The sequence below is a fragment of the Malania oleifera genome, chromosome 10 (assembly GCF_029873635.1).
Source record: "Malania oleifera isolate guangnan ecotype guangnan chromosome 10, ASM2987363v1, whole genome shotgun sequence".
NCBI classification, from domain to species: Eukaryota; Viridiplantae; Streptophyta; class Magnoliopsida; order Santalales; family Ximeniaceae; genus Malania; species Malania oleifera.
In genome coordinates, this window is record NC_080426.1 from 30877275 (window position 1) to 30949363 (window position 72089).

The following is a 72089-nucleotide window of genomic DNA, read 5'->3' on the forward strand; positions in this document are numbered from 1 at the left end:
TCTCTCAAGGAATGAATCTTACAAGATAAGTGAGCAAGAGAGGATTGAGCACTTGTGAAGAATAACTAAAATGTAAAGTGCAAAGTGCTTAGGTTTTGGATAAAATGATATTTTTCACAAATGTGATCAACAATGCTCAAAACCATATTAATACAAGTCTAAAAGCTTGTATTTATAGCCCAAGAACCTTAGGAGCCGTTAACTAGCCGTTGGGGGGAAGAAAAAATATTTTATTTGGCAAAGTAGCCGTTTTCCGCCCGTTGGAGCGCTTCTACCCAGAATTTGTCGACGAAATTTGAATTTTGTTGATGAAGTCCCTAAATCAGAAAAAGTCACCAAAATGAAAGTTGTGGAATTTTGTCTTAGATTTCCAGGGACACCAAGATCGTCCCATTTTGAATTTTTTAGGAAAAGTTATACCTAAAATACCGTAAGGTGTTTAGGACTCAAGACTGCACTACGGCAGTGACGATTACTTTGTTTTTCCTTATCAAAAAGTATTTTAATGACTCAAAACATTCTTGGACAAAATTATATGAAATATATTAAGTCTAATGAAGATTAAAACTTGTCCAAATGAGTTTCCTTTTGAATATAAGATATTTTAATTAATAAAACACGTTTGAAAACCCATTTTGATATCTTATATGCTTAGTATGTCCTCTTGTAAATATACTTGACTTTCTTTGAATCTTTAGGACATTAAACTTGTTTTAACACAATCGAGACTAAGTATAAAAATGTTCTTAAAACTACGATGTTAAAAACTTGTCCCTTTGAAAACATATTTGAGTTTTAGGATTCATTTGACAAACTCTTGTTTTAACTTAGAAAGCCATGAAAGGTGAGTTTGTGTTTATGTCTTTAGTGCAATCCTATAAACTCATGTGTCCTAGTATGGATGTGCAATGGCTCAACTCTTACTTAGAAAATCATGCAAGACAAACACCGCAAGAGTTATAATACACATTCACTCACACAACCCTTATTACAATTAATTTATACACAATAAAAACTCCGGGATGTGCTTTGGTGCTTCTGAGTCAGTGTCCTTCCGATCTTTTCTATTTGATGTCTACTAGGTCCGATCTTTGCTTCTGATTTGGTACCTCTATGTATCTGACACTATGTACCTATACTAGATAAGATCTGCAAGGATAGAAAATACTAGAAACAACAACTAAGTTAATATCATCAAAACATGTAAGCCAAGACAGTGTAGCTGACAGGGCTAACAAATATGATTATAATTCTGGAGTTGAGTTGATGGAACTAGGGAAATATGATTTCAGGGTTTTGAGATCCGAAACGCTGTGAGCGTGGGTTTAGGATCTTTGTAGGAATCCTCTCAATAAAAAGGTAAGGGGAATAAATTATAACATATATTTTTTGGAAATTAACTGGTTGATTAAAGTATGTGAAAGTGAGAATATGAATATTTTTCCTGTGATTATTATATTATGATTATCAGACAAAACTGTGTGGCATGAGGAATATGAAATAATAGATTTATACTGGGAATGTGATTGAAACTAAAATATGTGATTTGCACTGGAAAATGATATTATGATATATATTGAAATGTTTTATTTAGATATGAAGATATGAGAAACCCAATATTTTTTTGTATAGATATGGCGATATGAGATTATGATGTAGATATGTTTTTATTGAGAAATGATGAAATGTGATATAGAGATATGTTTTACTAAGAAATGATGAAATATGTAATATACAGAAACGTTTTGCAGAAATAATGAAATGAGAAATACATATATGTTTAATACTGAAACGGTGATATGAGAAATACATATATGTTTTATACTAAAATAATGATATGTGATATACACAAAGATGTTTTATACAGAAATGTTGAATTGACATATATACAGATTTGAGATGAGATATATACACAGATATGTGTTATGCAAATATGATGAAATGAGAATTATACCAAAATGATGAGAATCATACAGATATAATGAGATGTATAAACATGACGAAATATGAATGCAAAAATATGGAAAGGAGAACCTTGATGGACCGTAGATATACAGAGAGCACGATACCATTGTTAGATATTGTGTTAGTGCAACCACATGTCTTGAATAGAGTGTGGTGAGACGATCGATTGGGCCTGTGTAGAGTAGAGTTACCCCATAGGGGTCAAACTAGGATTGGGTAGGCCAATCGTACTATAGATGCGAACATCGTTTTGATCTAACCTGGTAAGCCAACCATGGTTAGGTCTCGCTTTCGGGCTGCACAACCCAGTCATATGAGGTAAATACATAACGATGTGATGTGAATATCAAGCAGGATGGTTACTCATTATAGACGTGATAATTATATGATAGATATAATAAACAACCATAAGCTACAAGCGCGTTGTGTTATACATTGGTGGATGCTCATGAGCTAAAACCTATTTATGAAATGTGAAAATGAAAGATAATTGTATATCTTAAATATGATGAACATCCATGAGTTACAGACTCGTAATGTTATATGCTGGTAGATACTCATGAGCTAGAATATGAATATGGGGAATGAAATGAGGAATGAACTGCCATGAGTTACAGACGTGTTATGCTATATACTGGAGGATACTCACGAGCTAGAATATGAACATGAGAAATGATATGAAAACCTATGAGAATATGAGCTAGTATATGATTATGAGAAACGAAAGTTTATGAAAGCATATGATATATGATTATGAGAAATGATATGAAAGCTTATGAAACTATGTTATATATATGTATGATTATGAGTACATCTGTACATTTTTCCCAGTTGATATATTCATTTAAATGAATGTGTTATGAAATATTAAAACTCATGTTATCACATACTGTCAATAATTTATTTAGTCTTACTGAGAGGTGTCTCACCTAGAATTTAAACATTTCAAGAAATCAAGACAGACGAGTGGAGCGAACTTCGAGGTAGAGGATTTCGTGGTACCCTAGTATTCAAGGTAAGTGGTGGAGAGTATTTTGAGGATTTTTGGGGATGTATATGTGTATTTATGGAGGTTATAGCACTTAGGTATTGTAGTTGGGGATGGTATACATATTTGTTCCATTGCATGGTTAGTATGTTTGGATTGACTGATTATCTGGTACCCCACTTCGAGTCAGGTCATGTTGATATATGGTATCAAAGTTACTTGACAGATATTTGACAGATGATTGATCATTGTTGATTAATATATATTTGTTTAAAAAAAAAAGCAAAAAAATCAGGTCGTCGCATTCCGTTTGAGGGGAGTAGTTGGAACTCACATGTGAGGGAGAAGTTGTTGAGAATTCCACTTATGAGTTTGTCCCACATTAGGAAAATTGAGTGGATGATGGATGCTTATATACATGGTTGAGGTTAAGACCTAATAGGCTTAAACTTTTGGGTCAGGTTGGTGCTCACCCATGTGTATCAAGCTAACCTATGGATTCCTCTGGTATTAACAAGATTGATTGTGAGACATGTGGCAGACCCTATACTGATCCTGAATATTGGGATGATGTTGAGAGAATTTGATTGATGGGCTTGAACCGAGAAATTCGTGAAGGATGACCCACTTTCCTTAATCATTCTTTAGCTAGCTCAAGTGTTACTCACGGTGATCCATCAATATAGGGAAGACAATAGTGCAGCTGATTTTCTCGCTAGAGAAAGAGAAATGAGAAACAATCTCATCTATGAAGAAGAACATCTTTTATCACATTCTCTGAAAGGTATCCTTTGGATGGATAGGTTGGCTCTTACTTCCCTTCGTCAGTAGTTCATCCTCTAGATTTTTGTTTGGTTGGTTTAGATTTTCTGATTTTAGTTTAGTTTATTATTTTTGTTTTTGTTAGGCCTGTTTAGTTTTTTTTTCTTATTTAGTTTTGTTTGGATTTGTAATCCTATTCTGGTTGTTTGTTGGTGCTGTTTTTGGGAGGCCTTTAATGTCTTTTTTTATTTGTTTTCTCCCAATTTTTGTCATGCAACCACGGTATTCCTCTGCCAAAAGTGAGGGTATATCAATAAATAATTGGAGGTGCCGCCCTCCTTCAGTTAAAAAAAAAAAAAAGTGTTATCTACAACATATAATATAATATGCTTTTTGTCATGTATTATTACATCATTGATTAACTCAAGTTACATTTTTCCCGTTAGCCAAAATCGTATGTACAATCATGATTCTCCTCTTATTGAATATAATAGTCTCACCCCTAATAATTTTCATAAATATTACCTTACTTATTAAGGGATTTTTTAGGCTCTCATTTCTAATAAAATACTCTCTCTCTCTCTTTAACTCTTTAGCTACTAAGGATTACCCAATTCTCCTCTCTTGACAATCGCCTCTCCATCTCATATCTCCTATCCACATTCAAGAGTTAACTTGTAGTTATAAACGTAAAGCAGAAAGAATTTTGGTGCCACGGCATAAATTCTCGAGTAAGAGAAATTTCTAAATCCTATGAGAGTTGGGTTAAAAATACATATGTGCCCACACAAAGCCAATCCAGATTCTAAAATTTGTCTTCAAAATTATACTTTCAAGTGCTAATCTATTTAAAAAAGTAATTTTAAAAAATTAATAACTCATGATAGAATGCCACATCAAAAGATAAAAATTATGTATAATCCAATGTTAATAAATGTAAAAAATCGCCGTGACATATTTCACAACTGAAAAAGTAGGCACATGGATATGTGGAGGGACAAGTCTCTTGTATAATTTCTCTTTAATTTCTACCTCTATTTGACAATGGAATGGGATTCAAACCTCTCACGCGCAATACACGTTCTTCATATATATATTTTTATTTAAAAGAAATGGAAAGAAGATAAATTGTAGTGTATGAAAAGAGGAAATAGAAGAGAGAAATGAAAAGAAGAAAAAACTAGTTCTGACGTGTAAATCTAGAGATTTAATGGCCAAGTGAGATAAATATTTTTCTAGTTTGTCAAATTAACGATCAAAGTTATCACTAATCTTTTACCTTTTATGCATAAATTAGGTTACCTAGTTTATGCATTAGTTAATAAATGCTATTCATCAAACCTAAATTTATTATTCTAATCTAAAAAATCAAGGTCGGTGTCTTACATTCCACAAATAATATTACTAACTGCATGTTTGGTACATAGAAATGAAATGAAAAACACAGAATCAAATTTATCACTTGATTTTATCAGACTTTTTATCTAAATTATAATTTTATTTCTTTTCTAACCCATTTCATTTTACAAACCAAACATGACACGAGTATTAACTACGCCTCTCAAACTGATGTGCATGAAATATGAATCTCTCCTTTATCGCCCAACCGGGCTAACTCAAGTGGTAAAAGCGACTTGTGACTTTAGTAACCCAAGGTCACAGGTTCGATTCCCCCTTGAGACATTACGCTGGTGAATTACCAGGGATGCGTCAATGGGCAGACGACTTTTCACTCTCCCCGAGTTTGGTGCCGCACTTACCAATCCTATCCCTCACTTTAAAAGTATCCAATATGAACTATACAAGTTTAATCTAAGTCTATCATGTTTAGCCTACAAAACAAATGCACTATTTTATATTTGAGGCCTACATTGCACTCACACTCCCAAGCATCTGCGCACCATTGAAAGCGACCACAAACTTTTTCTTGAGGTTTCAGACATGGCTGGCTGAGCCTGAAGAGTTAGTAATAAGTGAAGCAAAAGGAAAACAAATGCTGGCAAGAAGCTTGGTCGTCCAAAACCTAAATAACTTTAGGGTTAATAACAAGGCACAACAATAGAGTTCCAAAAATTTCAAGCCAAATCATGATCCCTACCATAAAGTCTTCTATTAGTTCAACTAGCAACACAAGCCCTAATTGCTTTACAGGTTGGCTCCAACTGAGCTTTAGAGAAGCAACAATGTTTAGGGTAAGCAACTTTTGGAAGGTTTACAACTATTTAGGTCTTGTGAAAAATATTTTTTATTTTTTATTTTAATTTCTCAAGAGATTACAAAAAAAAAAAGTTATTTAATTTATTATTAACACAATAATAAATAGCTTTGTCATTATTTGCTTGTGAAAGTAAATTTATTTTTATTTTTTAAATTTTTAAATAATTTGCAGGAAATGTCACCTTATTTTTAGTTTTTTAAGTTTATGTAGAAAAGTTGAAAAATATTTTTTAATTATTTTTCTATAGTTCTCACTCTTACTTTGTATATGCACATACATACGAAATTCAGATATTAGACTTTAATCTGTGTGAATTATATATAGAGCTCCTTCAAATTCTATATAAATTCAAATTCAAACCCTAGAATCCTGCATAATTCTAAATATTATCTTACACATGTTTAAAAAATATAAAATAAGTTGTCTTTTTTATGATTATTTTGAAATCTAAAACTAAAAATTATTTCACACATTAAAAAAAAATCCTTTATTTTCTATCTTTTTTAATACGAATCTTAAAAAAATTTAAAATAAGTTAAAAGTTTTATAACTTCTTATGAAACTAAAAAATAAAAAATATTTATTCCACTGAATGGACCCTTAAATTTTTTTAAAAAATTTATTATAAAGTGATATAAATTTGTATCATATTTTCTTCAAATTTATATAAATTTAAAATTTATACTCCTAATCTTAAAAAACTTGAAGGAAAAAAATAATGTCAACAAAGATAGAAACAACATTGATTTTTTCAAGTTTCGTTTAAGTAGTTAACTTGTGTCGGCACTATTTCTTGCAGTCTTAGTCCTACCTACTACGATGACCCAAAGTATTATATATATTACACAAATGAATTGAAGTTGGGCCAAGAAAACAACAACACTAAAGTATTATATAAAGGAAAAAGAAAGTCACTCTCTAGGTAGGTCAACTTTTATGTTAATCTCAATCATTATCACAGTTTTTTTTTTTTTTTCAATTTTTTATTTTATAAATTTTTTAATTAAATAAGTCAACAACATAAGTTCATTGACAGATTAAGATCTTTTCGGTTAATACGAGGAAACAATTTAGTTGGTTGATTAAGAAAAAAGGCAGATAAATAAATAAAAAATTATTTCATGTTCAACCATCCAAGCATAACGCATATCTGCTTGTAGGGGTGAGCATGATTCTGGTTTAACTGAATTAATCGATCGAGCTTGGTCGGTTTAGCTTCAAATTTGGATAATTTTGGATCCGAATTACTAATTAATTAATAATTAAATATAAATTAGTAATATTAATATTTGATATATACTAAATCTTAAATGTTTAATCTCAAAATATCCCTTTTATCAATAAACCCTTTTATTAATTAAGTTGGAATTGATAAATTAGAAACAAAATTTGCAAACATATTTTGTTTTTATAATCAACTTTAAATTTATTCGGTCATAATCGAATTACCCTAAAAGTTGGTTCGATCGGGTACGGTTCGATTACAACAACTAATTCGGTAGGTTTGGTTGGGGATTAATGTTTATCGAAAAATTCGGTCAATTCGGTTATTAACCAAATTTGGCTGAACCAATCGTTTGCACATCCCTACCTACTTGTACATGTATTTGGTATCAAACACATATTATTTATTTTAATATGTTCAATCAAAAAACCACTTTTGTAAAAAACTAATTTAAGTGAATTTTGATAACCAATCTAGGATAACTTTTTTGTGACTTATGAGTGACACTGTTGATCATAGGCAGGGTCCATTTTGTGAATATAAGAAATACATTGGTTATTTTATAATTTTAAAAATATATTAAAAGATAATCATATATTATTTTATTATGTATTATAATATATATTAATTATTAATGAAACATAATTCAATTCTAAAATGAAGAATAAAAACCATCTATTAATTTAAACTAATATAAAAATTAAAAATTCTAACTTAATTAATAATATTATTTTAACATAAATTAATATGAGAATGTTATAAATATAAATTAAAGCAAGATTATTGTTAATCAAAAAATAATATTATGTTATTTTACTTGATAAAAATATTTGAATTTTTATTAAAAAAAACAAGCTAACACAATTATTAATTAAAAATTAATAATATATTATTTTACTATGCATTATAACTTATTAATTATTAATAAAATATAATAAAATTCAAGTTAATAAAAATAAATACATTATTTTAGTTAATAGAAGTATTTAAATTTTAATTATAAAATTCATGTAATTGCAATTTAAAATTTCAATTATATAAATATAAATATTTTATTTGAATGAGAACTACTTATTAATTTAAATTAATATTTTAATTTTAATTAATAATATTATTTTTATCATAATTTCATATGATAGTAATATGTAATAAATATAAAATATTATTAATTAAAAATAATAATCTCATATTATTTTTTAATTGTCAGTAATTTCGTGTCGCAATGGACTAATATTATATAACACGGTTGTCACTCTAATGCCACGTGGTTAGCACAGGGCATGGTTTTAGACCATATGAACCCTAAATAATCTCTCTGCGCCGAAAGCGCATCTCATAAGCAAGAATGATTTGGGTGATGCGTGAATCTTTCGTTTTCATTTTTTTTTTCCCCACCTCTTCTGTTAGATTTTTCCTCCTGGATGGATTAGCAAATTTGGTTGTGCGCAAATCAATTAATCAAATATCAGATATCAAATCTGAAAGGCTAAACATTTTTGTCAGAGTCTTCCGGAAGCGCCATTAATGAAGGTATGCAATGAAGATTTTTCTTTGTTTTCTCATCAAAGAAGCTGAAAACTCCATCTGCAAAGGAAGACGAAGAAAAATATCTCACAATGATCTTCGGAGTAATTGCGGCGTCGCTTTCCGAGAGGAAGACGAAGAAGAAGTCTAACCGCAACGGTCCATGGACCAATTTTTTTGCTCATTGATATTAATTGAGGAGTTGAAAGGCTTACTTTTCCCTAATTGAGCCCCACACACACACACACACACACCCATGTATATATATATATATATATATATATATATATATGTATATAAATATATAAACGCACGGAAATAATACCAAAAATAATATTATTTTAGTATAAAAGTCTAAAAACATAAAAATATTAGAGTGAAATAAAACTGTTTATAATGAAAAAAATTTAATCTCTATTATAGTTTAATTGTGTATTATAAGACTTTACTGATTATGTTTTTAAAAATTATTTATTAATCATATATTTTAGGACAAAAGACACTGATTTTCTCTAAACTTTCAAAAAATTTAAAAACCCTCCCTAAAGTTTCAAGAAAGATTTTTTATAAAATTATACTAGAATTAATACTATTAGAAAAAAAATTGTTTATCAAGGAAGGGGAGAGAACATAGATGGCCTGTGTAAATTACTATATATATATATATATATATATATATATATATATATAAAGGAGTAGATGTGACACATAAATTTGACTAGCTAGGCCATTCCCTCTTTGCCCCAGTTCCTGGAATGTAACGTAAAAGGTAGGTAATCATGCATTACGTGAGAAGTTGACACTGTTTGTTTGGACCATCAAATGGGAAATACAAAAAGGTTAGTTTGATTTTTCTTGGCTTGTTGGTACGGGTTTCATCTTATTAGGCATCATTAATTTTGTCCATGAAAGCATCTTATAAGATTCAAATATAATTAAACTTTATACAACTACTGGATGGGAAATCGCCGTAAGTTCTCCGGTCTCATCTTTGATGTCCTCATCAAAATGGTCCATACCTCTGAAGGATTCATCTATATGATATTACTTTTAATTCATGTTGAGAGAAAGTTTGAATTTGAATTTTTATTGAATTTCAATAACATATAATATAAAATTGTATTAAAATTTATTCAAATCCAATTCTAAGGTCCAAAATTCATCCTCGCAAACACAGCATTACTTAGTTTTAGTTTGCAAATTCAATTGGAACAAGAAAAAAAAAAAAGAAACGAAAAGTTTTAATGTAAAATGTTATAAAATGATGTAATAAATTCGATTCCGTTATCCTCTGATTTCATTTTATTTCTACAAATCAAACATGTGGTTATAGCACATAGCCCCACTTAAAAATTCTCATTCCATTCTACTCCTTTCCTATCCATTTTCATTATGCGGACCAAACATGCAATTAGAGTACTAGTTACATATTTGGTAGGCAAAAATGAAATGCAATAGAAAAAAACTACAACTAAATTTATTACTTAATTCTATAATGCTCACATTCAAAATTTCATTCCATTCTTTACATACCCTATTCTATTTTGCAAACCAAACATGATGCAAATGTTTCAATTTTCAGTCTAGCTTTCAAAAGCATTGTCCGCTATATGACCTACTCGATCTCACAATTTCACCTCATAAAAAGTTTCTCAAAAGATTTAAAACTAATTTGTCCTTGCAAGGCCAAAATTATCCCAAGCATACACTTGAAGGCATGAGATCATAAAAAGCAGCTAGCCGTGGGCGATGGATGGTTCTATGGTCCTCCAACATAGCGCCATTGGAAGCCACTAAATGATGCTCCACAATGGAAGGACCATTAACATAAACCACTAGAATGAAACACCCATTGCCAAGTGGTGGGCTACCTCGCCATCATGGAAGATGAATAATTTGAAAATAGATAATGTAGAGCTCACTCTTACACGTTTTGCTCCACTTAAAACCAAATGAGAGAGAGAGAGGAGAGAGAGGGAGAGAGAGAGAGAGAGAGAGAGATGAGATGACTTTCACTTTTTTTAAAAGTAGAACACATATATTCAGGCACATGCAAGTGAGCCTACCACAGTCATGTTAATATGGGTGACTTTTTGCATATTTCATGCATAGATTTGTCATGTGCCCACAATCAAATCAATTGGGGAAAGGAAGAAGGGCTCAAAGCATAGTGAGAGTATCAAACGAATGTCCAATCTGAGTCTCTTTCTTTCACTGTATTCCTATAAAAAAAATTGAGCCCAGCATTGTTTTAGCAAGAGATTATAGATCTACAGTATTTTCCATTTTGAACAAATGAATTATTACACCACTAAAATCTATCTGGCAAAAAATTTCTCACTCAATTGCAATATGACCTCTTCAGTTTTCAGTGACGTTATGATGTGGCTCATCATCATCTTCCACTTGACGAAAGCAGAAAAGTGAGGCCAAACAAATCAACACATCTGCAAGTAAAAGACCTACTACATCGAAAACGAACTTGGGAGTAAATAATCCCCATACCTGCAAAGGATATTGAGCAGTAAACATATCATTGTGGCATCGCTCATCAGATATGCAATATTGGAATATAATTAAAACATCTGAAGAGCTTTACCATCAAATGGCGCCTGTGAATTGTGACGCATAGCATCATGACTGCAACTGCAGTGGCCATAATCAGCCCATACATCATATACACCTAAAACACAAAGACTCAATAAATAATATATATTTATAGAGAGAGAGAGAGAGAGAGAGAGAGAGAGAGAGAGGGATCACCCTTTACCATCAGCTAGGCAAATCAGCCTCGGCATTTCACAATTAAAATGAATCAACAGTGAATAAAAGTAAAAATAGTGAAAAACAGCATGTAAAGGGACAAACAAATCTAGGCAATAAACTTACTTGAGTTAACTGTATTAAAATAAATTGCTTTCTGCGGGCAGTATCACTCCAAATATATCGCCAAACAGCAAGAAGTGGAAGTCCAAATATTGGAAGTATGTGAGAGAAACCAAAAGTGTCTATTGCAAGGAGGACTCCTTGGCGAACAAGGATGAACTCATCAAACCTGAAAGTGAAGACGGGCAAATCATTCACCACGTAAGCATAGAAACAACATTCACCACATGAACATTAACATCAATGAAAAATGACAGGCATCAGCATGGAGGACTCAACAAGAAGAGCTACGTGCATGAGCTTGTGACCAAAGTCACTCATCTCCCAGCCTCCACAGAGCAGGCAAAGGTTCAGTTACCCTAGGGAGATCTTCTGTATGTATGTGGGGCTGTTAGGAGGTGTGCTATTTACCTACAATTTAAAAAAGATAAAGAAAGAAAGAAAGACAATAGTCCAAGTGATGCTAAGTTGTCTGCAGCCACATGTCCTACGGGTTAGGCTAACCAACTCCCCCAGGGAATGATAAAATATTTTGATTATGGATGTGTCCCTCCAAAAGCCCATAACTCACCCAATAAATGCAGCACCATATCGGAGGCCATCAAAAGCACACCTGAGGAAATTTCATTGCACAGTTGAAAAAACGTTAGTGCATAAAAGAATACACATGCACCACCAAAATAAAACTAGATATCGGTGTATCACCAAAAGAGATTCAGGACAAAGCATGCATGTAGATGAAGTTAAACAATCAAATATGAAAATCAGACACCACTACAGAAGAAGCAATATACCAGTGACCAGAGCAGAAAAACAGACACACAGCCAAAAGGTTCCATTGTGTTACAGGAAGAGGACCAATACCATCTTTAATGTCCTGTTCTATATTGTCCAACCTCATTATGCAATAACCTGAGAAAGAGAACCTCGTATATAAAAAATTTATTTAATAAAAAAATTATATTTTGAGAAAGCATCCTACACTGGCAGAGCCATTATGTGCAATAATCAGAGAAGTATCACCCTCTGAAAGAAAATTTCAAAACCAATGGCATACAAATTCTTTGCTCAAATAAATGCAAGAGCCATAGAGAATGCAGATTTAGAATAACACACGCACCTCCAATTATGGATGCTAAGGCAATCAAGGGACCTTGTTTCCCAGATAAAAGAATGACTACTGAACTCCATGCAGATAACATTGCCACTGTTTTATTCACAAGGCTTTTCTTGCAATCTAGATCACTATCTTTGTTCAACAGCTGACCAAACACCAGAAATGATAATTCTACTACTACTATAGCATAAATTATTTGAGGAATGAGGTTTCTTCCAAAGGCATCAAACACCAGATCCAGTCTCCATATTCTGCTTTCTGAGGCCCACTGCACTGCTATGAGCATATAATTTATAATGGTTCCCATGATAACACGCTTCGAAACCCCTTCACAAGATTTGCAAGAAATAGCTTTTGACAGCAAGTACACCAATAAAACCAGCATCAGCAGCGGTACAACTTCATCTATATATATCCAAAGAGGAAAGCCCGAGGTAAGCTTAAGCATCCATGAAGGTTGTACCTTCAAGAAGACAGACGTGGCGCCCTGCTTTGACAGCCCAACATCAATCATAAATCTGCAAACTGTGACCAAAAGAAGGAAGAGAACTGCCTGCAGATAAATGAGCCCAAAAAAATTAGCTCCAAAAAAAACAATCTTGAGTGATTTTTCAGCTTAACAACTGTATTTGTACTTTTTTTTTTCTTAATAAGTAAAAGAGTATGCATTAAAAGGAATTATTTGTACAATTGAAGATTACTAAAATTTGAAAATTATAACTTTAAGGTAATTACATACTTCTAATAACATCTTCTCTTTCATGATCGAATAACGTAACTTGACAATGCCAGTAGTAGCTAAAAGAAAATTTGCTACTCTTCCTTCCAACACTTCAGTTCACAAATAAATAAACAAATAACCAAAATTAAAATAAATAAATATGTCAGCATGGAATAAGGAATATCAACCATACAGCCATGAGAATTAGATTCAAATCTTACAGATGTAACTATTTGAGAGGAAGCTGATTGCACGTATAGCCACCACAAAACAAGAAAAAATTAAGTTAAAGGAAATCCCAGACTGTCCACAAAACATCAAAGAAACACCATATTGCTGGTTCATCCTCTTGATCACCAGAAAGTGGAGTAGAAGTGATATTAACATAATGCCGAAACCAGTAGCCATCATCTTTATATTAAACTCAGTCCATTTGGAACGTGCCAGGTCAGCAACATGTGCTAAGAAATTAGAATATAAATCAATTTGCCTCTTAAGAGCAGGTAATAAGAAATGATGGCCTTCATTCTTATATAGTGATAAGTTCATGGTAATATGTGACCAATTCTCATCTGCTTGAGCATATAAGTCTGCTATGTGTGACATGTCCTCAGCAGAAAATCCAATGAGTGATGAAGCTGAATAAACATCAACATACCTCTTCACCTGCAACATAAGAAGGCAAGTGCCATTAAACAAAGATGGTACACGAAGAAAGAAGGGTGCCGCAAATGAAGAATTCACAGCATTCCGATCATGACAAAACCCAGTAGAATATGCAGCTTTCTTAATTCATGTAGGTTGAAGCGGAAATCTAGAGCAACTTTTTTGATAGATACAGATCTCTATGCATTTTCAAAATACTGGCCATTTTTTTTTCTGACTAGCATGTTCTACTAATCTTCACATTCTTTGCCCCCATTATTCTTAGTAGGAAACAAACTAAACAGTGAATGTAATGTTTACAAGTTAAAATCTCCACTCTGTCCGAATCCCCATGGAAAGGGTTGGTTATATGCTTTCTTTTTTTAATTGGGAGGGGGTGGGGGAGACAGTGAAACTGATTTCCAATTCCTTAATGAAGCTCAATCTTCATGAAATTCAATACCCATGGCCTCCAATTGATAACTTATATATTGTTGAGAAGACCTTACAAATGATGCACATTGGATAAAAGACACATTTATACTGAATTAGACACATTGAATAAAAAATATATTCATATTGAGTTAGAAACATTCTTCGAATAAAAAAATTGTTTAAAATTAAACAGCTGAGAAGGCCATACAGCATATTTGATTTTTCCCTTCAAATGTTGCATGAGGTGAACCTTTCCCCTTTCTTCAATATAATTTTCTCTCCTTCATTTCCTCCTTAACATATTAATATTAATGGTTTTAAATAGCAATAGTGAGTACTGCACAGAAACGGCTGTAGTGAAAAGCTAGAGTAGCAAATATTACACAACTGGTCCAACAGCTACAAATTTTTTAAGCATGCACAGCCTTGTTTGTATTGGTAGATTTGCAAGTAATAAGCCCCTGGCCAGTGCTAATAAAATCTTTAAAATTTTAGATCCATTAGTTCAACCTAATAACATTGTTTAGTAAGGACAATAAAGTTTAAATGGTTCTACTGACAGAAAAATTATCTCTTCTCACCTTCCACATCACTTTATGAACATAAATATATATGGATCATTAATGATGAGCTAAAAAGTAAGTCCATAAGTAGATCACATAACATCATAAGAAATATAAATAAATTAACAGAACAGAAGATTAGGCAGGAAACGTAAAATATAATATTAATACACTAGGCACATAAAACACATAAAAATACAAATTCCACTAAAATCTTAAGATTCAATAAAACAGACAGCAAATTTGTATCGAAAAAATAAATTACTAACAACTTGAACAAGAAAGAAGATAGAAAAGAAAAGGTTGATACTGAACAAAATAGAAAAGAAAAACTAATCTGCTAATATTGACAATTATTAATGTCCAAATATCTATTAGTGTATTACAAGAAACATAAAAAGAAAAGAAAAAATTGTTTATCTATATCATGCTCATTATCACTTTCTCCTCCTCTTCACATAGCTTATCAGGATTGATGCATGAAAGAAATTAAAGAGAACATGAGAAGCAAAGGTTTTTTAAAAGATAAAAAATAGTTTTAAAATTGTAATGATTCTGTAGAGGCTATAGGTTGGCCCATAGTGGCTGCTACACAATGGTGGTGGTGCATAGCAGCTTCTAGGACAGTGTTTTTATTCCCACTAATCAGGAACCCAAAAATTCAGTATGTAACAGACATATTACCACCATTTAAAACACTCTCTTAAATCTCATTCCCAGCACACACCTACACATGCACAAATCCAATATTCAATAATGCAACTAATTGCGATCATCTGCACAGTGATCACAATTTACCAAACGCCAAGACACCGCAACTCATCACATGTACATAACATTTACAACCAGCCAAAAAAAGGAAAGCGAAGAGATGTGATTAGGTAAGATAAGAGACTTTCTGCAACATATTAGGAATATTAAGCATTTAGGTTCAAAGTTCAAACTATAAATGATCAAAATGACTATCCACTTACTAATAGACCTGAACATTCAAAGGTCTTGAGTTTTGATAATCTTCATAAGATGATTCTCTATCATTTGATTGGCTGAATGGCTAACCTCATGTTTACCATTTAGATATGCCAGTGAATTTGCCATATAGGAAGCTATAGGCTTTAAAAGACAACCTGTAATGTAGAGCAACTAATTGTACTATGTGTCAAGCAATGTCAGTGTGCCAAAATCTTCACATATGTCAAGGAATCAAGGCATGTAGATCCTTCTCCACAGCCCTTCTTAGAAGCTATAGGGAGGATCATGCAAAAATTCAGAGTTTAGGATTTGGTCAATGGCTTGGAACAAAAGAAGGAAAGAGGAGAGGAGCGTGAATTTTAAGTTGCATTCTTACCATGCCATTAATACTGCATTTACTGCACAGATCATTACTATCACAAACATGAGTTCCCATTCTTCATGTTGTTTAAAATTTGAATATCAGTTTGAAGACGAGAAAGTTGACTCAGGTAAAAGAGGCATGTTATAGGGGTCAGTCTGGCAGTAAGCAGCATAAAAAACCTTCATCTTCCTATTTTGATGTTCCACTCTCCTCTAAAAGAAGAAAGTGGAGAGGTTGGAAAAGTTACAACAGATACTATCTTGGAATACAGAAAAATGGGTCCAAGTACTATCATTTAGAGTCAGTGATACTGTGCACCCAATCTTTAAAGGAAGTAGGATCATTATGAGATTACTACTGATGTAGAATCATAGGTCTCACAAAGTTCATGGAGGTTTGCAGTAGAGAGGTGATTAGGAATCAACATTATCTCTTGCAGTGTACAACTGGGAAATAGTAGACATGCAAGGTACAAGAAATTATATATCTTCAGCCTTTGCAGATTTATAATAAAAGATGAAGAGCAAGGTTCAAGGAAGAGCAGGAGGAGGGGAATTAATCACATATGCGACACCCATTGCATAAGGTTCCCATGCCATACATGCTAGAGAAATAATCACACATGAAGTTGCCAAAAATAAGGGAAAAACAGAAGTTAACTATAACAATAACAAACCATTAGGCCAGTTGTTCTATTGAATGAGTATGATAGGATATAGTATTCTATTCCTCCTAATCACATGTTTGGTTGTGTTTTTTTTTTTTTTATCAATTGGGTAAATATATTGATCAAGTGAAAATATATAAAACTACGCTGGGCATACCCAGGTCATCTTGTTACCACACTGACAATATAAGTCAAAAGTCCCGAAATACATCAAACCTAGGCATACCCAGGGGCCAAGGAACTAGCCACTCACACTATCAATACTCAGAGATATCCCAAGGACAACAAACATGCCCAATAATATCAAACTGAGAACATGTCAAATTTATCAAAAACCGCCCTATAGTTATGTCTTTGTATGGCACTAATTAAATCTATAGGAGGAATAACATGTTTGGTCGTGTTATACGTGCAAATGATATTGTATCCTGGGCTCACTCATCCTACAGACATGGGATAAAATTACGTGGAGCATGGCCCGCTGCATGGGGGCGGTGGTATATGATATATCAGGATAAGGGAGAGAAAAGTGCCTACATAAACACACATGTATCCTGGGCCACTCATCCCATGTACAAGAAATAAAATTGTTAGCATTTAGTCACACCAAACATAAGGCAGCATGATAAATGAAATAGCCCATGAGTTATTCTAAACACAAAACTCTAAGTCATAACTCCTTATCCAAGCTGGGATATATTATCCTTGGATAACATATATTGTCATCCCAACATCCCCTTGTCACCCCCCAGTTTTATCAAGGGACTCAAAGGGTGAAAACTTCCCTCTAGGAAAATTTACCAAATCAGTCCAAAAGACCACAGGAAAAGCTCAGTAGAAAATAATCAAGCTACAGTTGCCCACACAAGTTAGTCGGGAATCTTTTTGCAAAAAATGTAATTTGTAGAAAGCCTATATCTTTCATTCAAATGCTTGACAAGAGTCATATTGCCTAATAGTACGCTGCAAGCACAAAAATAACTAAATTTTACCTTAATTAAAATCCATAATCTTGATTACAGGTTCAGCCAAATATATTAAATGCAAACAACATGACCCACTGAAACTAAATCTTGACTATTGATCTAAAGCTATTAAACAAATACCTGCCAAGAATTGACACAGAGAGCATTGACATAATTTTGCATCCATTCCTCAGATCGCAATTGATTTTTGTAATATTCTAAATTTGTGCCCTCCAAGTCCAATGTACCAGCACCTAAAGCATACAGATCTGCATTAACACGGCCAATGCTGTACCCAAAAAAAAAAAAACGTGCATTATTCCTAATACAGAAAATTTTCACAAAACAATGAAATAAGAGAATAGAATGAGAATAACTTCGACTGAGATTGGGAGCAAAGATTTGACAGCCTCCTTTTGTCAAAGGATATTGCCCTAGATCATGCAGAATGGTGGAAACAAATTCATGTAGCCAACACCACCTAGTGGGACTTAAGGAGTGGTGGTGGGTGTTGTTGACTGTTGAGTAATTATTTTAATAAATAATACAAAAGCTCTAGAAAAGAACAGATATTGATACTAATACTCTACAGTGCACCGGGTGTCTTCTCTTCCAAACGGTTCACATAGGACACAGAGGCCCCAACTCCCAAATTATAGTCTCTGATATTTTCTTTAAGAACCATCATCATGGTTTTAAATCGCGGTGGTGGGTAGCGTAACATAATGGTAACGGGTGTAACGGGAAGCGGGAGTAGCAGATGTTACATAACAGGAAGCGGGTGTAACAGCTGTGAATTTTTTTCAAACACACTCAACCTTGTGCATATTAGCGTATTTGCATGTTTTAAGCTTGTAAGCCTTCTTAGAAAGAGTTTTAGTATATTTTGGATCCTTTAGTTTGACTAACTAAATTATTTGGTAAGGGCAACAAGTTTATATTTGTTTTAAACCACCATTGATAGAAAAATTACGTGTGTGTGCATATTTATACTTCTCATTGTTCTTACCTGTCATAAATTCTAACGTGTGCTAAATTAATTAATAAAACAAAATACATTATACAGTCCATTAATCTATAAGACACATAAGACATACGAATAATACAAATATAAAATAACTAGAAGAGAAGAAGTTTGAAGTTGAAAAATATAGAACATAAATATCAAATTACTAATATCATCAAAATAAAATATTTTCCTAACAAGTTAGTATTTTCAAATTGTTAATTAATGCATCTCTTGTGAGTACTTAAAGAAATAGTAAATTTTGTATCATTGTCATCCTCATTATAATCTTTTCCCCCTCTCACCACATGGTATATTGAGAATGATTTATGAAAGAGAAAGAAAAAGTGAGAAGAAAAAGTAAAAAATAAAATAATTTTTTTGGCGTAACAGTCTTGTAGCGGTTACGTAACGATCGTAGCAGCCTTTACGTAACAGTCGGGGTCTGTAATGGCAGCTACAGCCGTGATTTTTCTTCCCATCGATTTCACGGTGTATAACGGTATCGGTAATCCAAAAAACCATTATGTAACGGCATTACGTAATAGGCCATTACGTAACGGTCACAACCGTTACTTAAAACCATGGCCATCAAATTAAAACTGAATTAAAGAAAAATGTTTTTCCAAATGCACTGGAAAGGTACTAGGAGAGCCTCAGTTTTACAACCATCATGATTGATAAAACATGGAGCCATATATTAGTATTGTATTCTGCTGAAAAGAGATGATTATAACTTCTAAGAAACCATAAAATCAAAGAAGAATAGTTTGTCATGAGGAAACAAACCAATTAACCTATTAAAAACATATGACAACAATGCAAAAATGTGGTGAATAGACAAAATCCTCAATATATGACACATTTGATTTCTCAAAAACTTCGACTTCACCCAGATAGAAATCTGCATAACAGTCGATGTCATATAACTCCACCACATCAACAACTTCTTCCATTGAAGTACAACAAAATACGTTGGAGTAGAAGAGCAATCAAGGTTAAGCTGTTACGACTTTTAAAAGTGTAAGCAGTAAAACTTTATATACAATTAATGATGCTGTTTTGATGACATGCATGACATGCATAGGGGTGTACAAAGATTAACAAAATATCAAAAACCGGCACAAAACCGGACCAGAATAAGTTACAGTTGGTTTTCAGGTTTTTGGTTTCTGTTTTTGACCCAAAACTGAACCAAAAAACTGAAAACTGAATTAGTTGATAATATATAAATAAATATATGACTTTTAATATATGATATTCATGATCAAATCTAATTGTATATTTTATTAATATATTTCTTTAAAATCTGACTTTTTATTTCATTAATATATTTCAATGTTCAATTAGTTAATTACAGGACAGAAGGAGCAGGTGGCTTTTATAGAGGCGGGGAGGCTCTCCCAATTTTCAATTTTTGAATGTGGGACACAGAGGCTCAATTCAATCGCCACCTGCTTGCAAAGTTGCAATTGCCTACCCCACCCCCAATTTCAATTCCACATCCGAAAAACAAAAGAGCTTCTGGCTCTCTCAGCATGTTATAAATGACCATTGACCTCAAACAATTCGTTGCACCTCACTCTTCCACCTCCATGACCTTGCTTGCAGGCCAACTGTTGACCTCCTCTTTACTAATAAGAGGAAAAAGGGATTTTGATGAAAAATAGTTGTCTTTTCCTGTGGTGGTTTGGTAGTCAGTTCAAAAACCAAACCAAACCGTTAAAACACTAACTTGTTCAGTAATAAAACAGTCAGTTTCAGTTCAGCGTCTGTTTTCAATTTTATAAAACTGAATTCTTTAGTTCAGTTTTCGGTTTTAGTGAAAACCGAACTGAGATGAACTGATTACACCCCTAGACGTGTATTTGTGATTAATTGCTTGCATTCATGTACTGATTGCTGGTTGGTTTCAATTGGTGTTCAAATATTCATTTCCTATTCTTCTCTGATTCGTTTCCAGCTGCTGCCAGCCGTAATGCCTGGAGCTGCTGCCAGCCGTAATGCCTGGAGCTGCTGCCAGGTTGTTTATTAAATGCCTGCAGTACTTTGCCGTGGTCTGCCCCAGTTCTTCATGATTAAGTAATTCCTCCTAAGGTATTGTAAGCTCTGTTCTGTAGTCATAGCTGCCTATTGAAGTTAGGAATTTTGGAGAGTTTGAAGTGTTGTAAGTTCTGGTTTTTTAAAAGTCCTGAAAGTGCTTTTAATGTTAGTGTGCTCTGCCTGACTTCTCAAGCTCCTCCCCATTATAAGTCAGCCATGGATACTACCTCTAACTGTAGTAGGGGAAATTTTGGACAATGAGGACAAGGTTTGAATTGTGGTCATGGCAGCGATCATCTAATATGACGAGGAGATCATTGCAGCAATTCTTGCAGTTGCACAAATTGGGGCAAGGAAAATCATACGATTGATTGCTGTTGGTCTCCTTGGGAAACCAGCTCGTGCCAATAAATCTCTTGCGAAGGGCAATGTATTATTGACACTTCAAATGCACCTAGCCACTCCACTGGGGAGTTGAGTACTTGAGTACATCATCCCCCAAGTCCTAAGAGGCGTTTAACAATCTTCTTTGCAAGGTTCGACAACTCCAAACTGAGTCTTTTACATCTAGTGCTACTGTAGCCCATTCAAGTACAACTGGGCTTCTTGCTTCTTCATCCTCCTCACTTTGGGTTAGATTATGGTGCTTCCTCACATATGACAGGTAGCCATAACTTGTTTGAGTCCTTGAACCCCACTAATTTACATAGTTACACTCTTAGGTTAATCTTGCTAATGGTTTGGTTACACCAGTTTATGGTTCTAACAATATTCTCTCAATTCCTTTTATTCCTCTTTCGTCTGTTTATACATGTCTAAATTTCCCTTGAACCTACTACCAGTTAGTCAATTAACTACGTCTCATAACTATTTTGTGACCTTCTTTCCTTCTCATTGTGTTATTCAGGATCTCCAAGCAAAGAAGAGGATTAGTTGAGGGCTTGAGAAGGATGGAATGTACTACTTCAATGGTGGTCATGGTGAGTCCAATACTTGTCATATGGTTTCCTCAATTTCTATTCTTGGTGTTTCTCTTGATCAGTGGCATGCTTGTTTGGGTCATCCATCCCTTCAAAAACTACAAGTTTTTCCTATGTTCAAGTTCGTTTCTCATTTTGAGTATTCTGCATTCCAGTAGGGAAAGCATATTAGGACATATTGTTCGTCTAAACATATTGTTCATCTAAAGTCAAGTTTTGTTGTAAATCATTGTTTTTTCTTGATCATTCAAATATTTAGGGTCTGTGTAGATTAGAGAATTTGACTGGTCATCAATATTTTGTGCCCTTGTGAATGATTTTTCCCATATAACATGGATCTATTTGTCAAAAGATAGATCTGAATTTTTGAATGTGTATATACTCAATTCTACCAGGAAATAAAAACTCAGTTTGGCATTGGTATTCAAATTTTCCAATCTGATAATGCACTTGAATTTGTTCAAAGTAAACTTCAGCCTTTTTGCTTGGCCAAAGGGACTATTCATCAAACATCATGTATGCATACTTCTCAACAAAATGGAGTAGCAAAATGAAAAAATAGACTTTTACTTGACATAGCGCGGTCTCTACTCCTTCACATGCATGTTGCTAAAATTTTTTGGATTGACACTCTTCTTACAACTTGTTTTCTGCTCAACAAGATGACCTTAATTGTTCTAGGGAGACAATTGCCCTTCTCCATTGTGTACCCAAAAACATCCATATTCTCTGCTGTAACTTGTGTCTTTGGGTGCACATGTTCTATTCTTGCTCCACATACTAGTTAGGAAAAGTTTTCTCCTCGTGTTGTTAAATGTGTCTTTGTTGGGTACTAGAGAATTCAAATAGGATATAAATGTTATGATCCCATGCTCGAAGAAAATATGCAAGTGCTAATGTCACCTTTCTCAAAGGGACACCCTATTTTTCCAATGTCAGGTCCTCCTTGGATGAGTCTATCATGATTCCATCAACGATTTATGGTCCACCACCCTGCCCCTTGTGTTGACCCTCCTATTCCTACCCTTCTTGAGAAATTTTTTCCCCCTTCCAAATTCTTTAATTATTGATAACAAGAAACAATTAAAAGTTTATGAATGACGGAAAGCAAGCACAATGATGCAGGGGCAGCATCAAGGTTCTACATCCGTGGGAGAATTTAGAAGAAATAGAAGAGAGGAAGGGGAAGGGAGGAGAGAGGAGATACCAAGGGGGAAGTCACATTCAATTCCAATTCAAATTCAACCATAACTGTCTACAACATGGCTTTCACACACAACTTATCAAAAATCCTCTAAGACAAGAATTACACATATACCCTAACATTACATGAAATTACAAACAAACCCCTAAATCACACAAATATTACCAAAAATACCCCAGATACACACAACAACAAACTAATAAATACTAAATACATAATAAACTACTAACTAAACCAACAATCCCTTAACCCAATTCTGCTTAATTATTCTCGACATGGATCTTCCTAAAGTCTTGCTTCTTCCTCCTACATCAACTCTCCCCTAGTTAGAATAGCTTAGGCCTCGAATTTTGAAATGTTGGAGGATCAGAATTAAGAAGCAAACTTGGATGCCAGTGCATGAGCTATACAAGAAACCATGATCCTTTGGCAGCATCATAGACTTGAATCGAGAGTTGGCATCAATAAGCACATCTGGAATGACAAACTCAACAAAAGGAATGTTTGAAAAACTTTAGGTGTCTCCAAACACATACATTTTCTTCCATTCAGTTTCTTCAGGTTGAGTAACTCTTAACAGATTCTTTGTGCTGGTTGGTTGGTAGTGCAGGCTTCAAGATGATCTTCTTACCACTATAGTGGTAGACATATATGTGTTCTCATGTCATTAAGTCGCACCCAAATCATCTAACCAAGGAGTATAGGGCCAATATTCATAGGTATGATATCACACCAAACATTATCAGAATAGTCACCCATTTGGATAGGAACCAAACATCTTTCACAAACATATATGGTAAAGTTATCATCCCAAGACATCTCATAAGGCTCTGGATGAGATTCTGGATGAAGTTGCATTTGAGTGACTCCATTTGTAGAAACCATATTCATAGGGCATCATCCATCAATGATGATTTTGCAAACATTTCCTCCACACTAAAGAAAGGTGTGGAAAAGCTTGAAATTGTGCCCAAGGTATGATAAATGGCATTTCTTTGTCCAATAATTTGTCACCAAATTGCTGGATTTATACTTATATACACTGCATCTATGTATCACCAAAAGCCCTTAACACAATTGCCCACGATTCTCAATCTAGTCATGCAAACCACAAACTTCACTCTCAATTAAGAACAATCTTCAAGTAAGACAAAGCCTTATAAACCACTTACAAATTGCAGCAAATGGCAGCAACTGGGTCTGTTTGTTGAGGTTGACAATCAAATTTTAGCCTTTCAAATCAAACTATATCACTTGCTTGCAAAATACCATGTCTGAAACCAAGATATCATGCTGCAATTATCAGAGGGAAAACCCAAATTCTCGAGGCTGAAAACCAATTTCTCACAAGTTCACAAGTTGCAGAACAGGGGGGAAAGATTCTACATGTGAGTTGCCGGCACGTGGGCGATGTTGCCAAAGGCAACTTTTCGGAAATGATTTTTTGGGTGAAGGGAGATCAAGGAATGGGGAGTTCAATGCTGTTCATGGTGTGATGAAAAAAGCACAGGAAGTTAGGGTTGAGCCAATGGTTGGAGATGTTTTGGCGGGTGCTTGGGGGCTCCTCCAGTGGTCAGACAGCGATGAAAATTTGAGGGGAAGGGTTTCGGAGGGGTTTGTTTTTGCTGAACTGGGTGGTGTTGTAGAATCTAGGCTGGAAATTACGGCTTCGAAAAATGGGACATGACTGGAATTTGGAATTTATTCAAAAACTGTTTTTTATTGGTTTTTTTTTTTATACTGAAATTTCATAACAGAAATGAGGAGGTGGGAGACTAACAGAGAGGAAGAGTGATTAATGGAGAGAATGGAAAAAAGAAGAAGAAGAAGCAACAGGGCAAAATAGAACAGAGAACAGAGCAAAGAAAGAAGAAGAGAGAAGAAGAAGAGGAGGAGAAGAAGAGAAGAGTGCGGGGAGAATGGGTGGATTGAAATAAAGAATGGAGACCATGGTTGGGTGCTGATACCAAATGATGCAGGGACAGCGTCCAGGTTCTGCAACCATGGGAAAATTTAGAAGAAATAGAAGAGAGGAAGGAAAGGGAAGGGAGGAGAGAGGAGATGTCAGGGGGGAACTCATGTTCAATTCCAATTCAAATTCAACAACTGTTGTCTACAACATGGCGTTCACACTCTATTTATAAGAAAGCCTCTAAGACATGAAATTACACATATACCCCTAACATTACAAGAAACTACAAACAAACACCTAAATTACACAAATATTATAAACCCCCAAATACACGTGATCATATACTAAATAATACTAAATGCATAATAAACTACTAACTAAACCCAACAATCCCTTAAGCCAATTCTACTTATTTATTCTCCAACATGGTTCTTCCCAAGGTATTGGTTCTTGTCCTACATCACACAGACATCACTACCACCATGCAGGCGCCTCCTCTGCCCATCACTATTTCAATTTCTGGTTCTGGAAATCCATCCCAATGTGACTCAGATTTGCCCATTGCTCATCGAAATGGTACTCAAACAAGTGATCAACAATCCTTAGTTGCTTATCCTATTGCTCAGTATGTTTCAGTTCTTCACCTTCCTAGTCATATGCGTTCTTTTCCCTAGTCTATTTCCTGAATTTTTGTCCCTTCCTCGCATGTTGAAGCTCTTGCACCCCAAATGGAAACATGTAATGGATGTAGAAATGAGTGCCTTGACAACTCAAGGGACATGGGACTTGTTGGATCTTCCTCCTGGTAAAGAGTTGGTTAAGTGTTATTGGGACTACAGCATCAAATATCTTCCTGACAACTCTATAGAACGACTTAAGACTTGGATGCCAAGGGATACACCAAAACTTATGGTATTGATTGTTTTGAGACCTTCTCTCCTCTTGTTCGTGCATTGATCTCATTGGCAGTTAATTTTGATTGGCCCTTATATTAGTTGGATGTGAAGAATGCCTTCTTGTACGGAGATTTGCAGGAGAAGGTATACATGGAGCAACCTCTTGGGTATGTTGCTCTCAAGGAGAGGATGGTAAAGTATGTAGGTTGCATAAAGCCATTTATAGTCTTAAACAGTCTCCTTGAGCCTAGTTTGACAAATTTAGTGTTGTAGTCTCTACATTTGGCTTTATCCAGTGCTACATTGATCATTTAGTTTTTGCCCACAAAATGGAGAGGTGTGGTACTTCTAGTAGTTTATGTTGATGATATCACCATCACTCACACCAACTATAGTGAGATTGTAGATGTCAAGTAGTGGCTTCAAGAAAAAATTTCAAATCAAGGACTTGGGTATTCTGTGTTACTTTCTTGGTATTGAAATTTTACAGTGTAGGAAAGGGACGAATCTATCTCAGTGAAAATATACATTGGACTGGCAAAGACTGGTTTGTTGGGAGCTAAACCAGATGATACTCCTATAGATCCCAATGTGAAGTTGTCCACGGATGTCGGACCGGACTTTGAAGACAAACATTGATATAGGCAGTTGGTTGGCAAGTTGATATATTTGACTGTCATTCGACCTAACATACTTTTTTCAGTGGGAGTGGTAAGCCAGTTTATTAAAAATCCTAAACAACCACATTGGGATGTTTTTTGTAGGATTTTGCCACATCTCAAAGGCTCTCCAGGCAAAGGTTTGATATATAAATGTAATAGAAATTGTGAGATCATGGGATACTCCAATGCAAATTGGGTTGGATCTGTTGATGATCAAAGGTCTACTACTGGATATTGTACATCTGAGGGAGGTATTCTCATTACTTGGCATAGCAAGAAACAAACTACTGTAGCAAGATAGTGCTGAAGCAGAAAATCAAGCTATAGTAGCTTATTTGGTTGAAGTCTCTTATGTCAAAGATGGGATTCTTGGTAACAAAGTCAATAGCTGTGTTTTGTGATAATCAAATTGCCATTTATATTGCTAGCAATACATTTCATGAGAGGACAAAGCACATAGAAGTTGACTGCCATTTGTGAGGGATGGTGTGTTGAAGAAGATTGTGAGGAATCTTTGTGAAATCTGTCAATCAATTAGGAAATTTTTTTAGAAAGCTTTTATTTAAGCCCGCCTGTCTAATGTTTGCTACAAACTAGGGTTAGGTAACATTTATACACCTCCAGCTTGAGGGGAGTGTTAGAAGAGAATATGTTATTTTAATAACTAGATTGTGTTAATGGGGGTATTTTTGTCCTACATATTTTATTATTATTAATAACATATAAGACTGCAGACCTGGAGCCATATGTAGACTCCAGGAAACTGCCGCTCGGTTTTTTCCTCTTTTTTTCTCTTCTTCTCCTTTTCCCTCCTCTCCTTTTCAACTTTACAACAATTAAAATGTAATTCTTGATGTCTGTGACACTCTACAAAGTGGTTGATGTTTTGTTCCACAGGGTGGCATCCCCTTGATGCCCAGCAAATAAAATTTCTCTTTGCCAGTCCCAATAAAAAAATCTGCACTTCACCACAAAACTTTGCTCCACAAGCTGTGATAACCCCTATGCAATCTACATTAAACCATAGGTTTAAAAATTCCCATTTGTAACTTGTAATTCAAAGGATCCTGCATCACTTCCCCACCGATCCCAAAAACCAAGGGAGCCAATGAAATTCACACATACTGGTATAAAGGGGGAAAGGTGAAAATATTAAGAAAATGATTTTGGCAGGATGCTTACACTGCACCTTCCAAAAGGAAAGGGGACACCAAGTAATGCAGACATTGTTACTGCAAAGTCAAGCTGCAAAAGTGACTTGACTAAGAATAGCTCATATAACAAATATACCACTGAAATAGAAGATTGCAAAAAATAATAACAATAATAATAGACATTCCAACCTGTTGGATGGAGTTGATGCACATCTTCCCATCCTGAAATCAAGAAGTGAAAAAAAAAATAATGATTATTCACTTTTTATTTTTGGAGGGGGGGGGGGGGGCAGGGAGTGGTTGTTGGCCTTAAGGCCATCTGAATCTCTCTCTCTCTCTCTCTCTCTCTCTCTCTCTCTCTCTCTATGTATATATATATAAATATATATGTGTGTGTGTGTGTGTGTGTGTGTATCACAACAAAACTCATCAATTCCTTATTAGCTCTCTCCCTCCTCTTTCTCTTCATTTTTGATTTCTATTGATTTCTATGGTTCGATGTTTCCCCGCTTTTTGGCATAAGAAGCATGAGCATTGCAAGGATTAACATGAACAACACAAAATTCAGATTCTAAATCCTCCTAAAGGTATAGGAAATACAAGAAGGGCCAGGGAAATCAACCAACTGGGGGGAGAAATGCTCAAGCCAAAAGTACACAAAGGAGAGAATTAATACCAAATCATGTTCACAAGATGAATCAAATTTAAATGGAATAGAAGATTGAAGCTTCTTAAAATTCATGGCAAAAATTGATGTTTCAACCTGCAAAATGCAGCTCAAGGTCAGTATAACTGCAACAAAACTCAAGACCAAAAAATTCATTTTCTGAGAGAAATGTTTGTCAGACCTCTTCAGGACTTCCCCCACCATGATCACCATTTAAGGTTTGCCCATGGTCACCCATCACAACGAGAAATGTATTCTCATGTAAGCCAAGTGGTCCAGACTGGCTCTCCAAGACTTCAATTACTTTCTGAAAATGACCAGGTGATTAGTTAGTTAATGTAAATAAAAAAGAAAAAAGAGATGTCAAAGCTAAAACAAAGCAATTCAATTTCAAGCGGGATAGTAAAGCAGTCACCGGACAGGTTAACTGCAGGGAGAAAAGGGTCAAAAAGAGCAAGTCTATAAATTTCTAAATTTTTTAATAGCCAATTTCATATACATGCTACAGTATAAGAACAAAAATAAGCAAAATACAAGATCAAAATTACATTTTTAAGTGCATGTCATTCTTGAATCTGTCATCAAAACTTACCTCTAAGACAACATTGTATTGCTCCAACTTTTGTACCATTGGGGAGGAATCAACACCAAATATGTGCCCAGCATGATCCTGAATCACATTGAAGGCCATGAATATTAGTTATCTCCCAGGCCCCAACATGCAGAAGTATACCCTGATGGGAAATCATTTCTGAATTATGGGAAGATGCAGTAGCTCCAATGCCTTCAATCCTCAAAGGCAATTAGCTAGAAAATCAAATGCCTGTCCTAAGGAGCTAAAGACCACCAGCACGAAGTTAAAAGGCTGCACTTAGGTAAGGGCAAAATTAAAATATGATTCCAAGAATGGTTCAATCATTAATTTGCAGTGTAAGCTTGCAAATATGGTTCAAATCTGATTCTGCTCATAAGGTCAGGAGGAAATTAAACAGAGAAACAGATTTTATCATAACCTCATACCAAGAGAGAAGTTTTCCAACAACACAAGAACCCAAAAGAATACATCTAAATTTCTTTTTTGCTGGGAAAATAAATCAAGTTAAATACCACGCCAAGAAAATGTGCAATAAGAACATCCCAATCTTCTTCATACAATGTTGGTGTCAAGTGTTCAATGCATCCATTGTCTACCTGGAAAAAAAAAAGGGTGTTAGCTTCTATCATGAAAATAGTTAACAACTCATAAGCAAAGGTTTTAAAGTAATCATAAAAAATTACTTCAAAATAAGATTTACATGAAAATCTTAATGAGACAAACCGTGTGAAGATCTTTAACATTAAAAGAGGGGTATGGATAAGACTTGTTAAAATGATGAGGGTACAACTGCGTCCATGTATCATCCCCCATCATTACTACTCGCTTTCCATTTTGAACCAACTGGAAAAAGGGACTCATGTTAGATTTACATGACAATAATAAGTGGATATTGCTTGCAAAATGAAAATAAAACAAGTAAAAGCTCATTTTATAAGGGACAAATTAGGATCTAGAGTTGAAGAAAAGAGATCAAAAACCATACCTGTTGTATAAAGTTGTCTTCAACAATTGCTGGAGCACCAAAGCTATTCCCAACATCAATAAAAGTAGGTAGTCCACCAGTTGTCAGGCCCTGAAAATATTAGAAGCTGTAATTTATGAAACATCTAAACTTTCTCTAGAAAACCTTGAACAACTTAAGAAGACAAAAAATTTGATTTCCATAATAAAAACCAGATTTTTGCAGGGTGATTTAGTGATTCAGGTGCTTTGAATCAAGCCTTTTTGGATGTCACTAGGACACAGGTCCGGAAATTAGATCATTTAGGGATGCACATTATTGGGGTAACATATGGGAAGCCCTCTTAGTCAGGTTTCTCATGTGGTAAAGGTCACAATGGTGCAGCTAATGGAAGCATATTGCACTGGTTAGAGAGTTTGTCAGCTCTTTTCAAGTCTGGAAGGGTAATAGACTAATGGTGGATTAGAATGATTTCAGAAGGATGTATGATCTGGCGGAGATAACTTGAAACATTTCTCCCATGTTTTTTCTCAATAGTATCAGACAATGATGCTTTGATTTGGACATGTATTGGATGATAGTGTGGCCCATGCTTGGAAATTGAAATCCTAGATTTGTTCCAGCATGCATGATCAATAATAGAGGATGTGAGCTATCTCTAGAGTTACTTTCACAAATAGAGGCAATGACATGTGGCTTTGGAGGTTGAATCATGGTGGCAAATTCGGTATTCAGTTCTGTTAGATTGGTCCACCCATGTGGTGGGACCCAACTTATTTATATAAAAAATAAATAAAAAGAGAAAGAAGAAGCAGCATGAGAAGTTGAACCTTGCACAAGGCAAGCATATAAGATTTAAATGGGCATGTTTTGCTATTTCAAGCTTGTTATCAAAACCAATTAAGTTGTCTTGCGTTTGTTTATGCATCAGCAAGGGTTCGTCTTTCCAAGGCATGCATGGATGACCTTTGTAACATGATGATTTTTCCTTGAAGACTCTTTATAACGTGCACGGCTACTCTTCCTAAGCATGCAAAAGCATATAGGGGTGAGCATAATTCGGGTTTAACCGAATTAACCAACCGAATTCGGTCGGTTCGGTTTGGTTAATATATGGGTCTCGGTTCGGTTTCTAAATACAAATATTTCGGTTATTCGGTTATCGGTTTGGGTATGGGAAATTTTAATTAATAACTAAATATTAATATAAATAATATGATATTCTGATTCTGATATATGTTTACCCTTTAGTCCTTTACTGTGTTTACTGTTTAGGAAATAGGAAATTAGGAAGGCAGAGCCACAGAAGGCTAGGAGTCCTCACTTCCTCGGCGTCTTTGATTCTTCGCACACAGCACTCAGCACAGCAGTTCAGGCATTCGGCAGCTTCAGCTACTGGAGTTCCAGTTCGGCATCGGCACTCGGCAGACGGCTCACAGTGTCACGGCAGTCCCCTTTCCCTCTTCCCTCTTCTCTCTTGCTCTTGGCCTCTTCAGCTCTTCCCTTCTTTGTTCCTTCTTCGAGAGTTCGAGTGAGCGACAGATCAAGTCTTCAGCTCTTCCCTCTTCCCTGCGTAACTGCGTTCCCGCTTGGCCTCTTCCCTTCCCTCTTCGAGTGATCGAGTCCTTGGCTCTTCCCTTCACAGACAGTTGGCAATGGCGACTCGGCGAGTTCGATTTTAGATCCAATCTTCCCCTTTGGAGTTTGGACTTTGGCTTCCACGGTTCCACCTTCCGTCGAATCCGTCCTTCAGTTTTTGCAAGAACTGTGACTGAACTGCTGATTTTCAGATATTTCAATTTGCAGATCATGCTCCATAGTCCATATAGCAATCATTTTTTGTTTTTAATAATTAATTTTAATATTATTCGGCTAAATTCGGTTAACTGAATTACCCGAAAAATTGGTTCAGTCGGTTCGGTTAGCGGTTATGTTTAACTAAAAATTTTGGTTAATTCGGTTAATTAACCGAATTTAGCTGAACCGACCACTTGCTCACCCCTAAAAGCATATGTACAAAGCCATGTGTTGGCTTTGGGGACAATCACATAGATATACTATAGAATAATTATCTATTGGGTGGTCAGTCATTATATATGCATGTTGGGGGTCTATATAAGGAGTTTCGTCTTCTGTAAACAATAAAAAGATAAGAGAATAGAATTTGGGGCATTTTGTGGAGTGAAAGCTTAACCAAGAAAGAGAGAATTTACAAGGGGTTCACATTGAGTTCTTCCTCTGCACATTTCTTTCCTTGAGTTAGGAAAGGGTTTGTGGGTTTCTACAAATTGTGGAGAGAGAAGTATTTAACTCTCTTGCTGTATTTCTCCATACCTGGATAGTAACTAAGCTCTTGCTGGATTACCTGCAGAAATAGACCTAGTTTGGAACCATGCAAATTTCTTGTGTTGTGGTTGTTTAATTTTCATTTTTACTTCTTGCAATTCTATCTTGTGCCTTTGCCAATTCTGGTGTGAGTAATCCTTGTGGCCCAACAAATCCTTCCATGGGAGGATTGAAAATTTGAAACAGAATACCTACCTTGGAAATGGGCACTAAGATGCCTTGCAAAGTTGCATCTTTGGGTGAACAATAGCACTAAGAAATTGACAGTTGACAGTCTTACATGTGGGTTGCTATTCATGAGTAAGATGAGTGAATAAACAGTGGATCACCAACAACTCTATTGTCCAGTAGTGATAGGCATGCGGTTATTAGTTATTACTTCTTTTCTATTGGGTTCACTAGTTGATATCTAGCAAGAAGAATGAAGTGTTTGCTCACAATGTGTGGCATGGTCATTGTACTCTTTCCTTTCAATTTACTTAAAGAGTCGACAAGCAAATAATGAAAGGTCCCCCAATATGAATACAACAAAAATACTTAAAAAATTAAATTCCCAAAGATCAAAAAGTCAGTTATCCCATTCTAGAACTTATTTTTACAAAATTACAATTTTTTTTTGCAATTTGACTCTCAATTTCAATTTTGCACATTCACTCAAAATCAAAGCTTTAAGAAATAATTCAGCCCAAATATGATTTTAAAACAAGAAAATTGTTTCAATAAATGGTTCTTCAGGCCCTAGTCAAAACTTGGACATATAAGGTTCTTGTTGAGATTTGATTAAAAATGAATGACCTAACTTGAAGATTGGTTGCTCCCTTTATAATGCAAATTTAAATACATTCTAATGATAATAATACCCTTACTAACTCTCACTAATTAACATACTAACACACTCAATAATAATAATATTAAAAGACATATATAACCTCTAACTCCCCCTCAAGCTGGAGCATAAATGTCATAAGCTCCTAGCTTGTTACAAATGAATATAACACGAGCACCCCTCAATGCTTTGGTAAACAAATCAGCAAGCTGCATGTCTGACTTCCCATAAGCTGTTGTAATGAACTTTTGCACAAGTTTCTCCCGAATAAAGTGGCAATCAACTTCAATGTGCTTCGTCTGCTCATGAAAGACCGGGCTGGACGCAATATGAAGAGCAGCTTGATTATCACACATTAACTTCATAGACTGAGAATGCGGAAAACCCAATTCTTCCAACATGTTCTTCAACTAGACAAGTTCATAGATTGTGTGAGTCGTAACTCTATATTCTAATTCAGCACTTGACCTTGCCACCACAGTTTATTTCTTACTTTTCCAAGAAACCAAATTACCACCAACCAAGACATAGTACCCAATGGTGGATCTCTAATCAGAAGGCGATCTAGCCCAATCTGCATCTGTATATCCATGGATATAAGTGTGACCTTGATCACGATATAGAAGACCTCTCCCAGGTGCACCTTTGAGATATCTCAAAATGCGAATTATTGCATCACAATGACTTGCCCTCGGTGAAATTGACTCACAACACATGTTGCAGAAGATATATCCGGCCGAGTAACTATGAGATAATTCAACTTTCCAACAAGTCGCTGATATTGTCAAGATTAGGTAGCAAATAACATATATCTGGCAACAACTTGCTGTTAGGATCCATGGGTGTATCAACCAGTTTAGATCCCAACAAGCCAATTTCATCTAATAGATCAATAACATACTTGCGTTAGGTAGCGCACAGCCAACGTAAAATTTGTCAAATCACTATGATATGAATCCTCACCGAATATTTGCTGGGGCGTCCCCTACAAGCAACGCGTTGCACTTGAACCACCCAGGTGTAGCAAAAAGTGAGCGAGGGTGGGCTAGGTCGTCGCCCCGAAGCAACGCGCCATCTCGGCGCCCGGGTACGGTGTCAAATATGCAAAGGTTCCTGCTTCATTCTGGACGTGGGCAAGTAAAGACGCTAGTTCAAGAAACTAGGATTAGATTAGCAACTTGGAATATAGGGAAATTCATGGGTAAAAGCATGGAAATTGTCGATACAATGATCAGAAGAAGAATTAATATAATTTGCCTTCAAGAACTGAGTGGGTGGGGGAGAAAGCTGGAGAAATTAATAAATCAGGATTTAAACTTTGGTACACTAGAAAAGAAAAACATAAGAATGGAGTAGGCATTATTATAGACAAAAACTTAAAAGATAGCGATGTGGATGTAACTAGAGTAGGGGATAGAATTATAAAAATCAAGATGGTATTAGGACAAGAGATAATAAATCATTAGTGTTTATACTCCTCAAGTCGGCTTAGCAGAAAATCTTAAGAGACAATTTTGGCAAGATATGGATAGTATTATACAAGGCATACCAGGGACTGAGAAAATATTTATAGGAGGAGATCTGAATGGACACATTGGAAGAGATAATAAAAATTATGAGAGGATACATAGAGGATATGGATATGGAGACAAAAATGAGTATGGGGAGATGATCTTAGACTTCGCTATATCATATGATTTTAGTATAATGAATACTTGCTTTAAGAAGAGAGAAGAACACTTAATAACCTTTAAAAGTGGACAAAATAGAAGTCAAATAGATTTTTTTTTTAACTAGGAGGGTAGATCGTTTATCATGCAAGGATTGTAAAGTTATTCAAGGTGAAAGCCTAACCACACAACACAACATAGAGTCTTAGTGTTAGATATATGTATTAAAAAATGGAAGAAAAATGATAAAATAAACCAGTGTAAGAGAACTAGATGGTGGAACTAAAAGGAGAAAATATAATAAAATTTAAATATAAAATGATCAAAGATGGGGTTTGGACCATAGAGGATGGGATAGATACAAATACTCCTTGGAATAGATTAGCTAGCTCTATTTAAAAGATAGCAAAAAAGATTTTAGGTGAATCAAGGGAAAGATTCTCGAATAGCAAAGAGAGTTGGTGATGGGATAAAGATGTACAAAAAATCATAAAAATAAAAAAAAAAATTGGTATAAAACGTGGCAAAAATGTAGAAACAAGGATAACTTTGAAAAATATAAGGAGGCAAGAAAAGATGCAAAAAAATCCGTTAGTGAAGCTAAATATAGATCATTTAATAGTTTGTATGATATATTAGGTACAAAAGAAGGGGAAAGAGATATATTTAAACTTGCTAAAGCTAGAGAAAGGAAGAGTAAGGATTTAGGAAATGTAAAATGTATAAAAAATGAGGATGACATTGTCTTGGCTAAGGACGAAGACATTAAAGAAAGATGGCGAAGTTACTTTAGTAAGTTGTTTAATGAAAACCAAATAGAAGGCTTAAATTTAGAATTGTCAAATAAGGAAAAGACAAAAAATATGAGATTTATTCGCAAAATTAGAGTTAACGAAGTTAAGTTTGCACTAAAAAAGATGAAAAATGGGAAAGCTATGGGACCAAATAACATCCCAATTGAAGTTTGGAATGCTTAGGTGATAACGGAATTATATCGTTAACTAATTTATTTAATATAATTGTAAAAACTAAGAAATGGAGGAAAAGCACTTTAATACCTATATACAAAAATAAATGAGATATTCAAAATTGTAATAACTATCGTGGACTTAAACTTATGAGTCATACGATGAAACTATGGGAAAGGGTAGTTGAACAAAGATTAAGGTTAGAAAAGAAGGTCTCAAAAAATCAATTTGGTTTTATGCCTGGGAGATCTACCACAGAAGTTAATTTATCTTTTAAGAAGATTAATGGAAAAGTTTAGTGAAAAGAAGAGGGACTTGCATATGATATTTATTGACCTTGAGAAAGCATATGATAAGATATCTAGGGAAGTTCTATGGTGGGTTTTAGAAAAAAAAGGGTGTATGTAGTAGGTATACCGATGTCATTAAGGATATGTACAATGAAGTAATGACTAGTGTAAGGACTATAGATAGAGAAACCAGAGAATTTCCAATCACCATAGGTGTACATCAAGGATCTGCATTGAGTCCTTATCTTTTTGCTTTAGTGATGGACCAACTGACTAAGAGTATTCAAAAGGAGGTTCCATAGTGTATGTTGTTTACAGATGATATTATATTAATTGACGAAACTAGGGACGGAGTAGAGGCTGAGTTAGAATTATGGAAAGAAGCTTTGGAATCTAGAGGCTTTAGGATAAGTAGAAATAAGACAGAATATATGAAATGTAATTTTAGTAATGATAGGAGGAATATTGGAGACAAAGTTAAATTTGATGTGAAGAAATAAATAGCACTTGTAGATTTCGATACCTTGGATCTATTATGCAAGGTGAAGGAGAAATTGAAGATGATGTAATGCATAGAATTAAAGCAAGTTGGGTAAAATGGAGAAATGCTTCAAGTGTGCTCTATGATCGTAGAATACCCTTAAAATTGAAAGGGAAGTTTCATAGGACAGCTATAAGACCAGCTATGCTGTATGGAACGGAATGTTGGGCGACGAAGAAACATAATATTCAAAAAGTAAAAGTTGCCGAGATGAGAATGCTTAGATGGATGAGTGACATAACATTGAAAGATAAATTAAGGAATGAACATATTTGTGGTAAGTTAGGTGTAGCTCCTATAGAAGATAAGATAAGAGAGGGATGACTCAGATGGTATGGACACCTGCAACGTGGCCACATAGTGCACCTATGAGGAAGAGTGACATAGTTACTATGAGGGGCGTTAGAAGGGGTAGGGGTAGACCTAAAATAACTTGGGAGGAGATAGTGAGTAAGGATTTAATATCCTTAAATCTATCAAAAGAAATGGTCCATGATCGCATAAATTGGCGAAAAATGATTCATATAGCCGACCCCACCTAGTGGCACTAAGGCTTGGTTTTGTTGTTGTTGTTGTAGATCAAGAACATACCTCCTTTGTGACAACAATTCCAATACGAGATCTCAATACTTCTATACCCAAGAAGTATTTCAACGGTCCCAAATCTTTGGTCTGAAACTTAGTCTGTAGAAAAAGTTTGAGACTCTGAATACCTTTATAACAACCTGTAATAATATCATCCACATAAACAATAAGAGGGATCCTACCCAATCAAGTATGACGATAAAACACGAAACGATCCACATCACACTGTCAAAGACCAAACTCAAGTACTACAACACTGAAATGACCAAACCATGCTCTAAAGGACTTTTTTAACCATATAAAGCCTTCTTGAGCCACAAACATACTAATGTAAGCTTGGCAACCAGAGAAAAAGTATTAGAATAATCCAGACCATACACCTAAATGTATCCCTTAGCAACAAGACGAGCCACAGAACCATCAGGGTTGACTTTCACAATGTAAACTCGGCGACAACCAACCACAGACTTGTCAGGAGGAAGAGGAACCAAGTCCCAAGTACCATCGTCATGTAAAGCGTTCATCTCTTTAGCCATAGCATCCCTCCACCCTAGATGGGCTAAGGCTTCCGAAACAGATTTAGGAAGGGCAGTAGATAACAGAGCAGTGACAAAACAATAATAGGAGGGTGATAAGGAGTCATAAGAAAAATAGTTGGAAATGGGGTGTTCAGTACATGTGCGTTTACCTTTCTGAACAACAGTAGGAGGATCAACATCATGGGAAGTATGATCATCAGATGAGGAAACCAAAGGCGTGGTAGTAGAAGCTAGAGAGGACTCTCTTCCTTGGAGCCGCCGTCGTGAATACACCTACAAATTAGGATGATCAAGGTGAAGAGAAGGACTTGAACCACATAGAGACTTAGATGGTTGGTTGGGCAAGGACGGCGACGTAGGATCTGGAAGATTAGGCAAAGGAAGAGACTCATCGAGCTTAGAAGCGCTCAGTGACTGGGTGTAGTAAGGCATAGACTCAAAGAAGGTAATATCGTTAGAAGCGATGCAGCACAAGACTAGAACAACGATATCCCTTTTAAGTATATGAGTAGCCCTAAAAGACACATTTTATAGCACGAGGATCCAACTTATCTGCCCCAAGTGTTAGTTGATGAACAAAGGACACACACCCAAATATACGAGGCGGAAGAGGAAATAAAGGCGAATTAGGAAAGAGAATGGAGTAGGGAATTTTACCACTAAGAACAGAGGATGGCATTTTGTTGATTAGATAACAAGCAGTAGGTACAGCATCACTCCAAAAAATTTTAGGTACATGCATATGATAAAGTAAAGTGTGAGTGATTTCAAGAAGATGTCTATTTTTTCTGCTCTACAACCCCATTTTGTTAAGGAGTGTGGACACAAAATGATTGATGAACAATACCAAACTGAGTCATATAAGTAGTGAATTGTGCATTAAAAAACTCTTTAGCATTATCACTTCGAAGTATTCGAACTAGCAAACCAAATTGAGTCTTTATTTCAAAACAAAAGGCACAAAATACATGAAATAACTCAAAACGATCTTTATTAAAAATAACCAAGTCAAAACGATCTTTATTAAATATAACCAAGTCATTCTTGAATAATCATCCACAAAGGTTACAAAGTACCAGAAACCCAACTTGGACAAGACCCTACTACGACCCCATACATTTGAATGGACTAACATAAAAGGGCTTGTAGCCCGCTTATTGACCCAGGAAGTGAAAAAAAAATGATGGTGCTTTCCCAACTAACAAGACTCACAATCGAGACTAGACACATAACTCAAACTAGGAACAAGACATTTTAACTTTTCCAATGAAGGATGACCCAAGCGACAATGAATTTGGAAAGGTGTGGCAACAGTTGTGCGGGCGGTAGAAGGAGATAGCGGCTCAAAGTGATAGAGTCCACCAACTTCACGCCCTCCGCCAATCGTCTTCCTCGTCTTAAGACCTGATAACTACAGAATCAGGGAAGAATGTCACTGAACAATTCATGGAATTAGTAATTTTGCTAACGGACATAAGATTGAAAGGAAATTTGGGAACATATAAAACCGAAGGAAGAGAAATAGAAGAAGTGGGATTTACAGTCCCAATTCCCTTGACTGCAATAGTGGATCCATTAGCAAAAGTAACACAAGGTAAATTTGCAGGATATTGAAGAGTGGAGAAAAAGCTAGGTATACCTGTAATATGATCAGTGGCAATGAAGTCTATGACCCAGGGACTAGGACGAGAAGTACTAGATGACAAGCATATTGTGTGCTTACCTGATTAGGCAAGAGATGCAATCGGAAGAGAAGCTTGTTATGACACTTGATACTGCTAAAACTTGGAATACTCTTCCTCTGACATAGAGATAGTACGTTGCCCCCCACTCGACCCCGAAGGTGAAGATTCAATGGTGGCTGCATTGGTTGCCCCCAAAGGAGTGAAGTCAATGGTGGCTACATTGGAAACACGTGAAGGTCTACCGTGAAGATCCCAACACTGCTTAATACTATGATTATTCCATCCACAATGAGTGCACTTGTGAAGGGCACCTCTGCCTCGTCTGTCTCTACCACTATGACTACTCAAACCAACGCGATAACTTTTGCAGTTTTTTGGTAGAGAACTAGAATCACTATGTGTAACAAATGCTGTCCTCTTAGAACCAGATGCAAGAACAAGAGAATGCATCCAAAAGGAAGCACAGACACAAGAATAAACATCAACAAATGATGGCAGCTCGGCACTACTAAGTATCTGGGACCGAACTGCCTCAAACTCAGGTCACAAGCTTGCTAGAACACAAAAAATTGTCATCTGCTCCCTCTGCTTCTGCATCACACGAATGTCGGTTGTTATAGGTTGCACAATGTTAAGCTCCTCATAAATACGCTTCATCTCTCCAAAATAATCTGCAATGCTCCTAACTCCTTATTGTAACTAAAAGTACTCTTGGGATAAATCATACATGCGTGTAATGTTACTGGAGTAAAGAAGTTTGACATAATCCCAAATCTCCTTGCATGTATCTAGATGCATACACATCCATGCAATCTATGGCTCCATCGAACTCCATAAAAGGGAAACAATCAAGGCATCTTCCTGAACCCACACGTCTTTTCTCTTCTCATCAGAAGACTTAGATTGGAGCAAGTGGTTACTGGTTAGACTTCCCTAATCCTGCTAAATAAATCCAAACAGCTTTAGACCATTGAACATAGTTCTTTCCATCCAACTTTTGAGTCGTTATTTGCAGCAGTGATGTAGGAAACAAATGTTTGGCATTCATAGATTCCATCCCAACACTCACAAATCAGCAATCACACCAAAAGCAAGAAGAACAATCAAAATTAATTCAAAAACAATCACAAACTATTTAAAGCACGAACACAACAACGATCGAGGTGAACAACTCAACAATGGATATAACACTGCCACAACACTCACAAATAGCAACCACACCAAAAACAAGAAGAACAATCACTAATCAGAACAATCACAAACTATGCGAAGCACCAACGCAACCATGGACAAGGTGAACAACTCATCAACGGATATAGCACTGCCACAGCCTCACAACTGAACATACAAACGCTGCCACAGCTCCAAAAAACTCGCAAGGAATCCTTCACAAACGTTGAACAAAAATTAACGGAATACCATAAGTACATGATCGAAAAGGTTGAATTTTTTAGCAAAAAACTGGCCTAACAGCTTGATAATACAGTCTAAAGAAGGTATCAGAGCATGGCAGAAGAAAAAAAAAAAAAGGGAAACAAGTAGCCAGAACTGATCTCATGCGCCGGCGCTTGGGGTCAGCCCCACTAGCATTTGGCCAGCACGTCACGAGCCGAGCTTGTTTAGGGCATTATGCTTGCCTGTGACCACTTGTCTCGTACGTTTTGGATAGGTTTCCATCATGTAAATACTAATGTAGGGTTATTTTTCAAAGATAGTTTTTCCCTAAGCTAAAAAGGGGAGTATGACCCCTCGATCATATTGATGTTTCCTCCTGCCAAAGTGAGAATAGCATAGAAAAATCTTTAAGGAAAAACGAGTGTTCATCAACTTGTAAAACTCACTAGCTATTTTCAACGTGTTTAGCCTACTTGTCTCCCTCACTAAACACACATTGTTAATGGAGGAGTTCATAATGAATTACGTTGCTTCAATGTTTACTGCTTAAGTGTCATTGCTTTCATAAGTTGCTTATTGCTTCTGCTTATATTTGCTTGAATGACAATGAAAGTGTTTTGTTGGTAAATGCTTGGCTAGCTAGTTAAACAAGAGAGCTTTAGCTAGCACCGCACGGTCCTTTCACAAAGGTGTGAGATATTCGGCCAGTGACACCAGGTATCAAAGCTTGGTTAGTTGCTACGTGAACTTAGTTGCCTTTGTTGCGGGATTGGTAAATCTTTGGTAAATGACCATGCTGACCAATGTCCAAAGAATTGAGGTGTTGGAAGCACAGGCTGATACGATAGCCAAAAATGTGGCTGCAGAGATGGCCCGACTGACGAAACGCGTTGATGAAATGGAGGGATCACAAAAGCATCAACAAAGTTTGATGGTGGAAATGTCAGAGGACTTTCACCACACTATGGTGACCTCGCAAGCTCAGATAACTGATCTGACTGCAAAGATGAATGTGATGGTTCTTGCTATGGGAAACTCTAACACTCCCAGATCTAGCAAGACCAAGGTACCAAAACCCAGGATGTATGGGGGTGCCCGTGATGACAAGGAGTTGGAGAACTTCTCGTTTGATATGGAGTAGTAATTTCGCGCTTTGAGGACGGTCTCAGAATAGGTGAAAGTGGATACTGCGACTATGTACTTGATTGGTGACGCCAAACTGTGATGGCATAATAAGTACAATGAAATTGAAAATGGACGTTGTGTAGTGGATTGTTGGGCAGACTTGAAGAGAGAGCTCAAGCTCAAGGCCCAATTCTTTCCTGAGAATGTTGAGTACAATGCTAGGAAGGAGCTAAGAGACCTCAAGCATACTGGGTCAATCAGAGAATACGTGAAACAATTTTCTGCTTTGATATTAGATATCAGGGTCAAGTCAAAAAAGGACAAGTTGTTCTATTTTCTTGAGGGGTTGAAACTGTGGGCAAGAATAGAACTTCATAGGCAAAGAGTTCAAGACTTATCTACCACACAAGTTGCCGCGGAATGCTAGATTAACTACGCTGGTGATCATGCTGCTTCGTCCAAAGAGAGTGGCGTAGGTGGAAACAGCAGAAAGTCTTTCAGAAAGGGCAAACCCAAGAGTGGCGGAGTTGATTATAAGGAATCAACTTCAAAAGAATCTCCATCGTCTGGAGGGTTCAACACACCCACTGGAAAAGGGTAGAATTCCATGCTACTAGTCTCAAGGCCCTCACAGATTTGTTAAGTGCCCTCATAAGGCATCACTCAATGCCTTGCAAGCTTCCACTATGGAGTGGATAGTGAAAAGTGATGGGGAAGAGGAGGATACTCCGAGGATGAGTGCAATGCGGCTAGTGAATGCATTGGAAAAGCAAGCAAAAACACCGAAAGTTACACAAGCAAAAGGATTGATGTTTGTGGACTTGAGGATCAATGGGAAGTGTACCTATGCTATGGTGGATACTGGGACTACCCATAATTTTGTTTCAAAGGCAAAAGCAGGGATACTCAACTTATCCTCGGAGAAGGATTCAGGACACATGGAAGCGGTGAGTTTTGTAGCTTAGCCTACTCTGGAAGTAGCCAAACAAGTGATTGTGAAGTTTGAGAAGTGGGCAGATCAAGCAAATTTCACAGCGGTGTCGTTGGTTGACTTCCAAGTCATTTTGAGAATGGAATTCCTAAGGGAGACTAAGGCAGTGTCGATGCTTTTTTCTAATTCCCTGTGTCTGATGGGAGATCACCCTTGAATGGTGCAAGTTGTTGCAAAGAAAGGAGATGATGAGAAGTTCCTTTCAGCCATGCAACTCGAAAAGTGATTAAGAAGGAGTGAATAGACATATATTGCCACAGTGATGGTAGAGGTTGAAGTAGGCCAAGAGCTAGTGCCTACGACCATCCAAGCTATGTTGGATGAGTACAAGGAGGTGATGTCTGATAAGTTGCCTCACAACTTGCCTCCACGACGAGGTGTGGAGCATGAGATTGAATTGTTACCAAGAGTGAAACCACCTGCTACGGGGCCATATCATATGGCGCCTCCAGAGCTAGCAAAGTTGAGAAAACAACTTGATAATTTGTTAGAAGCGGGATATATTCGCCCTTCCAAAGCACCATTTGGAGCACCAATGTTGTGAGCATGCAGATGTGTGTAGACTACCGCGTGCTCAACAAGGTGACAGTGCGCAACAAGTATCCTATTCCATTGATTGCCAAGCTGTTTGATCAACTGAGTCATGTCAAGTGCTTCACTAAACTCAACTTGAGGTCAGGCTACTATCAGGTGAGAATTGCTAATGGGGATGAGCTGAAGACAACTTTTGTGACATGGTATAGGGCATAAAAATTCTTGGTGATGTCATTCGGGTTGATGAATGCGCCTACGACATTTTGTACCTTGATGAACCAGGTATTTCATGAGTACCTTGACAAGTTTGAGGTGGTATACCTAGATGATATTGTTGTCTCTAGTTCCACTCTAGAGGAACATAAAAAGCATCAACGAAAGGTGCTCGATAGGCTAAAGAAGAACAGTCTATAAAAGAGAAGTGCTCTTTCGCTCAACAAAGCATCAAATTACTTGTTCATGTGATTGAGCAAGGCTATATTAGGATGGATATCGAGAAGGTGAGAGCGATTCAGGAATGGGAGATCCCAACGACAGTGAAGGAGCTGTGTTCCTTTCTTAGTCTTTCCAACTATTACAAGAAGTTTGTAAAGAGGTACTCGCAGAGAACTGCTCCTATGACAGAACTACTGAAAAAGGGTCAGGGGTGGAACTGGATAGAACTGGACAGAGAAGTGTCAGGGAGCCTTTGATGACTTGAAGGATGCCATAAAGAGAGATCCAATACTTGCTCCTCTGAACATCATGAAACCCTTCGAGGTGCAAAAAGATGCATTGGACTACGCCCTTGGAAGAGTCTTGTTATAGGAGAGACATCATGTTGCGTACGAGAGCCGTAAACTTAGTGAAGCAGAACAGAAGTACGCATCTTAGGAGAAGGAGATGCTAGCGATGGCACATTGTCTCCGCGTGTGGCGACATTACTTACTTGGGTCAAGGTTTGTGGTGAAAATGGATAACTCGGGTTTTAGCCACTTCTTCACATAGCCGAAGTTGACACCCAAGCAAGGCCGATGGCAAGAATTCTTGGCAAAATTTGATTTCTCATTCGAGCACAAGACGGGCCGCCTGAACCAAGTTGCTGATGCACTGAGTATGAAAGCTAAGCTACGGCCTTGCAGATAGTAACACACTTGACTGTGAGTACCATTACCTAACGATGCGTGAGTGCATCAAAGAGAATTTAGCCAAAGATCTAGTTGCGCAGAACCTCATAAAATTGACCGAAGAGGGGAAAGCACGTCAGTTCTAAATGGAAGATGGATTGCTGATGACCCATGGTAGCCAACTCTTTGTGCCATGAGCTGGAGATCTGAGGAAGACACTGTTGAGAGAATGTCATGATACCACATAGGCAAGACATCCAAGATGGAGCGCACTTTGGCATTACTGAAGCAGATGCATTATTGGCCGCACATGCGTGATGATGTGGCTGATTATACCAGACTTGTCTCACTTGCCAACAAGACAATGTGGAGCGGAAGAAGATTGCAGGGCTGCTGAAGCCCCTACCAGTACCATCCAAACCATGAGAAAGTGTCTCACTATAATTTATCACCAACCTGCCCAAGGTGGGAGATGCAAGGCCTATACTTGTGCTATAGACAGGTTTTCAAAATAAGGTACATTTATACCCGCACCAAAGTACTGTTCGACAAAGGAGAAGATACAACTATTCTTTAAGAATATTGTGAAGTATTTGGGTGTTCCTCAAGATATTGTCAGTGACTGAAACTCAAGATTCACTAACAACTTTTAGACAAAACTTTTCAGAATCCTCGATTCACATCTTGACCTCTCTTCGAGCTACCATCCACAGACAGATAGACAGAGAGATTCAACGAGCTACTAGAAGAGTACTTGCACCATTTTGTCAATGTCAACCAGAAGAATTGGGTGCAACTACTTGATGTGGGTCAATTTTATTTCAATGCCCAAAAAAACTCAACAACCAACAAGAGCCCTTTTGAGCTTGTTACAAGTCAACAACCATTGTCAACGTGTTTAGCCTACTTGCCTTCCTCGCTAAACACACATTGTTAACGGAGGTGTTGATAATGAATTACATTACTTCAATGTTTACTGCTTAAGTGTCATTGCTTTCCTGAGTTGCTTATTGTTTCTACTTATATATGCTTGAAAAACAATGAAAGTGTTTTGTTGGTAAATTGTAGTAAACGCGAGGCTGGCTAGTTAAACAAGAGAGCTTTAGCTATTGTTGCACAATCCATTCACAAAGATGTGAAATATTTGGCTTGTGAGACATGGGGTCACATGGGGGGCCCTCCTGCGATGGGGTTTTGTGGGGTGAGTCGTTGGGGAGGTTTGATTATGGGTATATGGTTGGTTTTGTGATTTAGTATGGGATGGAGGTGGATTAGGGAAGAACAGCCGTGGGAATAGTGTTTTCCAACAACGGCCGAGGGAAATAGGGTTTAGATAGGATCATGCTCTAATACCGTGTTAAGATTTGATTAAAAATGAAAAACCTAATTTGAAGATAGGTCTCTTCTTCTATTTATAATACAAATTTAAATGCATTCTAATGACAATAATACTCTTACTAACTCTCATTAATTAACATACTAATGCACTCAATAATAATAATATTAAAAGACATATATAACTTCTAACATTTACAAACCTAAATAAATTCTAGACTTTCTCTGCGTCATATATTGACTTATCTAAGTTGATCAAAAATTGTTTTAAAATACTTCAAAACCATGAACTTCAATTAATTCGAGTAGAGAAATTGTATGCAAACTGTTTATAAAAAAGAATAAATTGATTCTTTACTTTTCAAATTTGGGGAAAGGATTTGTTAGAACGGGAATTTCATTGTAAACAAACTAGTGGCACAAACAAAATGGTAAAAGTGTCTCTACGGGATCTAGGTAGCTAGGGAGAGCTTATTCGTACATCAGTACATATTCATCATTTTTACAATTAGCGTGATGTTTTTGGATGGCATGAATAAATTAGAATGGATTCCAATTTTTTGCATGACATAACAATAAAGAGCAGGAAAAAAATTTAAGACCAGTAAGTCATGCAATGGCAAATGTTATGAAAGATAAATAGGGCATTCTTAAAGCTGTACTTAGTAGAAGTCATGATCAAGACAATGACCATTGAGCAACAACATCAAGGAAGCAATAAATCCAACCTTCAAACGCTGTAAACTTGTGGTAGGAGGATCAGCAATAGCTTTGAAAATCCTAGCTGATGATCGTTGTGTGGAAGCCAATTGTTGTAGCACTAATAATTTGTCCATCCAAGCCTTCGATTCTATAACATATACAGGCAACTCAATTATGAGTTCTGATATGTGCAAAATGTAACTCTTAGTCTACATTTGGAAGCATGGATTTCAAGCTTGGACTTGGAAATTGTGTGGGTTTTGTACAAAACACAATACAAGATTGGATTGAATTTGTTTGAATTCCACACAAATTCAAATCCGGGATTCGAACTTCACACTCCAAACGAAGTACAAGAGCAAATTTTCAGCGTAAAAACTATAAGTGTAATTAAATAATATAATGAGGATGCTATTGACGCATGTGGGGGTATTAGGAAAATGAAGACGTCAGAAATGCTAACCTTGAAAAATTTTACTGGGAGCTACAAAGTCGAACCTGAAAGGCAAAAGTTAGCATCGAAGAAAGATCAGATCCTATGCCACACAATTGTTTTGCCTCTCTGTGGATGTCACTACACTAAGTTAGACGATATTTGTGGGGTTTGCAGAAATTTGAACTGGACGGATTCAAATTCTTCAATAACTCAGAATGACTAATAAATAAACAAAAACCAAACTTTTCTCTGTCAAAATTATTCTTATTGTTGTATCCAAAAGGGCATGTTGCGACAGAAAAATGTTATAATTAAAAAAAAAATTCCTTAGTTGTACCACTACAAACCCAAGCAACCCAAAATGCTTTCAAAGCTAAGGCAGCCATAGATGTGATCAAATAACCCAGACTTCATGACAATCTTTTACTGAATCAAGTTTCACCGAGTTTCTCAAAACCATTACATTGCGATAACAGAGCTCAAATCCTTACCTGAGAGCATCGAGAACGATGATGACAAGGCGATCTATAGCAGGTTTGGTCCAACATCGCGGGCGCTTGTGGTGCGAAGAACTGGTCGTCTCGTGATGATTGGCAGAAGAATTAGAGGAAGGAATAGACGAAGAGGAGAAGCAGGGCGACTGAGAAACATCGGAGCAATGGCTAGAGAATGGAAGCTCCGTTCGGGTGAGCAGAAAGCCTCTGGTGAATATGAGAATGGCGACGCCGTGAACCACCGTAATCACAAACAGAAATAACCACATCTGACCCCATTTTCCGTTCCGCCGCCGTCCCCACTTCTCACTTCCTCTTCCTTCTCTGTTTCTACCGCCCCGAGCGCCACCCATCGCCGGATATGTGACTGAGGAAACTATTGACTGCCTTAACTTATGCCAGGTATTAGTCTCCTTAAACGCTCAATTACAATATTAAAATCACTTAAATTGCTTTTATAGTATTAATAAAAAAATAAAAAAAAACCCTCTTCATCAACAAAGGACACTCAAATTTTAGGATTAGTAGATATGAATAATCAATACTTGAGCATGAATGTTTAATCATTTTATTAGGCAAAATTGTCTTATGAAAAAACAAAAGACGATGAAGAAAAAAAATTATATATTTTATATAATATTTTATTGTGTATTACATGATTATAATTTTTTAACAAATTTAAATAATTTACTGATGTGACATATTAAAATCAAAGAAAAAATAATAATTGAATCGTATGAATAAAAAATAATATATTATGAATCAAATATTTTATTAAAAATAAAATAAATATATACTATTCCTGCATTGTTATACCCAAAAAATTTAAGAACAAATTGTATTTATTTTGTACAAACATTTAATACATTTTATGTACAACTTATATAAACAATATGCATGACTTTGCAACAAACTTTCTATCTTTATATTAAACTACATTTAGTAATGCATTTTAAAAACATTTATTTCACATTCAATGGTGTCTCTAGCCTTTAAAAAAGTGATGACACTAAAATTGCCTTTGGGACTGTAGAATTCGAAGCTTGAATTTGGATATTCAAATATAATAAAAATTTAAATTCATCATCTCTCCAAACATAAGGTGAGTAAGCTTACAACATTTTCAAGGTCATTACTGAACACAATAACTCCTAAAAGTGCAGAATCTCAATGCATGAAGATAAGATAAAAGTATGTCATGTGTTATATTCCTATGTTAAGTGTTTATATAGAGACCCGAACTAGGAAAATAAGGAAATTAAATAAGAAAAGGAAAAGAAAGGGATTTCAACAGGCTTCATCAACGAACTCCATGTTCTTGTTGATGAAGGCAAGTAAGGCTCGTTGTCGGAATTCAGAGTTTCGTCGACGAAGAAATCCAGAACGTCCGAAAAATATCAGGCTTAGGATTCGTCGACGAGGCCCTTCTTTCGTCGATGAATGGCGTTATGTGGTTCGTCGACGAAGGCGTCATTTCATCGACGAAGGCGTCATTTCGTCAACGAATCTAACCGAGTCAAGGGGTCTATAAATAGATTTTCAATTGCTTCATTGCTAAGAAATCAAAATATCTCTCCTTCTCTCTATAGAACCTGCGCCCACTCTCTTTCTTTCTCTTCGATCCTTCGCCGTTTGTTGCCCGTTTCAACGATCGGAAGTTACCACGAGGATCAGGGAGCAAATATCTACAAGTCTAGAGGAGTGGATTCATGATTTTGGGAAAAAGTTAGGGTTCGATTTTTTAGCCTCTCGGGTCTTTTTCGAGAAATAGGTAAGAGAATTTTATTATGTCAGATGTGTTTATGAATTCTAATGGAATGAAATGTTAAAATGGATTTTAGATAAACAGTAACGACTTTTCTAGGGTTTCCGGGCCTAAGGTTCGATTAACCGATTATATTTTCAAAACCAACCGTTTAAATTTCAGTCTCATATTTTTAAAGTATAGTATTGGTTTTTCTGAACGTTTTCACGAGTTGGAAGGGGGTATTTAAAACCATAGATTTGTTTTAAAACCAACCAAAGACAGTAGGGTTGATTATCTCCATTTTTCATGTATTTAGCTATATATCTATATTTAGTAAAATAACAATCTTGAGATATTCATGTGATGACCCAAATATATATATATATATATATATATATATATATAATTAAAGTACAATAATAATAAAATAATAAAAATGGTCATTAAGTTAATATCAATACAGAAGTGTTTTTCTGTAGGATCCTTGATTCCATGTTTGATGTCTAAGAAAGACCTTGTCTAAGCGAGTGCTCAGAGACCATTGCGGCTCAGTCGCTCCCTGGAGGTTGACCTGGTCAAAATGAAATTTCATAGGATAAACAGGATAGACACTGTTTGTACACGTAAATAAGTATATATACATAAAATGGTGTTTTGATTGACATAATTTGCAGAAAATGTATGATAAAATAATAATAATATAGGTATCCTATGCGGGGCCCACAAGACTGTGTGGGGCCCACATGAGTCCCGAAGCCGTGTGGAGGTTTACACGAGTCTCGAAGCTGTGTAGGGCTCATAAAATCGTATGAGGATTTTTGGAGTTACGTAAGATTCATTTGGGTCTCGAAGTTGTGTGGGGCCCACATGAGTTTTCAAAATTTAAATTTAATTCTGATTGAAAAATAAATAATAAAACAAATAAATACTAAAAATAGTTTAAAAGTAATAACAATGATAATAATGATTAAGAAAAATAATAAAATAATTAATTAACTAATTGATTAATTAATTAGGTAAGTGATTAATTAAAAATTTATTTAATGAGAATGGTGGCAAGCACTCTCACATGGCCTCCATCCCCATCCCATACTCAACTCATACCTTACCCATTCTTTAATTTTTAAAAATTATAATTTCACCCATCTCCCCACACTTTTATAAATTTTATTTCTTCCCCAAAATTTTCCTATAAATAGGGAGCTCTCAACCTTCATTTTTCACAACAATTTTTCAAGGAAGAGAAGAATTAGTGAGTGAAAAAAATTGTGGTGGAGAGAGAATTTTTAAGTAAGTTCTCAATCACCCACTCTTTCCGATCTCATTTCTTAGAGATAGTTACAGTGTTCGTAAGGAAGAAGGTAAGTAAATTTTGATTATGTTAGTTTTTTTTTATTTAAAATTCATACCCGAGTTTATTTTATAAGTAAATTTCAATTATATTAATTAGTTCCACAAAATTTCCATGAGTTTATTTTTACGCGTATTTAATTATATCAGTTTTATCTTTAATATACTTGCATCTATTTTTGGGTTAAAAAATGTTCTAATCCCCTCGGGTAAATTTTCAGCATTTATTTCTATTCAAAAATAAAATTATATATATTTTTAACACAAAAATTGTGTGGCATGAGTTTATTTTTATGTTACATTTTTTATGAAAATATGAGTAAAGATGAGATTTTCACGATATTATTTTAAATTGCATAAATTATAATAAGATGATTTTAAAACCCCTTATGGCAACGAAAGTTCAAAGTTATAGATGCTTGATACTGCAGCTTAAAGTTTATATGGATCATAGTGCACCCACACTGTTTACAGAGTGGTTATTTATGTTAGTGGATTTTTCCTAAGTGCACACCTGGTTCCGGATCAGAACTTAATAAGGAAAATCTCACTTAAAGTTTACGTACGTTGATTTAGTTTGGTCGGCCAGCCAGCTAAGTCCAGTCTTCGGACCGCACAACCCAGTCATGGGGGTAAACATGACTTACGGCAAACAGGTCTAAGGGTGGTTTTTATAATATATCTTTATATATAGTTAATTACGTGTACAAAGTTACTGATGATTTGAAGGAAAAGTGTAAGTTTACATGAAAATGATCATTCTAGTGCTTAAATGACAATCTAAAGAAAACGTATAAGGAAAAGTATATGTATATTTATCATTAAATATTTATACAGTTTTAAAGTTAAAAGCTTAATTTAACAATTATAGTATATGATTATAAAATTTTATTGTTATAATTGATGGTAAAAGTTTTATGCAAAAATTTTTAAATTTATATTTATTTTAGAGACAGTTTTGAAGTTATAGTATTAAATATTGTTTTACGAAATTTAAAAAAAAAACTCATTTTGGTCACACACTAATAATAATCTTATTTACTTACTGAGCGTCATCTCACTCCAATCATATTTTTATTTCAGATAACTCTGAAGAGCATGTTGGAAATCAGGCTTAGCAAGCATGTGGGTAGGGATTGAAAAATAAAGATTTATTTAGAAATATTAGTATGATGTCAGATATTTATACTTGTGTAATTTTTCTTCTTTTGAAATAAATGATTGTAATATGGATAATTAGTGCTCTGGTTTAATAAAAATTGAGTTTATTTGCTTCCACTGTAAATTAGTAGTAAAAAGTTAACATCCCAAACCCTTCGAGGTCGGGGTGTTACAATTCATACCCTAGTTTTAGCGGCAGTATATATGTTCTCAAGCAGTTGAGTTATGCATGAGTTACCAGAAGAAAATTGTGTGGGATGAGTATATTTTAATTGATATTAAATGAGCAAGTTTTGTGTAATATTGAAATGTAACGACTATAAGCCGAAATGAGAGATATGATGGCTATATGCCAAGAGATGAGATGAGATGTGACGGCTAAATGTCGAGTTTATGATACATCAGTTTTTACCGAATTAGTATCAAGCAGATGTTTCACAGAGTTATGTACAGAGCTTGTTATATTACGTTTTTATGAAATGAATGATGATTTCAATTTTATACGATATAAATTGCCATATATGATAGTAGAACCCTATTATGATGATCTCATAGTTAGAGCACAGTACCATAACTTTATGTATGTAGGGGTGCAACCACACTGCTCAGATAGAGTGTGGATGGGAAAGGCGACTGGTGGCTTGGGTAAAGTACTCCCCGAATGAGTGATTCCGAGGCCCCATCCGACAAAGAATTCCAGATGCCTTAGCCTTCGGGCATAGAGAGAGAGTAGGCACCATCGTACTTCTTTATATTTGACTTAGCATTAGTCGGCCGGCTATTTGTTAAGTCCAGCCTCTAGGCCACACAACCCGTCATGGAGGGAAGCATGTTGCACGTGTATGTGATGGCGTGACAACGCTAGTCCTACAGACCAGGTTGTATCTTCTAGGCATATATGGGCATATTTACTATAGAAGGGGTTATATTGAGCTAGTAGTATGTATTTTTAGATTTACAGAGTAGTACATATTTTAAAATGTCAATTAAATGTATTTAAATGTTAGCAGTATATATACACACGAAATCTCATGCTTGCCACGCACTGATGATAATATAATCCGTCTTACTGAGAGGTGTCTCACCCTAGCATACAAATGTTATTTCAGGTCCTCCGAGAGATCGAGCCTAGCTTGTTACTGGGCAGAGTTAGATAGTAGACAATCCTAGTCAGAACTAGTGAGATTTTATGCAATGTTTGTCTTTTAGGGATTGTAATATATATATATATATATATATATATATATATATATATATATAGCAGATTATGTTTTCAGTTATGTATGGATGTCTACGAGGAACGTTTAGAAACTCTAGTAAGTTTTATTAGAAGATGTATGTTTTCCGCTGTGTATGTTTATGCAGTTCAGTATGAAACACCTGTTTTTTCCTTATTTGGGCGAGTTGTATATGTATGGTATCAGAGAGATGTATGTTATGTATGTTTAGTGACACTCTGGGCCCACCTAGGGGGTCAGGGCGCTATAGTTGGTATCAGAGCTAACCAGGTTATTAGGTTTTGTAAACTTGGTTAAACGAGGTTAAGAGATCCTACCAGAGTATAGGAATCAAAGCATGATAAGGATAGGAATGGGTATGATAGGAATTTCAAGTTTAGCTTCGTAAGCCTGGAGACAAAAATCCATTGGCGGACTTCTGTGTTTTTCTAGATCAGTCGACGAGTTCAGAAAATCATGGCAATCCATTGACAGTTTTGTTTCTGAGTGAAGGGGCAGAACCTGAGCTAGAATGAGAGCATCAAGTTAGCTGAGTATGTCGTTAATAAGGACGTTAAGTCATTGAAATGAGTCTTATAGTATTATAGTAGTAGCAAATATGTAGGGTACTAAGATTCTAAATAATTTTCTCAATTATCTATTCAGAATTTAGTCCAGGGATAATACTGCTAACGCTGGAGGCAATAGCAGTGAGGGGGCTGGCCATGAGGCTGGTAGTGATACTACGGTGGTACCTCGTGACTTCGTCCAACAGTTTATGGTAGAGGTCATGCGGAGTTCTAGGGGGCAGAACTGTCCCATGACTGAGCTGGGAGGTTCTATTAATCAGTTCACCAGACTGAAGCCTCCTACCTTCGCAGGGAGTACGGACTTGATTCGAGCAGAGAATTGGATTCAGGAGATCAAGAAGGTCTTAGTTGTTCAGCGTTGCACAGATGAGTAGAAGGTGCTCTATACGACGTTCAAGTTGACAGGCGAGGCGGAGAGATGGTGGAAATCAGTGAGGATGTTGGAGGATGAGAGGCTAGTACAGGTGGCGATGACATGGAGCCGCTTCAAAGAGGTATTCTTTGAGCATTACTTTCCAGCCACTATCAGGAATGCGAAGATGGAGAAGTTTATGATCCTAACTCAGGGGCAGCTGACAGTGCAGCAATACACTGCCAATGTAACGACCCGACCCTTTATATGGACCCAAGTGTCATTCACTAATATATAATACCTGTACCTGTTTCAAATACTTAGACAACCCACCCTAAACAGGGACATACGGGTATAAATCATACATGATTACAATGTAAATGTCGCGGAAAAACATAAGCATCCATTGGGATTTCTATCAGTCTTATACCAGAGTTTACTAATACATCCACACCATTTACATAAATTCAGACATAGAATAAATCCTGTTATTACAACCCTCCAAACAGGAACTTGATCGAAGTTTAATACAAGATTCAAATTGTAGTGATCCAAAAAAATAAATAAATAATAATAATAATAATAATAATAAAATAAATGAATCAATAAATAATTTAATTTAATTTAATTTAATTTAATTTTTTTTAAAATTAAATTAAAATAATTAAATATTTTATAATTAATTAAATTATATAATATAGTATAATAATATAATAATATAATATATTATTTATATATATATATATATAGTAAACTTTTAAAGCAAAAGGTTTCAGGAAGAAGTTTACAGAGGAAGCACGCCAACCCCCCCGCCCTCAGCAAATTCCTGCAGCTAACGGCCGCCTTCGTCTCCGTCCCTCTTCTCTTAATTTTTCGGCAGATTTGCAGTAGATCGGGAAACGAAAGGTGTTGTTGGATTCCCGGTTCCGCTGCCGACATTTCTACTGGAGCAAATTTGTCGTGGGAACGACTTAGGCACTGCTCATGGGAAAATGTAATTTTTCTCTATTTTTCTAATTTCTCTTTAAATATGCTGTTAAATTGACGATCGGGTACCACCATGTGCTCCTAGTCGCGATTGTCGTCATTTTGACGTAAATAAACTTCCAATTGAGTTTTCTAGGCTCCACTCCAAAGCGAGAGTGGGATTTGGAAAAATGAGCAAATTGGTTATATTTGCGGATATAATTGTTAATTTGAAAATTATGGCCCTAAAAAATATTTAAATAGTATTTTATTTAGGGTTAATTTAATGAAATTAGGAATTTAATTTCAGGGTCCGAGTGAGAGTTGCAGGCATCTTTTCGAGGTCCCTGTTGGCGTAGTGTAAGAAATTAGGTAAGGTAAAAATATATATTAAATCAGAATTTTTATGAATTAAATGAAAAATAAATTGTGTTATATGTACGTGTAAATTTTTTGGTATGAGTTTAAAATGCCAACCATTTAAATTATGTTTTTATAAATTTATGACTGTTTATTAAATATGTATAAGTGAAATTGAACTGATAAAAGTGAAATATTTTTCATAATAATTATGCAATAAATTAAAAGTATTTTTCTAGTATATGAATGTTAAATATGTGTTGGCTTATTTTCAGGCAATGTATGAATTTTACTGCTAAATTGTGTGGCATGAGTAAATAGAAATGTTGTGTGGAAATATGTTATATGTATGAGATGCATGATTTTAGGGAACGAACTGAGTACAAAAATGTTAAATGAAATATACTACTTGTGTGTGTTAATGCAACCATGTAAATAGCTGAAATATGTTGGGTAAATGTATGACAGCTAAAAAATGTTGGGTAAAACAATTGAAATATGCTGGGTTAAACAGCTGAAAGATGTTGGGTAAATGTATGACAGCTGAAAAATGCTGGGTAAAACAGCTGAAAGATGCTGGGTATGAAATGAAATGAAATGGAAATGAAATGTGAAATGTGAATAATGTAAAATGGGAAAGAGTCACGTAAAGTGAAATGAAATCAAAAGTAAAAGATGAAAACATGAACAGTTGAGAGATGCGAAATAATGGCAAACAAAATAATGTATTATGGTATTAGCAGTATTTATGCTAGTAGAACATGTTACATTTGGGCGAGGCCAACTCTTCGCCCGAGGGCTTGCTGAGAAAGGCGAGTGCCCTGGTTGTATCAGGTGTAGCAGTAGGCTGCATAATGTGTTAGGGCAAAGGGAAACTACTTGTATGGGCGAGTAGATTTCCCTATTCTTGGGAGACTTTGCCGGTAAACTTGTGTATGAACTGTGTGAGTACGAAATCAATTTATCACTTGAGGGCTTACTGAGTAAGGTGAGTGCCCTGGTATGCTTTAGCTGTGACCTTTGGGTTGCCAAATGTATCAGAGCAGAGGGGTGCTACTTGTATGGGCGGGTAATCACCCCTATCCTTGGGTAATCTCGTGGGTAAAATATCTTGCATGTGTTTGAATAAGATCAGAAAATGATTTCAGAAATTATGTTAAGGATTTGCAAATGTTAAATACTATGTTGATTATAAACTCATATTGGTCACACACTGTTTTAATATATTGTTTCTTCCCTTACTGAGATGTGTCTCACCCAAATATAAATGTATTTTTTTTTAGGACCTCCACGAGATCTGAGCTCGAGCTGTTATAGCTCATTTGAGGAAAAGGGTATAATTTTGATGTTTTTGGGAATGTAAATATTTTATGTATGATGTTTAAGTCTTCTGAGTGATGGATGGTTGTGAAACATACTAATATTTTGAGATTATGTTTGGAGATATGTATTTATGTGAATACAGGTGGATGTATGATGTATGTTAGAATGTAGATGGATGTAGAAAACTCTGGTGTTATATTTGTTGAAAGATTTTAGTTATGTTTTCCGCTGCATAAATGATATTAGAATGTGGATTATTAGGTAAATGAATTGATTAGTAGCACTCCGAGCCCACTTAGGGGGTCGGAGCGTTACACAAATGCTTACGTAAGCTAACTAAAAATAATCTCCCTAGGCCCTTTAGCTATTAGGACCGACGTACTAATGGACCTGAAAACAAAGGTTGTATAATAGGGTAAGACACCTCTTAGTAAGAAAGAAAGAGTTACAACAGTGTGTGACTGCATATATGCACATTTTCATAGAAACTCATACATTGGAAACATTTGTTTATAAAACTGTATCATATAGCATTTATCTGCACATCAAGTTTTTAAATCATGCATATGATTATTAGAACACCTCCAGCTTGATATGACAATTTGCCTGTTTACCCTGTGGCACGTGTTGTGCACTAATTGCCTCTGACAGTGTCCTGTTCGTGCAAACAAAGCTGAGTATCTCTATAGTCCGACCACCCCTTGGTTTATTTTTATCAATAGCTTACTAACTCCTCACAGGTCGACCATCTAATATACCCATACTGATTTTAAACATGTATGGTTGCACTGCCAGCATCGGTACTTAGCCCTAAGAGTTTATTTCAACCCTCAAACTGGAGTATCTTTCAACCCCTTTTTCTGAAGTTTCTTTCAACTTCTTTTGGTCACAAGCTGTGGTTCCAGCATCATATATACAATTTATAGCAAAATATAGTAACTTGTGCAATTCTAGTATTTTCACAAATTCAGATAATTACATTGGGTTCAAACTAGTGCCTTTCCACTCAGTTTACCCCTTTTTGTTTACTGATACAACTCGGTGTTTCACCGGCCTCCATTTTTCACATACTCAGTATAAAAAATTGGAACTCCATTCCCATAATCTATATCAATAGTATAGAAATTCATACATTTCCATTTCAACATACTTAGTATAACAAATTGGAACTTCATTCCCATAATCTATATCAAATTATATAGAAAATTCATACATTTCATGTAACGACCTGCTCCTTTTTCACATATATTTTTTTATATATAAATAAATTATCATCACATCATACATTCCAACTCAGCAAGTCACAATCCACCTGGGCCCGTGGGCACCAGGGATATAACAAAACATACAGTAGAAGCCTACGGAGTAGAAAGTATAAAATCATATACATCTCATCATAATGTGCATAACACATACCAGAGTCACTACAATTACTATCTCACAGTATATACATCTCAAAAATGAAATCTAGGGACAATCCCCACAAAACCTAACTGTCCCTACCAAAAACTTACCCTTCCAAAGAGGGCAAACAACTGATCTAGATCAGCGGGGCTTTTCCCGCTCTCCTATTAGAGGCTCCTGAAAAATGTATAAGATTTAGGGGTGAGACACCTCTCAGTAAGGGAAATAAACTAATACCAGTGTGTGGCAACATGAGTATTCTGTATTCTACATATACCATACATAACATATTCAATATTGTTTATCAAATATAGGAAAACATATGCATATCAAAACATGACAGAACATACTGCATTTTCATAAACATTTCTCATCTCACATCATAATAATAATAACATAAAAACAGTCCTGGTAGGTTAGCTGGCTGTTGTCATGTATTACCCCCACATGACTGGGTTGTGTGGCCCGAAGGCGGGACCTGACAATGGTTGGCCGACCACTGCCAAGTCAAACAGTAGTCTGTAGGTCCGATGGGTCTACCCAGACTGGTCCGTACACCAGGGGCGATAACAGCACACTTCTTGAAAATAACCACATCGACCATCCAATCTCACACCACTCCGTACAGTGGCGTTAACACAGATATCATGATCACGAGGACCATGGACACATAGCAACGGTACCGTGCAAGTGTTAGCCTAGACCAAGCCAACCAGGTTCTGATATCATATACATATACTAAAACCGTGATACATAAATATCTCATATCATTTATTTTCACATCAATCATATCATTTCACATATATACGTGTATCATAAAAACCATCGGCCCGTACGTCGGTATTACACATTTTAACATAGCACGGCCCGTACGCCGGTAAATCACATAACACAGCCCGTAAGCCGGCAAATCACATAGCACGGCCCGTACGCCGGCAAATCTCATCCACATAGCACGGCCCATACGCCGGCAAATCACATATACATATAAAAATATGTTGGCCCGTACGCCGGTTTTGCATCATAGAAATCCATATCGTCCCCATTCAAAAAAAAAAACAGTATTTCACAACATTTTTATACTTATGCCACACTAAACAAATTTTCTACGTATTCAACATATCATCATTTAAATAGTATTTTCCAAATATAAATCATATATATAAATATATTTATTTTTCCTGAAACCAGATGCTATATATATATACATATATTTTCTCAAAACAAAACTAGCTTAGTTTATCCCCTTACCTGATTCCTGAAAAGCCCCTAAGAAAATCTTCCCCGTACCCACAAGGTTCTCAACTCAACACCCTGAAAATGAAAACTAGCAGAATTAAAGTTTAGTATTTTCGTACGTATAACATTTTCTATAACTACCACTAAGTCAAATTCGACTTAAAAAGTCTTACCTCAACTTATGGATGATTCCCAACGTTCCCAATCAACACCTTGGAACTGAAAATTTCCAGTATTAAAGTTTAGTATTTTTACGCGTATATCACTTTCTTCAACTGCCAAAAATCCAAATATTGAATATAAAGCCTTACCTTGGATTTGGGATGAAATCCAACTTCGTTTCCCTGACGATCCACTCCGGCAGACTTGTAGAGAACTTCGCCAGGAGCGTCGTGGTGGCTTCGGTTTGTCGATCCGGCGTAAAACTAGCCCGGAATTGAAGAGAGAGAGAGTCGTAGGAGAGAGGGAGAAGAGAGAGAGAGAGAGAGAGAGAGAGAGAGCGAATGAACTCAAAGCTTCTTTAAGAAGCTTGTGTTATTTTATATATATATATATATATATATATATAATAGTAAACATTTATTAAAGTGTAGCTTCTTGAAGAAGCTTTTATACTTTATATATATACACACACACACACACACACACACACACACACACACACATATATATATATATATACATGCTTTAATATTTATATATATATATATATATATATTTGTTCCTTATCATACTATTCATTTTACTTGTTAATTTAATTAATTAATTTTATTTTATTATTTTATTATTATTATTATATATATATATTTTTCCCGGTTACTACATTTCATTTCAACATATATCACGTGAGTTTAGTCCAAAAATCCACTAAACGATAAAAATCCAGTAAACATAATTTAAATGGAAAAGTAAAGGATTCAAGCATCTCTTATTACAATATAAATGCAAATAAATGATTTTCGTAAAATTTGGAGATCATACGCAAAAATCCTCGTTTTTACCAAAAACCGTAAAATGGTAAAACCGGCATTTCTACTCGGTAGAATTTAACAAATAAGAAGTTAAACCATACATAATAACATAACTAGCTTTTTAGAGGTTTAGTTTTCCAAAAAAATGTTGTTGTAATCAAATTCCCCTTACCTTAAACTCAAAACAAAACTACGTTCAGAAACGATCCAAATCGACAACCTAGGATCATGGAAACCTAAAACCACATAACATAACCTTACTATATTTTCGACTACTATCCAAATATCCAATCAACATTGAAATCAAATCCTTACCTCAATTTTTGTGGAAAACTCGAAAATCTCTGAAACTACAATCCGATCCTTTAAAATTGTAGAGTTTCCTCTTATGATCCACGCAGTACCCTTCGTTTTTGGAAACGGATGATGAACGGCAAAGAATCTTAGAGAGAGAGAGAAAATCGCAGGTTAGAGAGAGAGAGAGAGAGAGAGAGAGCTTTTAGGAGAAACTTAGCTCCTAAGCAACTAGAATGGATATTTATAAGGCCTTTGACCAAGTCCAACTCGTTGGCGAGGCAGCGTCTTCATTGACGAATCCACCACACAGCTTGTTGACGAGGCCATCCCTTTGTCGCCGAGTCTAAGTTCCAGGTATTTCTCTGATCTGCTTGGTATTTACTCGTCGATGAGGCTCTGAATTTCGTCGACGAGGATCTGAAGGACTTCATTGACGAACGTGACCCTTTGTCGACGAACCCAGCTTATACAAGTTTGGGTCTCTGCAGCTAGATTCATGGAGTAGTCTCGCTTTGCTCCGTTTATGGTACTGGATGAGGCGTGAAAATCTTGGAAGTTTGAGAGAGGTCTAAAGAAGGAGATCTGGAAGTAAATGGCGATACTGTAAATTTAGGATTTTGCTACTTTGGTGCATAAAGCCACCGTTGTAGAGGAGAGCCTACAGGGGGATTTAGAGGTTCAGATTCCGAAGAAATGGCCAACGCCTTCCAATTCTCATTCAGGTGCGAGGCAGAGCACTTGGAATAAATACGGTGGTGGCAGAGGCCAGCATCGAGAGACTGGCGGTGGTACATCTCAGGGTACCATATCTTCCTTTGCTTGTTCTACTTGTGGCAAGTAGCATGTAGGGAAGTGCATGATGAGTTTAGGTGTTTGCTACCGGTGCGGTAGACTAGGGCATATGACACGTGAGTATGGCACGTCGGGGAGCAGTGCACCCCCACAGCATCCATATCAGGAAGGTGCTCAGGCATCATGTGGCAGGTATCAAAGGGGTACGACCCAGACAATGGTGTATTCCCTAACTCCTAGTGACACAAAAAACACAGGAGACAAGTAATATTTATATGCTCTTGAATAAAGTTGTAGTATTATTTGATTTAGGAGTGACACATTCCTTAATTTCTCAGGGATTTGTTTAATTATGTGGGTTAGAGGCACAACTATTAGAAGATGAGTTAGCAGTGGCTACACCGTCAGGGTCGGTAGTCATATGTAATAGTGTAATGACCCCAAGAATAATGGTATTTAAATAATAAAAAGAAAGGGAAATGGAAATAGAAACAGAAGGAGGCAGTCGACGACGTTGCATTTTGGATGGGATAATCTAGAGGAATTTTTTAGCTCCTCGTCGACGAGGGTATAAGAGGAGCTCGTCGACGAAGAGAGGAGCTCGTCGACGAAGATAGGATTCGTCGATGAAAAGATACCGAGAGAGGATTTGTGGAAACCTGAAATTCATCGACGAGGGTTGAAGTTCGTCGACGAACTTTCTATAGGACTCGTCGACGAGGTGACGTGGCTCGTCGATGAATCCCGCAGTATAAATAGGGTTAAACGTGATTTTCACTTCATTTTTCTGTGCATAATCTCTCTCTCTCTCCTCATACGGTTTCCCACCCTTCTCTCTAAGTTCTCGGGCTGATTTTCTGCCGGTTCGACAATCTGAAGCCACCACGATGCTCTTGGGAAAGTTCTTTACAAGTCTGTCGGAGCGGATCGTCGGTGGGGCTGAGTTGGAAACCATCCCAAATCCAGGGTAAGACTTTCTACTCAATATTTGGATTTTTGACAGTTATAGAAAACGTAGTACGCGTAGAAATACTGAACTTTAGTTCTAGGTAATATTGTTTCCAGGGTGTTGAGTAGAGAACCCTGCGGGTGCAGGACAGATTTTCTTAGGGGTTTTCAGGAATCAGGTAAGGGGATAAACTAAGCTAGTATTTTATGAATATATGTTTATTATTATAGCATATGATTTTAGCAAAAATAAATATATTTATATATGATTTATATTTGGAAAATACTACTAAAAATGATGGTATGTTAAATATAAGAAAAACTTGTTCGTGTGGCATGAGTATAAATTATAATGAAAAACTGTTTTCTGAGAATGTGTTAATAATATGGATTTTTATAATGGAAAACTGGCGTACGGGCCGAGATTTTTATATGTTTTTTTGGCGTACGGGTCGTGCTATGTATATCATTTGTCATCATACGGGCCGAGCTATGGATATGATTTGCCAGCGATGGGCTGATCTATGCATATGATTTGCAGGCGTATGGGCCGAGCTATGGATATGATTTTCCAGCATACGGGTTGTGCTATGGATATGATTTGCCGGCGTACGAGCCGAGCTATGGTAAAATGTGAAATACCAGCGTACAAGTCGATGATTTTCATGATATACTTATAAATGCAAAAATGATATGATTGATTTGATAATTAATGATATGAATTATCCATGTATCACAGTTTCAATATATGTTATATGATATCAGAACCTGGTTGGCTTGGTCTAGGTTAGCACTTGCACGGTACCGTTGCTATGTGTCTATGGTCATCATGATCATGATATTTGTGTTAACGCCGCTGTACAGAGTGGTGTGAGATTGGATGGTCAATGTAGTTTTTTAAGAAGTGTGTGAGCACCCCTAATGTACAGACCAGGTCTGGCAGACCCATCAGACTTACTAATTGTACTTTTGACTTGACAATGGTCGGTCAACCATTGTCAGGTCCCGCCTTTGAGCCACACAATCCAGTCATGTGGGGGTAATACATGACAACAGCCAGCTAGCCTACCAGGAACGTTTTTGTATTATTATTATATGAGATGATATATGTTTATGAAAATGCAGTATGTTCTGCCATATTTTGATGATATATATGTTTTCCCAGAATTGACATAACAGTTTACTGAATATGTTTTGTATAGTATATGTATAACACGGAATACTCATGTTGCCACACACTAGTATTAGTTTATTTCCCTTACTGAGAGGTGTCTCACCCTGAATTTTATAAACATTTCAGGAGCCCCTGATAGGAGAGCGGGTAAAGCCCCTATGATCTAGTACGGCTGATCTGCCCTCTCTAAAGGGTAAGTTTTGGTAGGGACAGTTGGATTTTGGGGAAGGTGTCCCTAGATATTTCTTTTTGGGATGTGTATATGAATATAATGGATATAAAAACTCTGCTATTATGATGGATGATTTCGTATTTATGATATTATGATTACATGTTTCCTGCTGTTTAGGCTTCGGCATTGTCTTTCTGATGTATCCCTGATACCCACGGGTCCAGGTGGATTATGATCTGCTGAGTTTTTGGATTATGTTTTTATTATATTATGAAAAAAAATATGTGGAAATTAAGCAGGTCGTCACAGTTTGGTATCAGAGCCTAGGTTGCTAGGTTCTGTAGACTTTAGAATGCAGTGGAAAAAATACCAAAGTATAAGAAATGATTTGAGGTTTTGTTCTACAGTCTAGAGGCAGGACTTCCGTGGTAGTTTCTTTGTTTTTCCTAGGGCGATGATTTCAGGAAAACCATAGTAAGCTATTGTCGGGTTATGTTCCTAGAATGTAGGACTGAGGATTAGAAATAAGTTGGGAATGTTGAGATAAGAGGCTAGGTTAAGCGGGTAAATTATAAGGATAGAATTTCAAAGTTACGATTGTTTTTTTCAGGATGGATCGAGGAGGAAATAGTGCCCATGCGAGTGGCAGTGATGGAGCAAAACCATCAGGTGCAGTTGGGACCGACTCTGATGCAGTATAACGTAGCGTGGCTCAGCAGGTTATGACTGAGATCGTTAGGAGCACAAGGGAGCAAGGTGGTTCATCTGCAGGCCATGGGTGCACTATAGAGAAATTTACAAAGATGAATCCTCCGGCATTCTCAGGTGGAGTTGATCCTGCAGCCGCTAAGAATTGGATGCAAGAGACTGAGAAAGTCTTGGCTGTGTTGCAGTGTACTGAGGAACAGAGGGTCCTCTTTGCCACCTATAGACTGACAGGAAAGGCCAAGAGGTGGTGGACTGCGGTGAGACTATTGGAGCAGTAGAGGGCGACTCCGATAGCCATGACATGGGACCGGTTTAAAGAATTGTTCTTCGATAGATATTTTCCAGCTACTATTAGGGAGGCTAAAGTAGAAGAGTTCCTGAATCTGAAGCAGGGACCGCTATCTGTATAGCAGTATGCGGCGCATTTCATCGAGCTCTCTCGTTTCGCCCCGTACATTGTCCCTGATGAAGTGAAGAAGGCGAGGCAGTTTGAGAGAGGCTTGAGGCGGAGTATATTCAAGTAGGTGGTGGTGCTGCGGATCCAGGACTTTGCTGAGTTAGTTAACATGGCAGCCTTGGCAGAGATTGGTGAGCGTCTCGATGCAGAGGAGTAAGGACAGAGGAAGAGATCTGCATCTATGGGCTACTAGCAGGGTCTTAGACAAAATCAATGGAGGAGAGGTAACCATAGCAGAGGGCAGAAACAGGAGATGGGAGGACGCGAGGTGCAGGCAGGGCAGGGTCCTTCAGTCTGTCAGACTTGTGGTAAGAGACACTTGGGAGAGTGTCGAGCAAGAGGGGTGGTGGGCTATCGTTGTGGTAGATTGGGGCATATGGTGCGAGATTGTCCTACCCCACCAGATGTAGTTCCAGCTCCCAAACCATACTGGGGAGGTTATCCCGCACCACGTGGGGGCCAGCAGAGGAATACGACTCCAGCCAGGGTGTTTACTCAGACGCTGGGTGAGGCCGAGACGGTAGGTGACGTGGTGAAAGGTATGGTTATTATGCTTTCTTTTAAAGTTATTGCATTGTTTGATTCAGGAGCTACGCACTCGTTTGTGTCTTTAGGGTGTGTTAAATTATGTAGGGCAGAAACACAGTTGTTGAATACCGAACTGTTAGTGTCTACACCAACTGGATCTATAGTAAGATGTAGTAAAATACTCCGGGGTTGTCCGGTTGTTATCCAAGGAAAGACTTTGTCTGCTGATTTGATAGTACTGGACATGCATGGGTTTGATGTAATATTTGGCATGGATTAGCTAGCAGCTAATTTTGCCAGCACAGATTGCCGAGCATGGGAATTAATATTCAGACCTCTGGGGAAAACGAAATTCAGGTTTGTAGAATCGCAGGTGCAATCCCCGCCTCAGCTAGTTTCAGCTATGCAGGCGAGGAGACTGCTGCTGAGTGGTTGTCAGGGGTTTGTGGCAGTTGTGAAGGAGATGACAGAGAATGAATTGAAACTTGCTAACACACTTGTAGTAAAGGAATTTACAAATATTTTCCCAGATGAGTTACCAAACTTGCCACCCGATCGTGAGGTAGATTTCCCTATTGATCTACTTCCAGGTACAACGCCGATTTCTAAAATACCTTACCGGATGGCGCCAATGGAGTTGGCAGAATTGAAGGATCAATTGCAAGATCTGCTTGATAAGGCTTCATACGACCCAGTGTATCTCCGTGGGGAGTTCCAGTTCTTTTTGTGAAGAAGAAAGACGGGACTATGAGGATGTGTATAGACTATATGGAGATTAATAAAGTGACAATCAAGAACAAGTATCCTCTACCCCATATCAACGATTTGTTTGACTAGCTCTAGGGTACACGGGTGTATTCGAAGATTGACCTCAGATTCGGCTATTATCAAGTGAAAGTGAAAGTAGAAGACATCTCGAAGACGACCTTCAGGACCAGGTATGGGCATTACGAGTTTCTTGTTATGCCATTTGGTTTGACGAATGCTCCTACTATATTTATGGATTTGATGAATATGATTTTTCATCTGTATCTAGACCAGTTTGTTATTGTTTTTATTGATGATGTACTAGTCTATTTGAGGAGCTATGAGAAGCATGAAACGCACTTGAGGCAGGTTTTGCAGACGCTTCGAGAAAAGAAGTTGTACGCCAAGTTCAGTAAATGTGAATTTTGGCTTGAGAAGGTCGTGTTCTTGGGGCATGTTGTATCTGGAGACGGTATTTCTGTGGATCCTAATAAGGTTGAGGTCGTAGTGAATTGGGCTAGACTGAGAAATGTCTAGAAGATAAGGAGTTTCTTGGGGCTAGCTGGGTATTACCGCCATTTTGTAGAGGGATTCTCGGTGTTATCGGGGCCTTTGAAACGACTAACTAAGAAGAATGTCATATTTGAATGGGACAACAGCTGCGAGCAAAGTTTTTAAGAGTTGAAGCAAAGTCTTGTCACAACGCCAATATTGGTCATCTCGTCAGGGGGTGAGGGGTATGTCATTTACAGTGATGCGTCTTTGAAGGGACTTGGTTGTGTATTGATGCAGCATGACAGGGTGGTGGCGTATGCATCCAGGCAGTTGAAAGAATATGAAAAGAACTACCCTACACATGATCTTGAGTTGGCTGCAGTAGTACACACCTTGAACATTTGGAGGCATTATCTGTACGGCGAGCAGTGTGAGATCTTCTCTGACCATAAAAGTTTGAAGTACTTTTTCACTCAAAAGGAACTGAATATGAGGTAAAGAAGGTGGTTGGAGCTAATTAAGGATTTTGATTGTACCATCAGTTATCACCCAAGGAAAGCAAACATGGTAGCTGATGCGTTGAGCAGGAAGTTCAGGGAATTAGTATTGGCGACTATGGAGATTCAGTATCTGATCATGATGGATCTGGAGAGACTTGACATTGAGTTGGTAGAGAGTGATCCTCCAGTTTGTATTGCCATCCTAGTAGTACAACCAACTCTGCAATACCGAATTAAAGCCGCTCAGAAGGGAGACCCAAAATTAACAGAGGTGATGGATAGAGTGCGGAATGGTGAGGGGGAGGAATTCAATATTGCAGATGACAAAGTTTTGCGATTCCGTACCAGATTACGTGTTCCTGCCGATGTGGATATCAGAAGGACCATTCTAGAGGAGGCTCACAGATCTTTGTATATAGTTCATCCCGGCAGTACAAAGATGTACAAGGATCTGTGAGAGTCGTACTGGTGGAGTGGTATCCAAGTATGTAGCGCAGTGTCTAACGTGCCAGCAGGTAAAAGCTAAGCACCAGAGGCCGGCAGGGCAGTTGCAGGCATTATTTATCCCAGAGTGGAAGTGGGATCATATATCTGTGGACTTCATGTCAGGATTGCTGACGGCGTTACATGGTCAGAATGTCATCTGGGTGATTGTTGCTCGTTTGACTAAAACTGCCCACTTTTTACCTATCAAGATTAGCTACTCCCTTAACCGTTTGGCAGAGATCTACATTCAAGAGATGGTTCGTTCTCATGGGGTGCCAGTATCTAATGTGTCAGATCGAGACCCGCGTTTCACGTCACGTTTTTGGAAGAGCCTACAGGAAGCACTAGGGTCTCAGTTGTCTTTTAGCACAACATTCCATCCTCAGTCAGATGGGTAGACTGAGAGGACGATATAGATATTAGAAGATATGCTTCGAGCATGTGTATTAGAAGATATCCAGTACAGATTCTGGATAGGAAAGTACAGGAGTTACGTAACAAGGAGATTCCTCAGGTAAAAGTTTTGTGGAGGAATCATACAGTTGAAGAGGTTTCTTGGGAGTCCAAGGAGCAAATGAAGCAGAAGTACCCACAACTATTTCAAGAAACTTAAGTAGTTAGGTAATATTTCTTTTGCAGGGACATGTAATGGTTTAACTAGTGTAGCATTTTAGTTTTGGGAGAATTTTTCTTTTGTATATGTAATCTCCCAAGACTCGAAATGTAACCACGATATTCCTTTGCCATAAGTGAGGGTAAATAATAAAATAAGTAGACCCTTTTCTTGTTAAGGGGTGATGAGTTACGTGAATAGTAAATTTTGAGGACGAAATTTTATAAAGAGGGGAGAATGTAATGACCCGAAGAATAATGGTATTTAAATAATAAAAATAAATTGAAATGAAAACAGGAATAGAAGGAGGCAGTCGACGATGTTGCATTTTGGATGGGATAATCCCGAGGAATTTTTCAACTCCTTGTCGACGAACATAGGGGACTCGTTAACGAGGGTATAAGAGGAGCTCATCGACGAAGACAGGATTCATCGACGACAAGATACCAAGAGAGGATTTGTGGAAACCTGAAATTCGTCGACGAGGGTTGAAGTTCGTCAACAAACTTTCTATAGGACTCAATGACGAGATGACATGGCTCATCGATGAATCCCGCAGTATAAATAGGGTTAAACGTGATTTTCACTTCATTTTTCTGCGCATAATCTCTCTCTCTCTCCTCATACGTTTCCCTACCCTTCTCTTAAAGATCTCAGGCCGATTTTTTGCCGGTTCGATGATCTAAAGCCACCACAACGCTCTTAGGAAAGTTCTCTGCAAGTCTTTCGGAGCGGATCGTCGGTGGGGCGAAGTTGGATACCATCCCAAATCCAGGGTAAGGCTTTCTACTCAATATTTGGATTTTTGACAATTGTAGAAAGCGTAGTACACGTAGAAATACTGAACTTTAGTTCTAGGGAATGTTGTTTCCAAGGTGTTGAGTAGAGAACCCTACGGGTGCGGGAAAAATTTTCTTAGGGGCTTTTCAGGAATCAGGAAAGGGGATAAACTAAGCTAATATTTTATGAATATATGTTTATTATTACAGCATCTGATTTTAGGAAAATAAATATATTTATATATGATTTATATTTGAGAAATACTGCTGAAAATGATGGTATGTTAAATATAAGAAAAACCTGTTCGTGTGGCATGAGTAGAAATTATAATGAAAAACTGTTTTTTGGGAATGTTTTAATGATACAAATTTTTATAATGGAAAAACGGCGTACGGGTTGAGATTTTTATATGTTTTGTCGGCGTACGGGTCGTGCTATGTATATGATTTGCCAGCATACGAGCCGAGCTATGGATATGATTTGCCAGCATACGAGCTAATCTATGTATATGATTTTCCAGCGTACAGGCCGAGCTATGGATATGATTTTCCAGCGTACGGGCTATGCTATGGATATGATTTGCCGGCATACGGGCTGAACTATTGTAAAATGTGAAATACTGGCGTACGGGCTGATGATTTTCATGATATACGTATATATGCAAAAATGATATGATTGATTTGATAATTAATAATATGAAATATCCATGTATCACAGTTACAGTATATGTTATATGATATCAGAACCTGGTTGGCTTGGTCTAGGCTAGCACTTGCATGGTACCGCTGCTATGTGTCCATGGTCATCATGATCATGATATTTGTGTTAATGCCGCTGTACGGAATGGTGTGAGATTGGATGGTCGATGTGGTTTTTTAAGAAGTGTGTGAGCGCCCTTGGTGTATGGACCAGGTTTGCCAAACTGATTACGCGTCAAAACTGCGTAATTAGGCACTTTAATCTGGTCTTTACGGCTTATATTTTTAATTAAGTGTCCAAATTTGTTCAATATTTTAACAAAGTGCCAAAATTATCATTCTTGAGTTTTATTGCACATTTTATGAATTTTTGATAATTTTTTATCGCAGGAAAATTTTCGGGAATCAAAATCGACACCTGTTCGTATTTCATGCATAACTTTTCCATCCAAGCTCTGATCAAGGAATTCAAATTTCTGGAGAAAGAGGAAAAGATTATCTACAACTTTTGTGTTTTGAGTTTTGCGAGAAACGAACTCCAAAAGGATCAAATTTGGCGATGAACAGAGAACAAAGAAAATGAGAAAAAAAAAATTATAATTGGGTCGGGTTGGACAAACCGGGTCAAGTTGATGAATCTGGATCCTAGGGCAGTGCATCCCCCTCCCCTTTATATTTCCTTCTTCTTCTTCTTTCCGGTTGACAGCCTCCGAGGGTTCCCCTTCTCTCTTTTCCCTTTCTCTTTTCTCTTTTCTCTTCCATGGTTTTTCTCTTGACTACTCTCTTTCATTCCTCTGTTTCTCTCCCTGAATTCTCTCTTGTTCTCTCCTTCCGGCAGTTCTCTCTCTGTCTCTATTTCTCTCTCAACCTTCTCCTCCAGCCACACATAGCCAACCAGCCGCTGCAACCTCCTTAGCCACTCCAGCAGACCCGAGAGCACCACCTCTGCACAACCTCTGCAGCAGAAAACCAGCCACCCGAGCACCATACCAGCCTCGGACCTCCTATTGCTGCGCAGATTTGAGCCAAAGAACAGCCGCCTCTGTTCCATGTTCCAGCAACAACTCCGGAGGACTTCCCTGCAATCCGAGACCTCCACCAACTGCTTCCCATGGCAGCAGCCGTTCTTCTCTCTCTCTCTCTCTCTCTCTCTCTCTTATTTTGTTCCTTTTATTTGTTTAGTTTTCTTTTCTTTCTAGTTTTTTTTAGCATTGAATAATTGTTAAACTTTGTTTTGTGAATTTTAATTAAAGCATCAACTTTTAATTTCCTCTTTTGGTTGTTATTATTTAATTTAAATTGCATTCATCCTTGTCTTATTTTAATAACATTAAAGTTTGTGTTTTTATCGTGTTTCATTATTGTTTGCGTATTTTAAATTCTTGTTGAGTTAGTATTTGCATTCAAATTATGGTATTCGTTTCAATTTCGTAGTTTTGTTAAAGGTTCGGTTATTATTGCGCACGTGAGTGTTTAATTGAGTTTCCATTGCGCATCTTTGATTCCATGTTCTAGGTTGCCATATTTCATTAACACGTGTTTCAGTGTTTCTATGAGTAGATTAGAGTTTTCGTTTTTGATCTCAATTTCAGTGCATGCTAGGTTTAGAGTTTTAATTCGCGTGTTATTTAATTTGTCAAAAGTAAAATTGAAACAACCTTGAAAATCCCGAATCTGAACTGAGTTCAGTACGTTTTTGTTTTTTATTGGAAAAACGTAAAATCTGAGATTAAAACGTATTCCCTGAGGAGACGATCTAGCCCTTGGGCTTAATATTACACGACGTAACTCCTATACTTGGGATTGTTTTCAGGCTGCTCATTTTTCGAGTGAGTCAAGTTTTTGGTGCCGTTGCCGGGGATTTGCCAGTTTTAATTTCGAATTTTGCTTTTTCCCTTTTTTTTTTCTTCTTCAAATATATAGAAAAACAAAAAAAAATTGAAAATTGAAAAAAAATTGAAGGAAAAATTGTTTGTTGCTGTGTTAGTGAATTTCAGCTGGCCATTGTGATGTTTGATGCCCTAGGTTCGAGATAGTTCGAATCGATTGTGTAGACTTTCACTTACCACCAGTAGGGATACATATAGCACTGAATCTGATTGTTCACCTATTAGTCCTGAGAGTGATTTTGAATTTGAGCTGAATAATTTGTTTGGCCATTATTTTGAAGAAGCTATGGCTGCACATGCACCACGTACACTTGAAGATTTTCTACAGCCTGTACGCACATCTACACCTACATGCATTGTGTTGCCACAAGATGCACCGAATTTCACTCTTAAGCATGGCATGTTATCTGTGATTCCCCAGCTTCACGGGATGGACTCTAAGAGTCCGTACCAACAC

The 72089-nt window shown here is 36.6% G+C and overlaps 1 protein-coding gene across 2 annotated transcripts; it reads right to left on the minus strand.

Moving 5' to 3' along the window:
• Positions 1-10868: 10868 nt before the first annotated feature.
• On the minus strand, positions 10869-48078 carry LOC131165370 (GPI ethanolamine phosphate transferase 3). Of its 2 annotated transcripts, XM_058123097.1 has the most exons (20): positions 47666-48078; positions 47202-47236; positions 46765-46886; positions 30122-30211; positions 29860-29979; positions 29649-29732; positions 29134-29211; positions 28723-28848; positions 28551-28637; positions 28064-28096; positions 27910-27965; positions 18159-18306; positions 13628-14072; positions 13425-13516; positions 12689-13238; positions 12363-12480; positions 12140-12181; positions 11572-11737; positions 11282-11365; positions 10869-11187 (listed from the first exon to the last, which is right to left on the minus strand). In XM_058123097.1, exons 1-20 carry the CDS (start codon positions 48019-48021, stop codon positions 11044-11046), a joined length of 2976 nt encoding a protein of 991 aa, XP_057979080.1. In that variant the 5' UTR covers positions 48022-48078; the 3' UTR covers positions 10869-11043. The 2 variants fall into 2 exon arrangements, with proteins under 2 accessions (XP_057979080.1, XP_057979081.1); XM_058123098.1 differs by lacking the exons at positions 18159-18306; positions 27910-27965 and having other exon boundaries at positions 47666-48073.
• Positions 48079-72089: the final 24011 nt, after the last annotated feature.

Bases quoted from the DNA above. Each gene is read 5' to 3' on its own strand.
- LOC131165370 (XM_058123097.1), bottom strand. From the start codon at position 48,021: ATGGGTGGCGCTCGGGGCGGTAGAAACAGAGAAGGAAGAGGAAGTGAG. The intron at 29,212-29,648 runs GTATTTAACTTG...AATGTGATTCAG, and splicing joins TTGCACATTTTCTTGGCGTG to GATCATGCTGGGCACATATT. The intron at 12,481-12,688 runs GTGCGTGTGTTA...TCTCTTTCTCAG, and splicing joins CTTAGCATCCATAATTGGAG to GTTATTGCATAATGAGGTTG.